Source organism: Cicer arietinum, chromosome 1 (assembly GCF_000331145.2).
Source record: "Cicer arietinum cultivar CDC Frontier isolate Library 1 chromosome 1, Cicar.CDCFrontier_v2.0, whole genome shotgun sequence".
Lineage (NCBI taxonomy): Eukaryota > Viridiplantae > Streptophyta > Magnoliopsida > Fabales > Fabaceae > Cicer > Cicer arietinum.
In genome coordinates, this window is record NC_021160.2 from 1,393,952 (window position 1) to 1,446,915 (window position 52,964).

The 52,964-nt window shown below is 29.8% G+C and overlaps 6 protein-coding genes and 2 long non-coding RNA genes across 14 annotated transcripts in view; 3 read left to right on the top strand and 5 right to left on the bottom strand.

Annotated features, from left to right (window-relative positions):
• LOC105851628 (uncharacterized) overlaps positions 1–3,659 on the bottom strand; it is an 11,955-nt gene extending 8,296 nt beyond the window's left edge. The window contains exon 1 of the long non-coding RNA XR_003474654.2: positions 3,339–3,659. This is a non-coding gene — a long non-coding RNA (uncharacterized lncRNA). The remainder of the gene's footprint in view (positions 1–3,338) is intronic.
• A 4,233-nt stretch (positions 3,660–7,892) lies between these two features.
• Positions 7,893–13,723, bottom strand: LOC101500565 (oligopeptide transporter 4-like). The gene is made up of 6 exons (XM_004485567.4): positions 13,072–13,723; positions 12,462–12,559; positions 10,004–10,570; positions 9,435–9,687; positions 8,823–9,005; positions 7,893–8,680 (listed from the first exon to the last, which is right to left on the bottom strand). The coding sequence occupies exons 1-6, from the start codon at positions 13,576–13,578 to the stop codon at positions 8,066–8,068; spliced, it is 2,223 nt and encodes a 740-aa protein (XP_004485624.1). The 5' UTR covers positions 13,579–13,723; the 3' UTR covers positions 7,893–8,065.
• Positions 13,724–17,727: 4,004 nt separating this feature from the next.
• LOC101506023 (oligopeptide transporter 4-like) lies at positions 17,728–19,168 on the bottom strand. The gene is made up of 2 exons (XM_004486196.3): positions 18,554–19,168; positions 17,728–18,055 (listed from the first exon to the last, which is right to left on the bottom strand). The coding sequence occupies exons 1-2, from the start codon at positions 19,141–19,143 to the stop codon at positions 17,728–17,730; spliced, it is 918 nt and encodes a 305-aa protein (XP_004486253.3). The 5' UTR covers positions 19,144–19,168.
• A 4,022-nt stretch (positions 19,169–23,190) lies between these two features.
• LOC101500878 (uncharacterized) lies at positions 23,191–27,676 on the top strand. Of its 5 annotated transcripts, none has more exons than XM_004485572.4 (6): positions 23,191–23,484; positions 23,642–23,692; positions 24,039–24,868; positions 26,274–26,353; positions 26,590–26,854; positions 26,945–27,676. In XM_004485572.4, exons 3-6 carry the CDS (start codon positions 24,082–24,084, stop codon positions 27,211–27,213), a joined length of 1,401 nt encoding a protein of 466 aa, XP_004485629.1. In that variant the 5' UTR covers positions 23,191–23,484; positions 23,642–23,692; positions 24,039–24,081; the 3' UTR covers positions 27,214–27,676. The 5 variants fall into 5 exon arrangements, with proteins under 5 accessions (XP_004485629.1, XP_004485628.1, XP_012569057.1 ...); XM_012713603.3 differs by having other exon boundaries at positions 23,192–23,484; positions 23,960–24,868; XM_004485571.4 differs by having other exon boundaries at positions 23,191–23,692.
• A 1,302-nt stretch (positions 27,677–28,978) lies between these two features.
• LOC101502051 (heat shock 70 kDa protein, mitochondrial) lies at positions 28,979–32,646 on the top strand. Its single transcript, XM_004485573.4, has 6 exons — positions 28,979–29,203; positions 29,845–29,909; positions 30,018–30,096; positions 30,185–30,751; positions 30,845–31,465; positions 31,741–32,646. Exons 1-6 carry the CDS (start codon positions 29,126–29,128, stop codon positions 32,362–32,364), a joined length of 2,034 nt encoding a protein of 677 aa, XP_004485630.1. The 5' UTR covers positions 28,979–29,125; the 3' UTR covers positions 32,365–32,646.
• A 1,840-nt stretch (positions 32,647–34,486) lies between these two features.
• LOC101502379 (uncharacterized) lies at positions 34,487–41,682 on the top strand. The gene is made up of 8 exons (XM_004485574.3): positions 34,487–35,108; positions 35,704–35,829; positions 35,915–36,112; positions 36,655–36,882; positions 36,970–38,094; positions 38,873–39,160; positions 39,840–40,284; positions 40,504–41,682. Exons 1-8 carry the CDS (start codon positions 34,593–34,595, stop codon positions 41,349–41,351), a joined length of 3,774 nt encoding a protein of 1,257 aa, XP_004485631.1. The 5' UTR covers positions 34,487–34,592; the 3' UTR covers positions 41,352–41,682.
• A 143-nt stretch (positions 41,683–41,825) lies between these two features.
• LOC101502682 (transcription factor GTE7-like) lies at positions 41,826–44,353 on the bottom strand. 3 transcript variants are annotated; one of them, XR_189260.4, is made up of 4 exons: positions 42,796–44,353; positions 42,463–42,685; positions 42,193–42,373; positions 41,826–42,083 (listed from the first exon to the last, which is right to left on the bottom strand). XR_189260.4 is itself a non-coding variant. In XM_004485576.4 (4 exons), the coding sequence occupies exons 1-3, from the start codon at positions 44,113–44,115 to the stop codon at positions 42,315–42,317; spliced, it is 1,602 nt and encodes a 533-aa protein (XP_004485633.1). In that variant the 5' UTR covers positions 44,116–44,353; the 3' UTR covers positions 41,826–42,083; positions 42,279–42,314. The 3 variants fall into 3 exon arrangements, 1 of the variants encoding a protein (XP_004485633.1); XR_189259.4 differs by having other exon boundaries at positions 42,178–42,373; XM_004485576.4 differs by having other exon boundaries at positions 42,279–42,373.
• Positions 44,354–48,449: 4,096 nt separating this feature from the next.
• Positions 48,450–49,563, bottom strand: LOC101503427 (uncharacterized). Its single transcript, XR_189261.4, has 3 exons — positions 49,362–49,563; positions 49,080–49,173; positions 48,450–48,678 (listed from the first exon to the last, which is right to left on the bottom strand). It is a non-coding gene; the product is annotated as an uncharacterized lncRNA (long non-coding RNA).
• Between the last annotated feature and the right edge of the window lie 3,401 nt (positions 49,564–52,964).

The window sequence follows — 52,964 nt, forward strand, 5'->3', positions numbered from 1 at the left end:
AATCCGGTATCAACTAAAATAATTTTAATTCACTTTATTAAACTCTTCATATTTTTTATTATTTTCTATTAATAAAATAAGAATTATTTTGATGGATAACTTGTAATATATTTATTACTATTCTTTTATTTTTGACGTATACTCTAATTTTGTCTTGTTTTTTAAATTTAATTTGTTTAAACTTTTTTTTAGAAAAAATATTTTTTAATTTTTTTATATTTATGAAAGATGGATAGTGCAGGGAGGTAAGCAAAACCTTCATACTTATTTAGTATTATCGAATGAGTGTATTTGAGTATATCACTTCACATCTTTATATTTCAAAATACATATATAATAGTAGGTAATATTTAATATCAAATCGATTTAATTTTTATTTAGTAATACAAAATAGTTGTTACGTTATATAAAATAATTTTTTTTAAATAAATGTACAAACTTATAAGATAATAAATTTATATTTTATTTTAATCATTTATACTTCTAACTTGTATCACTCCTTTTACATTAAGTACACATAGAGATACAAAATACATAATATTTTGAAGAAATAAAAATATCAAACTACCTATTTTAAATAGAAATCAAACTCCCATATCTCAAAATTTAATACATTCACACTTAACGTGCACCAACTATTTATACCATATTCCAATAATCCTATTTTGAGGATTTAGTTTACGAAAATGTGTATTAATTTGGTTAGTTTAAAATATATTTTCTTATAAATGTTATAAATTATTCTTTTTTTGCCCTAATTACAAAAGATTCCTACACCACTACTTGGCGCCAATGTTTATAAAAGTACAAATATTAATCAATGCATTATTTTACTGTCCTTTTGATAAAAGCCTCTCCAAGTTCCAACAAACCAATTACTATACCGTAAAAAAAACTATGAGTAGTATATTTAGTGCCCCAAAAATCCCCTAATTACCGTTTCTATGGTATTTTCCAGAAAGGTTTCGGGACAAGTCTTGTTACCCATATCTCAGCATGTCCCTTGTTCACTATTCAATGGGATTTATCCATTATTCTTATGATAACTCATTACTCCTTATTTTAATCAATTGAGATAACGTATGTGTTTTCTTTCACAATGTAATTAGGCATCGCATCTCATAACCTATGTTAAATACTTGTATTAAGTTAATTTATTATTTCTTAATGCAAATAATTTTATATTATATTCTTATAATTCATAATAATTTTACTCAAAACCCTTTGATAAATATTCATCATTTGATAAAACTATTTTTTTTCTTCATATTTTTCATAGAATGGTCTACAGTTAAAACTTTATTGAATCGGTAATACAGCTAATTATTTCTGGAGATTTAATTATGATATCTATATGTTTAAAATAGTTTTATTTTCTTACAGAAATACCGATAATTAAACAAAATTGAATAAATAGATAATAGTCCAATAATTAAAAGTATCTTTTGTATTTTTTTTATCTAATAATTAATTACAAGTAAAATAGGCTAAAAACATTATGTAGATCATATTTTTGGGAACTTAGTATGGCATAACTTAACCTCACAAATTGATTCCTAAAGTGAGACATATGTCTAATATAGAACCTTCAACACATTTTGTTGGTATAGGACCCGACCTTTGAGGTGACATTCAAGTTGTCCAATAATATAGATGCATAAATAAATTTTGGATACAGTATTATACCATCTTAAAATCTAGTTTTAGTCTAACTAATTCAATTGCACAAAAATTAATTAATTTGTAAGACGTAAATATCTTCCCTTCATAAATATTTTTTACACTATGGCATATTCAATGTGAGACTTTCAAAAAAGATATTTATAAGAACATAATATTTTTGTAAGTAGTAAGTGTGCCTATTGATTCTCAGGTTGTTAAAGAAAAGTGTGCCTATTGATTCATATAACCAACTCATTCTAGCTATGAGTGGATTTGGGGTGAGTCTCACAAGTCTTTCATTAAATATGTTTTACATATTTTATAAATTCAACATCTAAGTCTATATTATTTCTCTAAATATGTTTTCCATATTTTATAAATTCAACATCTAAGTCTAGATCATTTCTCGTCGAAGACTTTTGTTTTATATTTTTTAAAGTCTAATATAGATTATTAATTAGTACATTTTAAATTTTATTAATTTATATACATCATCGATATAAATAGTTTTTATATGTTCAATCAATTAAATCATTATATTATTAGTAATAGTTGATTTTTATTATAACTACTTATAAAGTCATTCGTATATCATTTACACAATAGTTTTTTACAAAAAAAAATTAAACTCATCAAAAATATCACAAAATAAGTTAAAAGGTTTATGAATCAAATATGACAAAATGTATGCATGATAAAACATTTAAAGTTTGTCTAAATGATATTGCTGGTTTTTTTAATAGTTGAGTATGCTTATATCTTTAAAATAGAGTTTTAATGGTATACAATTTTAATACGTTATAAAATGTCTTACTACAATATTATTATTATTATTATTATTATTATTATTATTATTATTATTATTATTATTATTATCTTGTTTATGTTTATTCAAATAAACCGACATTTAACACTAAGGTTTTTAGCTAGTTTATAGTAGTATTCTTTTAATTGAATAGACTTTTAAAAAAAATCATTGAACTTATTTGTTGTAAACAAAATCTTATTTAACCTGAATTTAACATAAACTATACTATATAAACTAAAGTCACTGATCACTCTTACCTATTTTCATAAGAAAAGTACTTGATTATTGTTGTAAGTTATAATTTTCTTTTCATTTGATCAGAATTTTAAAAATGAACTACTTAAACTTGGTTGTAGAAGATACGAAATTGCCGTCAAATCAAATCATTTATCCTTATTCGTGTTAAATTTCATGTTAAAAATTCAAAATTTATAGGGTTTTTTTTTTTACATAACTTAGAAATGTCTAATTAAATATAGTTTCTTAATTTTTATCAAATGTGTTCTAGAAATTTCTAAATTTTATCAGAACTTATAAACTTATAAATTTCTAGTTTTTTTTTTACAGAACTTAAAAATTATTAATTAAACTAATATTGTTTTTTTAGTTAATTGATTTTTGACAAAACTTATAAATTTCTAGTCAAAAATCAATTAACACATGTTTATTACATAGAACCCAAGCTGATTTGTCATATGAAGCAGTTTGAAAGGCAAAAACACAAAAAACACGTGTGTAATATATCCCCAAAACTTAAAAAAAAAAATTATTATACAATAAATCACAAACCTACATAAATACTAGCTAGAAAAATAAAAAGTATATCTAACTAATAATATGAAGATAGTAAATATATCATGAATCGTACCTATAGTGAAAATAAAAGACCAGATCTGTGTATGTTATTTGCTTCCTCGATCTCTTACTAAGTACATCCTGTCCACACAATAAGGAGGAGAAGTGAAGGGGAAAAGAAACCAAAGGGTTATTAAGTTAGAATTAAGAATGATTCATAGATTAGAACTTAATTAGAAGGGGAATAAGAATAATCATAATCAGCATTCTAATTCAAACAGGTTATGGAGTTAAGGAAAAGGCATGGAACACTATGGAAACAGCAACGTGGTAGAGAGAGAAGAAAATATCTAAGGTTTAACGAATATTAAATTGTCAACGACTTGTACTACTAACCTATTCTCTAATCCACTATTTTTACATCTATAAAAAATTTAGATCATTAAAGATATGTCTAGACTAAGTCGAATTAGACGTAATAAAACTTAAGTTTGGTGGAATTAAGAAAAATAAAAAATTTAGGTATGGAGGTTTGTTTCTAATATTGATTTATTTTTATATTTAAATTTCACCTTTTGAATAAATAAATAAATAAATTAAATTTTATTTAAATACAATAATAATTGTAGTAGTTTATTTATATTTACTTTAAATTGAACACTTTATAATAGACCTAAATGATTACAACATGATTATTTAAGTGAAATATTCTTCTAAAAAATTATTAGTCTAACGTAAGTTATATTATAGATCCCTTATTGATTGATCGGACATGTTTATAAAGATTTATAATTAAATTTTTGTATTAACATCTGTAAAATTATGAACTTCAACCTTAAACGAGTATAAGTGGAAAATCCAACCCTTTGTATCTATTGTACATGATAACTCAATATTTTTAATATACTCTATTAAAATTCAAATGAATTTTGTTAACTTATACAAGTTTTTCATGCATAAATTATGCAAGTTTGTTACACATTTGATGTGACTCATAAAATTATTTCAATAAAAAATAATTCCTCTATTCTTTTTTACAGAATTTTTTTATTCATATATATTTATTTTCTTAAAAATTTAATGTAATCTTAATCATTATTTTATCAATAATATTTATTTATTTATTGCAGAGATAAAAAAATGCTGAATGAAATAATAAACGATTGATGATAACATAGTAAAAAGATAAATAATTTTATTCAAAAAGTAAAAAAGTTTATTGATTATTATATATCTATAAAAAGACTTAAGAAAACAACTACAAAAGAACATAGGGGGTGAGTATTAAAAAGAGGGGTGATTGTTAAAAAGAGTGTATTGTTGTTATGATTCTAAACTATTACAGTACGTGACTACGTGAGAGTGTGGTGAACTAAGGAGGGAATAATTTTTTGGGTTAATTACACTTGATAAAACATATTATATTAAATTAGCTTTTAAAATTTCAGCACTGAGTTCAATTTTTACGAGTTTAATAAATATATAATCAGTGTAAACTTATAAATCAATTTTTCACTTATATTCAATAAAGGAGTTTAATATTTTGAAATATACCCTCTCTTTTATGTCTATATTTTGAAATTGATTATGGAAAAGTGACAAAATAATACATTTTTATTGGACATTAACATGAAAATTATATACTTAAGTATTAATATTTTCTTAAAAAATAATCATAAATCAACTTATTAAAAGATAAATATGTATTTTATCAGATGATCGTGTGTCTTAATTATCTCCAAATAAATATTTGAAGAACATTATGATATAATAGTTATAGCTTATGTATATAAAGTATAAATTATACATGAAATAAATATTTGTCACTGATGTTAAAAGTTGATTTGCATAAATCAATTAGTTAAAAAAGGAATGTGAATTTTATTAATAGAGGAATATGAATTTTATTAGTAGTGTGTATCTTATTTATCTTTGGGATAAAAATTTGAAGAAACTTACAATATAAATAATTACAATTTACTACATAAACTATACATGAAACATATGTTTTTTATTTATATTTAGGTAAAAGGTAGTATTTCATAAATTAATTAGTTAAAAGAGAAATATGTATTTCATTTAAAGTGTGTCTCTTAATTATCCTAGATAAAAATATGAAGAAAAATATAATATAGTAATTTTAATTTATAGTTTAAATCATATATGAGTCAACTATTTTTCATCTGCCAAATATTTATAAACCAAGTAGATGTTTTATATTAAATACTTAATTGCACTTTTGGTTCATCCATTTACAACATTCACGAAAATAGTTTTTCTATTTTAAAATCAAATTTTTGTCCATCTTTTTGCACATTTGTTGGAGTTTTGATCCAAAACTAAAATTTTAACCTATCAATTGGTGATTTCTAGATTAAAAAAATGGTGTCCCGTAGCTTTAATTATAAATTTGTAGAGAAACTGTGACTTTTAGGACAAAAAAACCATAATTTTATAGTCTAAAAGTCACCATTGGATAAAAACTATATTTTGAGATCAAAACAACAACAAATCTAAACATAAAAAGAAGCAACAAGTTCGAATTTAAAATAGAAGAACTATTTTTATGAATATATTAAAATAAAGAGAGCAGAAGTGTAATTAAAGCTATATTAAATAAATTTGGTTTTTAATATGTTAATATCTATATATGTATATTAATTATATATTTTTACGATTTATCAACAAAAAAATTACGGATATATGATAGTATATATTTATCAATATTTTACTACAAATGTAAAAGAAAATACTATATCTAAAATAGTTTTACTAAATCTATAATAAAATTATAAACTTAAATACATTTTTAGTTATTTATCTTTTATTGAATATTCGCTTTGATCGTTTATTTTTTTAATTCATTTTCATCCTTATCTTTTATAAATAATGTATGTTAGATATTTTTATCATAACTCTTTCAAATAGTTGTGATAAAGGTGGTGAACTTTAGAGGTTTAATTCTATATCTATTATAAAGTTAAGTGTGCAAATATAACAAGGACAAAATGAAAATATTGAGAACTTGGATAGATGTCATTTATTTTAAATAGTGGATAAATGTCATTTATTTTAAATAGTTTATATATATTTAAATGTATGTAATGAGAGATTTTTCAAGTGAAAACCTAATATTGAATTAAATTTCAGTGACTAGAAGTTACTACAACTTTTTTTCTGGTTGTGAAAAATGAATAAAATAAATCATTTATAAAAGATAAGTGATGAAAATAAATAAAAAATAGATAAATTATTAAAATAAATATTAGTTAAAAGAGAGAAATGACTAAAACTATATTTAAGCATATTTTATAAAACTTAAAATATTTTAATAATACTATAAAGAATTGTGCAATTTGATACTAATGATTCATAGAAGAAAAAGAAAAAGACACCCATATAAAAGTTTGACCAATTAACAATATGGCTAGCTTAGTTTAACACAAACTCGGTGTCTATTTGTGCAACAGTGTAAAAAGAAGTGTCGGAAAGAGGAAATTTTGCTGAGCAATTGTGCAACTTGAACCAATTTTTGAGACACGACAACTGTAACGATACAATACAATGTCATTCTTAGCCTTTGTTCATTGAATCTGAAAAAGCAAGTGGGCAACTTGAACATATTTTACAAGGAGACCGCAAAAAATATATAAAATACGTGAAAAGTTGTTACTTTTTAAACATTTTTTTTACCAACAAAAATATGTGTTGCCCTTTGTTCTTTATAAAAAATTATTGATATTTGATATTTTATGTATGATTTTTTTCGGTTTATGTTGTTAATCTTTGTTTATCTAACAATAGTTACGAGAAAAATTGTCCCTTATACTCCAAATTATCCTACCCCAACAAATTATATGAAATACTTAAATTAATCATTCATCTCAATAATTTTTAAAAAGTAAAATTCATTTTCATACAAGTTTGTTGGAACAAGTATGACATTTTATTCCTATTTCAATTAAAATAAAATTAGAAAACGAGATTTTTATTAAAAATTTATTTCAAAAATTTTAAAAAATGAATTCTTTTATAATTCGTGTAAACTCAATTTGATAATTTGTCAGAACACGTTACCTCAAAATTTAAATTTGTTCAAAGAAGTGCCGTGCATTTTTCAAAAATTGAATTTACTAACATTTTGAATTTGCCAAAAGTTTTGCCCAGGTTTTGTTTATAAACAAGGGAAGAGCCAGCATGGGACTTATGAGATTTGTTGGGGGTTTTGGATGACTTTTATGGCTATTAATTATTAGTCTTGTATTATTTGTTCGATTCCCTTTCTGTGTACCTCTTTGTTTCTAGAAATTTGTGGCTTGACAAAAAAGTTATCTAGCTAGAAGGGAGTAAAAACGAAGTAGTACCCTTCACTTGTGCATGTTTGCATGCAACTCTAGCTAATACGAATTTCTCCTCGCTTGGTCAAATGAAGGATCTTCTGTGGTTTACTCCATCATATAGCATCCTAATAAATGTTACCAAATGTGATGAGTAGAAAAGGCCTTTTCCATGTCTAGCAAAACCTAAACCAAAGGCCCAAACTTGCAGTGAGGATTCACTTGAACACAATCGTTTCTATTCTCCCTTGTCTTCTTTATTGAAATAAGATGATTACAACAACTTAATATCATTATACCCCCAATAAGAAAGCACATCAATAAGTACAATAAAACCATATAACACTAACTATTTACATAGTTTTTATGCATTACATTTTGCATTTCTTAATACATGTTTTTTTCATTCGTGGTACTATTAATTGTAAGTAATGAAACCATTAATTAAAATGGAATAGAATCACTAGTTTGATGGGCAACCATCAACCACTATGCCTTCTGCAGTTGGACAAGATGCAAGTGGACAATGTTCGCCATCATTTCCCCACCAACTAATACTTCTGTTTTCCAAACCCAATGAAAAGTAAAGCAAAACAGTCATAAAAGCAACCCCAGTATCAAGTGCTGCTGATAGAACATAGTTGTACCTCTGCCACCATTTCTTTCTGTAACGGAATACAAAGAAGTTGAAAATTGTTCCAACTAAAATCCATGCATTGTAGTTCAATGGTGTTGCTGGTGGCATCATAGCAGTTGCTCCAAGTAGAACTGGAAGGTTAATTAGGGGAATCCATGATTGTTTGGGAAATGCTCTATGGAATAACCAAACAATTATAGGTCCTATTGCACCTCCAAGGAAAAACCAATTCATTGCACTGTAGTTTCCTTTTGAACCAAAGATCCTTTTTGGTCCTACCAAACCCCAAATAACCGATGCATCGAAGAATACGCGGTCGCCTGGACATGTCCATGGACTACCTGGTGGAAGGAGATCATCATGACATATATTCTCAATAGAGTTCAGCAACCACCATGCTACTCCGATGTTGATGGTTCCGGCAAGAATTGTACCTATGAACTGTACATGCATGAACAAATTGAACTCATCAGAAAAGTATAGAAACAAATTTGATATCAGTTGACAAATAACAATATGTTTGCTTGCATTTGAACTGTACAAAAAATAAAATTGTTGGAAGAGGAGTGGAATCATAATGTACCTGAACTAAGAACATTGATCTTGGAGGGATTTTCATGTAGTGTCCTAGCTTGAAATCACTAAGGAATGAGACTGCTTGTGCCATGCTAATGTAACCATAGGTTTTGAAGCATACATTTGCTATTGGTCTTCCAGGGTAAATCAAACCAAAGACATACTCGGTGATGATATTCAACCCAGGTGTCTGTAGACAGAGCATAGCAATTTTTGTTTAAAACCACAAGTGGACTATCCAACTAATATTACATAGCATTTTCTGTTTAAACATTTTTAAGAACGTTTGAGATAGTTTATGAAAACAACTTATGATATGTCTATAAGTTGTTTCATCTTTTTTTATTAGCTCTCCAGATTTGCTTATTAAAACAACTTATAGATGATATGAAAATAATTTGACTTTGATTTGTCTTTTGTCACAAAAATAGTTTCTACGTAAGCACCAATGTTATAAATGCTTAATTGAACTGTGTATCCAAACATGACCTTAATCAAATAGCTTAAGCTTTTGGAATTAGTCTTTGAAACAGTAAGACCTCTTATGACAAAGTCACTATTCTTTTAACAAAATGAAATTTTAGCACAAGGTAGAGAGCAAAATTTTCAAGATCTTAACCTGGTTTGTGGTGGCAGTTATAATGCTGATAGGGAGAGTAAATGCAAAAGCTAAAACTCCTGCAAAGAGAAGTCCCCACCAAGGCATTTGAATTTGGTCATTGAGAAAGATGCATAGTGCTAGAGAAACAAGAAGGGTTACAACCAGCAACGCATAAAACCACCAAGAAGGTATGTCTTTGTATCTTTTCATCAATTTTGTGTGAATATCTTCTTTACCCTTAGAAGAAGCCCGATAACGCTCCACAATCTCCCTGCATTTTAGTTATACATCAAAATATATCAATTTTTGAATGATATACCTTATAGCTCCATAATCAAAATATAATATTCATTTCAGTGGGGAATTGAAATCAAATATTCTATATATTACATAAATCAATTTCAATTTAAATAAATTTTGGAGCGACTAAAATAAAATAACAATGAGCAAAAGCAAAAAATTGTATATTCGCGGAGATTAAAAACAAAAGAATATTTTTTACACGGACTAAAAACAATATTTAAACATAAATTATACATAGTAAGAAATTAAACATATTTTCTAAATAATTTTGAAAGCATTATTACCTTCCATAAAAGCAGCCAACATGCGTAAGGGTGGATGCTATAGTGGCAAATCCAAAGCCATAAGTGAGAGAGAAAAACACACTTAGATGAATTCTACCTTGTTCTCTGTACTTTGCAAAATCTAGCTCAAACTTGTCATTAACAATAGCAGAAATGTTGTATTTTTGACCTTGGGAAGTGAACAAGTGAGAGGAAAAAATTGGAAATCTTTTTGCATTGTAAGTATCTAGGCCCCAATATGCGATGGGAGTTACAGCATAGACTATTATTGCATAGCCCACAAAAACATTGACAATTGCAAAGAATGGTGAGATAAGAGGACTGAACAAGAATGATGCCACAGCAGACCAATCAAGTGTCAATGCTCCAATTCCAAGGCCTTTCATTCCTGAGCCTAGTTGTTGAGCTGTGACTGATTTGGAGAATACCCAACAGACCCATGATATGCTTGTGAGTGTTGTGAAGAAGTATCCAGGTATCACATACCATGAAAAGCTACATACTAGTGCTATGAAGAAAAACTTTGCCCGTGATATTCTGTGGCCATCATCTTTCTCATGCAAAGCCCTGCATACCAACAATTTTTGCATGTGTAAGTATATATATTGTTCAAAAAAATACATTCATCAATATATATAATGTGGTTTCATGTGAAATATTTTATTGTTGTCACCTCTGTTATGAAATGAGATGTATATTCAAGTAACTGTCAATAAGAAATTATGTGAATTTAGCACAAAAGCGAAAATGCTAACTAGTAATAAGCCACATAAGCATCTTATCCTATGTGGCACGTTATGTGGTATTTAACGGGCCATATAAGTTAATTTGTTAATGTTACTAGACATAACTTAAGGATCAAATTAATTTTAGATTAGTTTTTACTTACTTTTTAATGCATTTACTTATTTTATGACTAATTTTACCGACCCTTACACTTTTAAGGAACAAAAAATATTTTACTCTCTTTTTCAATATTATGAAATGATGTTTTAGCAATTGTTTTACCTTATCGCATCTTTTTTTTCAGAGATAAATCAATATCTATATAGATATTATAACCAACTATGAATGATTATGTATATACAAATAATATCAAAGTATTAATTTATTTATCCAACATTTGATATTATTTAGTTTAAAGAGTGTAGTATAATCCATGACATTTGATCTTATCAAATTTATAAGGGCTACTAGACTGTCCTCCCTCCTAACTCCTATACTTCCATATATATAAGGGTTGCCATATGTATAGCATGTCACAATCAAAGTCAAATGAAAAATAAATAAACTAAAATATCTTACTAATAAAAAGGTCCTTTATAATGGACGGTTTTAGGTGAAAGAGTTCAAATTTAATACTATATATGAAAAAAGGCTCATGGGTGACATGCAGTAAGAAGCTTCTTAGTATGGACTGAGCCATTAAACTGTTTCCACTTGCAGATCAAGCCTATAATTTGGACGCTACCTTATGGACCACAGATTTTTGCAGTATGAAAACAAGCTGGAATGTTTGACATCAACGTATTGGCTAATTGCTAGTATTGAAGTCAACTGTGTGGAAGTCTGATAAGCATATGGCCCAACTCAATGTTCTTGCATTAATTAATTGGATATATATCTATATGCATGTCACTCTCCTCAATGTATGCCTCCATACGAGGAAGTTAATGAAATTGATTCCGCTATTTCAATTGATTAATTTTATGGATTTCTATTCATAGTTGATGCATGATTATCTCTATTGTCAACTCAATAATGCTATTGTTATTGTTATTTTAATCACTGGAAATCAAATGATACTTCAAAGTTTACACACTCACACACTACACTTATTACTTGCTAGATCAAGTGGTACCAATTAAACGATATTGTTATATACTAGTAGAGTATAGATAAGATAAACTTACACGTCCATGGAATAAATTAAACATTTGAGTGAATTCACAATTACTATACCTAATTGTTATTTCTTTCTCTCTTGAATTTCATTCATATTAATGATGCTTTGCAAGCTTTGAATGGTATAATAATATTATATGAAGAGGTAAAACATTTGTAGATATAAGAAAGTTTTAATTATTTTTGCCATTATATTGATGAATGCATCACGATTATAGAAATATCATCTACTCTAGTATGTATTTTGTTATTTTCTTTTCCGAATATTTTGTTACTATTTTAAAAACAGTATTGTTATATATTACGAATAGCATGACGCAAGACAAGTAAGAACAGGTAAGGGTGAATTTTTTAAAAGGAATTGAAATATAATCCTTCCGTTTTTTACCCAAAACAAGAGAAGTATGGGTGGAAATTAATGACAAAAGATATATATATGGCCCAACTCAATAATGCTTAATCTTACTAACAAAAGATATAAAATATTAATTTTCGATCCAATTAAAAAAATTAAAAGATATATATATTCGCAGAAAAAATAATGTTTACATACCGGAAAAGTGAAACTTGGACGAGGGTGCTGGGCCACCACATATGGGCTGGTTCCACTACGTACTTCCGGAGCAATCCAGCCCACCCGTAACCTAAAACCTAAGAATTACAGAATGCCATTTACATCGCTGTCCCAATAAAATATATTCCATTTGCATCACGATTTGTTCGCATTACGAGCAGCCGGCATATACAGGCAAGGCAAAGCAGTAGCTCCCAATTGAATAAAATATAGTATACCCAAATATCTAAGCAATAATTAATATTTATAATGATAGTAGTAATATAATTATAACTAAAAACGAGACATAATATTCGACCAAACAATAATAATATTTATCAAGTTAGAATTTAACTACCTAGATCCATATGTCATCCAAAAATATTAATAATGTCTATCCTAAAATATAATTTTTATTTTCAATGACTTTTTTATTTTCATAAAATAATTTTCTATAAATGACATTTTTGAAAATGTATTTATATTTTTTATGACATAATAATTGTATTTGTACCTGCTTTAATAATTTCCAGTAAAAAATTAAAGGAAAGAAAAGAAGATAATGATTGTATTTTTTGGCAAGTGTGTGAAGAGAAGAGACGTTACAAACCTGAGTGGTAATAATGAGAAGCCAAGCAGCATGAAAAGAGATCGAACGGCCATAAAACGCTTTGATAATATTAACAATACCAACAGCATATGGCGAACCCGATCCAAATGCGCTTCCAGCATTAGCAAAAATAGTAATAAGCACGTGTTCCTTCATGTTAAACGGACCCGGGTTAAACGAAAACATTTTCGACCCGAACCCGGGTATTCCAAATTTTGTAGAGGGTAAAACCGTCGCCATGAAGTGTCCGATAGGAAGCGTTGAAACCTGAACGGCTATGAGAGTAATGATGAGTGGCTCTGTTCGGTAAGCGAAGAATTGATTGAGGAATGATAAGAGTGAACATGAAATCAGTCCTAAGAACCACATACGGAATGTCCATACGGGTTGGCTCGGATCATCTTTGTTGGTTACGGTTAAACGAACTTCTTCAACAGGTGATACTTCTTCTTCTTCTTCTTCGTCTTCTTCTATGGCGGTTACTTTCTCTGTGTCTAAATTGTTCATGTTGTTGAGATTTGGAGAGAGAAAGATAACAAGAGAATGGTGGTGGATTTGTTTAGGTGAAGGTTTTGAAGAATTTAATTGAAGTGTAAGCTGTATTGTTTGTGTTTATCTTTATCTTACATTGGATTTCGAGATAATAAAGGGATTTATTTATATATTATTAATGACCAACAGTGTTCATTCTCGGTATATAAAATTATTTTACATTGATTAATAATTAATTATAGTGTTTGTTGTTTTAAACTGTTATAAAAATTAAATAACGACATATTCTAAGAGTGATAATTTTAAATATCGATCATAAAATTAATTTACTCGGATAAAGTCTATTTTGTCGTAAATTATTATGAAGAATTTTGTATTGTTGACTTCTTAATCTCCGCCGGTTGGTAAGCTTTCTCCGTTCTCTTGCTACACTAGATACTCCTTCCTAGATTCATTATTGTGGGATCTGAATCTCTTAATCAATTATTGGTATAGACAGTTGCCAAGCATAATAAATTAATGTGAATGGCCAAAGTGTTTAAATACTATATAGTCAATGTTACGATTTTTTTTCAAAAGAAATTTAAAGTTACATATAATGTACGCTCTTATTATTTTATATATTTATTTAACATCTTTTTAATTTGTATATTTATTTATATCATATTAGCAAAATATCATATTTATTGTATTGTTCTCTTTTATTTTTTTATTTCTGAATGTTTATATATCCATGAAGTGTTTAGTCTACTAAACATTTTTCAACTTATAATATGTGATTATAGAGAAAAAAATATACACAAATTTAATGCAAAGTGTTTTTCTTTTTCTATAAGATAAAGTATACTTCTCTTAAAAAATCATCAACTTTTTAAAACAAAGTTGTTGTTTTTTTTAAGAAATCAAACAAATAGATGATGTTTTGAAAATTTACTGCAATGGATGAATGATCCCAAAGCACCTAGGTAGCTGTATTTGTTAAGTTTTGATTTGATAGTTTGTTTATCTTTTCTCATTTAATTTGATTTCATATACTATTTCATATTGATAATTAAATATTTATTATTAAAATTAATAAATTTAATTTGTATTTTTTATAAAATCTAAAAATTAATTGTATTTGACCGTATTTTTTAATATCCATAAAGTAGTTTTTTTATTAATAATTATCCAACGAAGAATCTTGCTTCGCATGTAAATGCACGATTCATGGTGCGACGCCTTTTGAGAATGCACATGGTGGTCTCCTATCCTTAGAAAGAATGGACCACTATGTATTTATTATTATTATTACTACAACTATATCCACTTCATTCTTTTTTTTTAATATAATATCCGTACATTCCAATATTGTTTTTTATCTGTGTCGAAAGTGTAGCTCAGAGTGACAACAGTTATGACGCATTAATAGAAGTACTGAAAAGAAGGTTTGTCTAAGAGGATGGGATAAATATACGATAAAATAGTAATATAATAAATATTATTATATTCTGTTTTATACACATATAATAATTAATAGTATAATAATATTTTATTTTATTTTATTATATATTTTATATATATTTATTATAATATAATACATATTTATTATATTTAAATATTATTATTTGTAAATAATTATATATAATGTTTAAAAAATTAATTTATTATATTTTAAATATTATAAATTAATAATAAATATTAAAAGAATTATTAAATAATTAAGTAATTCAATTTTATTTATTAGAATAAAAATAAATATATGATATATATATATATATATATTATATTATATGTAAATAGAAAAAATACTTTTGTAAACAAGTTATATTTTATTTTAAATTTTTAATTAATTTTTATATTTTTATAATTTTGAATAGTAATTTATTAAATTATATAAAAAGACAAAATTTTCCTTGTGATAAAACTATAAACATTTTTTAAATTAGTTACTAATATTTCATTTTTAAGTTTAATATCAAAATTTATTAATTATTTTTATATTTATATTTGATTAGACTATATTTTATAAATTGTTTTTATATTTTATTATATTTCAATTTAATATGTTAAATTATATTTTATAAGAATAGTTGAATAAATTATTATTCTTACCATATCTTGTTGATTTCTAACCCAACTCATATTATGGATATAAATTTCAATTAAAAATATATGATAGGATATAATTCTAACTTAACTTATCATATCTTTTTGATTCATTAAATATTTTATTCGACATAATATGATAATTTATTATTATCTTGTCTTTTATTTTATCTATTATTTTATCCATCAAGCACATTCTTAAAGTATAATCTCAATTGGAACAACTGTGATAATTAATTATTTTTTAATTAATTATTATTATATTATTGATAATCTTACAGTATATAGTATTTAAAAGATATACTACTAATAAAATATATATTTTATTTTAAACTAATTTATCAATGAAATTATTTTTTTAACTAACTAATAATGATAGATATTTATTTTATGTAAATATTATTAAATAAATAAGATACAATTTTATGCTGTGTATTCTATTAGAATAAATTAACTAAAAGATAGAACGGTAAAATCTTATAGAAATTTTGCAGTAGTAATAGTCTATGAGTATAAGACTTTCTTTCAGAGGAATTAGACTTTTTACCAAAATGAATTTGGACTTGATTGTAGTTATGTTAATCGAAGCATCTTTTTCCACAAAAATTCCAAGCATCTTAAATGGCATGAAGAAGTTCTTATTTCCTGTGAAAAGACGTGAAAATAGATGTTATGAAAAAAGAATATGAGGACATTAAAAAATTAATATATTTGAATATTATCAATAATTAAATAATATATTACTTATGTATTAAATTTTTTAATATATAAAATATTAATAAAAAATTCACAATACTAATACACACGTAGCATGGAAAGATATATAAGATATGTCTAAACACAAAAATTGCAGTAAGATATGGGGTGGAAAAATATGTCAAATGACGCATATTATGACTCATGGCCTCATTGGTAAGGCACGCGCATACCGCATCTAGTATTTCCATGAGCTAGCTCGATACCGTTCTCTTCTAAATGAGAATCAAATATTAAATAAATAAATAAATCGAAGGATCTACTATTTTAATGTCCAAAAGTAGAAGACATTGTTTTTTTTATAGCCGCTTCAATAAAATAATTAAATTAATACTCATCATTTAAATGTTAGTTAGTTTCACTTTTGTGAATTATTTTAATAATAAATTATGTTTTTAATGAATTTTATGATAATAATTAAGTTATATTTTAGAAATTATTTTTATAATTTAATAATTAATTTGTATTTTTTGTTGACTTAATAATTAAAATAATAACGTTATATACTTTTAAAGACTAAAATGATAGTTTACATATAAAAAATCTATACTACTTTTTGTTGTGACATATATGATTTCTTTAATTAATGTATAAAAATTATTAAAAAAAATTGTTTTTACATACAATTTATCAATGATGTATTTTTTTTTCTAAAACTATTCTTTAATTATTAAGAGATAAAAATAGTCGGTCTTTTAATTATTGGCATGTAATTGGGAGTATTTGTATTAAAAACTAATTCTTACTTCTTATAATATAAAGATAGTCTTCTATAAAGAAACAATTTTTTTTTTACAAATAAGATCTTATATATAAAAACAAATATAGTAATAATTATATATCATTGTTTCCGCGATCTCTTATCTTAATTTCAGTAACATTTCAGTTTTTTATCTTTTATCTTTTAGGTCTATTTTGAAATGACGATTTTTGATATGATTATAATTAAAACTAAAATTTTAATTTCAATGGTAATAATTTATTTAATTACTATTGTCAAATTTGAATAGATAATTAAAATGCCAAAACTCTTAATTTAGTTAACTTTAATAAATACTATAGTAACGCCTACGAGAACAAATTAGAGAAAATTATTTGTAAAATTATTTGTTAGAATGTTGATAGTACCGATTTATACTCTATTTTTCATAGTACCGTATAATTTATCCTATAATAATGTCCACATGGACAAATTAAAAAAAGTTGTTAATCAGAATAATTATAGTATCATAAACACTTCTTTTTTTATAGTATTGCATAACTTGTTTATGTTATAAATGCTTAATTGACCTGTTTATCCAAAATGGTTAATCTAATAGCTTAACCTTTTTGAATGGTTAGCCTTTGAAACAATAAATAAAAGCTCTTATGACAAGCATATTTCAAGATCTTAACCTGATTTGTGGTGGCTGTTATAATGCTAATAGGGAGAGTAAATTCAAAAGCTAAAACTCCTGCAAAGAGAAGTCCCCACCAAGGCATCTGAATTTGGTCATTGAGAAAGATGCATAGTGCTAGAGAAGCAGCAAGGGACCCAACCAGCAAAGCAGAAAACCACCAAGAAGGTATATCTTTGTATCTTTTCATCAATTTTGTGTGAATATCTTCTTTACCCTTGGAAGAAGCACGATAACGCTCCATAATCTCCCTGCATATTTAGTTATACATCAAAATATAGTAATTTTTTGAATGTCACTGCTTATAGCTCAATAAAAGTAAAAGCTGCAAAGTAAAGTTAGTTAGTTCCTCATGTTCAACTATGTCATGGTGTAAACATCTTAAAATATTGCACAAGAACTCTTAATTCATAAGAGAGTTGTGTGAAAGAAAAAAAAAATCTTAATTGCTTCTTTTGATATAAGTTTTCCATCTATAAAGTTTCTCTATATGAGTGAATTGTCTAGAATTCTGAGAACTATTTTTAAATGTCGTATATTCATTAATTTGTACAATGTGCTACAACAAAGTAGCTTAAAATCATATAACTTACATCAATCTTTTATCAGCAAAAGCCATATGGAATTGAGAACATACTACGGCATATGTTTGATCCCGAATTTATAATCTCAAGAAAATTACATGTCTAGTCATCCTATTAAACTATATACAGTAAGAAAGTTCTAAATAATTTTGAAAGCATTATTACCTTCCATAAAAGCAGCCAACATGCGTAAGGGTGGATGCTATAGTGGCAAATCCAAAGCCATAAGTGAGAGAGAAAAACACACTTAGATGAATTCTACCTTGTTCTCTATACTTTGCAAAATCTAGCTCAAACTTGTCATTAACAATAGCAGAAATGTTGTATTTTTGACCTTGGGAAGTGAACAAGTGAGAGGAAAAAATTGGAAATCTTTTTGCATTGTAAGTATCTAGGCCCCAATATGCGATGGGAGTTACAGCATAGACTATTATTGCATAGCCCACAAAAACATTGACAATTGCAAAGAATGGTGAGATAAGAGGACTGAACAAGAATGATGCCACAGCAGACCAATCAAGTGTCAATGCTCCAATTCCAAGGCCTTTCATTCCTGAGCCTAGTTGTTGAGCTGTGACTGATTTGGAGAATACCCAACAGACCCATGATATGCTTGTGAGTGTTGTGAAGAAGTATCCAGGTATCACATACCATGAAAAGCTACATACTAGTGCTATGAAGAAAAACTTTGCCCGTGATATTCTGTGGCCATCATCTTTCTCATGCAAAGCCCTGCATACCAACAATTTTTGCATGTGTAAGTATATATATTGTTCAAAAAAATACATACATCAATATATATAATGTGGTTTCATGTGAAATATTTTATTGTAGTCAGTAGTCACCACTGACATGAGATGTATATTCAAGTAACTGTCATATGCAAATGATGCATTGCTTAGAAGAGAGGAATTTAGCAGAAAAAGAGGAATTCTAACTAGTAATAAGCCACATTAGCACCTATCCTATGTGGCACGTTATGCGGGATTTAACTTGCCATATAAGTAAATTTGTTAATATTATTGGATGTAACTTAAGGACCAAATTGATTTTAGTTTAGTTTTTACTTTTTAATGCATTTACTTGTTTTAGGATTAATGTTGCCGACCCTTACACTTTTAAGGAACAAAAGGATGTTTTACTTTCTTTATCAATATTATGAAATGATGTATTAGCAACTAATCATTCACATGTTTTGCCTTGTTGGATCCCTTTTTTCCACAGGAAAATCATTCGTAGATATTGTAACCACATATGAATGATTATGTTTGTACATATATTATCAACAGATGATTTGTTTATGTAAATTGGTTAATCAGGAGATGCATTTTACATGACTAGATTGACCAATTCAAACGAGTATTTGTGTATTTGAAAACATTGAAGGTAGGAGAAGAAACACCTTATTCTTTAAAGCAGAGCCTAATCCATGAAATTATGATGTTGTTGTTAGTTTCACTTTCCTTGATAATATCTTACAAAACATATAAGGGCTACTAGACTGTCCTCCCTCTTACTAACTCCTAAACTTCCATACAAGGGTTGCCATAGGTCACAATCAAAGTCAAATGAAAAATAAATAAATTAATGGTTTTGGAAAACATGCAATTTAATTATCTCTCGCTAATGCAAGCTGAAACACTATTAGCTGGATTTAGCGAAGAGGAAGTCAAACAGACGGTGTGTGATTGTGACAACTACAAAAGTCCAGGTTCGGATGAGGTACATTTTGGGTTTGTGAAAGAGTTTTGGGAGAACGTAAAAGGTGACTTTATGAGATTTCTATGTGATTTTCATGCTAATGGAAGGTTGGTAAAAGGATCAAATTGCTCATTCATAGTTTTAATTCCCAAAAAAGACAATCCACAAGTCTTATATAATTTTAGACCCATTTCATTAGTGGGAGATATGTATAAAGTTTTGTCAAAAGTGTTGGCGAATAGATTGAGTCAGATGATTGGTTCTTTAATAGCTGAATCTCAATCAACGTTTGTTAAAGGCAGACAAATTTTGAACGGAATTTTAATTGCAAATGAAGTGGTCGATGAGGCAAAAAAAAAAGTTAATTTTGTTCAATATGGACTTCGAGAAGGCATATGACTCAATTGAGTGGGATTACCTAGAGCTTGTGATGACAAATATGGGTTTTCCAGAGAAATGACATAAATGAATTTTGGAATGTGTTGGTTAAGCGTCAGTTTATGTGGTAGTGAATGGGAGTCTTACAGAAGAGTTTGCTATGCGGATGGGATTGAGACAAAATGACCCCTTATCTCCGTTCTTGTTTCTAATAGTGGGTGAGGGTCTGAATGCTATTTTTAGTGCTTATGCGGAAGCCAGTCGATTCAAAGGTTTTAATGTGGGCACAAATGAGTTTCGTGTCTCTCTATTACAATTTGCAGGTGATACGTTGATCATGGGAGAGAAGTGTTGGGATAAGATTAGAGCAATCAAGGTTAATTAGTTGTGGTTTAAGCTTCAATTTGGCCTAAAGGTTAATTTTCATAAAAGTATGTTGGCAAGTGTTAATGTTAACAGTTCATGGCTTCAAACTGGGGCATATATTCTTAATTGTTAGATGAGATATGTCCCATTCAAATATTTGGGGTTGCCTATTGGCGATAATCTCCGACCTAAGGTGTTTTGGAAACCTGTTATTGAGACGAGGGGGTCTGTATGGTGGAAGGATATTTTTGCGGGAAGAGTTGGTATTGAAGAGGAATGGTTTGATAAAAATTGTCTAAAATTATTGGAAATAGGAGTAATACTTTGTTTTGGAAGGATCCATGGTTGGTTGGTGGGGTCTTGCGTGAGAAATTTAGTAGATTATTTCATTTGTCTTTGCAACAAGAGGAAAATATAGAGGTGATGATATAGATGTTGCGACGAGAGGGTATTCAAGGGTGGAGATGGCGGATGCAATTGTTTGCGTGAGAGGAGGAATTAGTGGAGCAATGTAAAATTTTATTGGCTAACGTTTATTTGCAAGTTAATGTATCTGATAAGTGGTCATGGAACAATACGCAAGGAGGATCATATTCGATAAATGAGACATATTCTGTATTACGGGAGAAGTTTGTCGCTAGTATCAACACACCTCCATTTCAAGACCTAGTGTGGCATCCTTTTGCCCAAGCAAAAGTATCACTATTTGTGTGGAGGTTGTTTCAAGATAGGTTGCCTACAAAGGAAAATTTGTTCCGTCGAGGAATCATTTATATGGAAGATCAACAATATGTAGCAAGTTGTGGGGAAGTTGAAACAGTCAATCATTTGTTCTTTGTGTGCCCTCTTTTTGGATATGTGTGGTATGGTGTTTTGAATTGGTTTGGACTATTTGATGTATTTGGTTTGCGGTGATATGAGCAATTTAAAAATTAAGAAATGAGACGATTTTTCATTCGCATGTTTTGAATGCAAATCTTATTATTAAGTATGTCACTTTAATATTCATTTTTACATTAAAGATTTAAAGAAATAAAAAATAAATTTAATTTTGTATACGTAATTTTTATACTATATCAAATATCTACTTTTGTGTAGTTTTTTCCTTTTTAATTTTTCTTTTTATTTAAATTATTTGTTTATAATTTAATTATTATTTATTGAGTTTAATTTACATATACACTGATAATGTAAAATATTTTACATGTAAACATATCACACACAGTCATATCAATTATTTTATAAATGATTATTATACAAGTCAAATATTTATAAAAATAAAATGATTGTGATTAATTATCGATGTATAAACTCTTATACTGATAAAATTAAATTGTTATTTATTTAATTAATTAATCAAATATTTAAATATTTAAAATATATATACTTTGATATAAAAAGATGCCAAATTTTGATGTAATATTGTTATTTCAATTATTCTTTCATTATAGATTTTCTTTTTATAATTTTATAATTTCTTATCGGTCAAATAACTTAACTTTTTTCTTAAAATAGTAATATGAAATTAGTCAACTTCTATTATTTTTATTAATAACAGCAAAAAGACACTAATAATCTAAAATATTATTAAAATATTCACCGTTATTAATTAAATTATTATGACGTGTTACGTTTTTCTATAAATTATTATAGGATTCAATTTCTTTTTTAAAAAGAAAAATTCAAAATCAATTTTATTTTAGTTTTTATGTAAAAGATAATTTTATTAAATAGGTAAGTCAATTGAAAAGTTTGAATTCAATTAACAACAACTTTTTTTAATATGTAGAATGAATAATATTCTATTTAATATTTATTAATTGAATTAAACATTTGTTACCGATAACATCAACTTTTATTTTTTATTTTATATTTTATATAAGAAACCGCTGTACTTCAATGTTATATAATCAAATTTAAAATATCTTTATAATTTAACGGAATGCGGAATGTGAGTTAACGTTATCTATTTTCTCTAAAGATAATAGGTTAAAAACAACTACAGCGATAAAAAGAATTAAAAATAAACTTTAGTGTAAAAAAAATAAGAATAAAAAGAAACATTGCATAGAATAAGTTATAAAAATAATTTTTAAAATGATTCTTATGAATAATTGTAATGTGTTGATTATGTAAATATTTATATTAATAATGTATAATAATTAAATTTTAAAAATAATATATATTTAGTGAATAATATTTATATAAAAGTATTTTTTAAATTTAAAATATAATATTAAAAAATTATAATATATATTTTGGTCAAGGAGTTTAAAAATAAAAAGCCTGCTTTATTCAAAAAAAAAAAATTGTGCTTTTTTAATTTTTTTTTCTTTTTCCAATTTTCCTTGAATGAGGATATGAAAATTTATTGATGTATATGTATAGCCGCTGAAAAACTTACGCGTTTAATCAATTTGTTTTTGACAGATAAACAATTTAAATTGTATATACGCCAAGTAAGTAGTATAGTTGTTTATCCAGCAACGATTTTTAGTTTGCGAAGAAAAGAGGGAAAGAAATATAAAACTGGTCATTACTGGATCTTAGCGTGGATATCAGAATTGCAAATTGAAACTGTTGTTTAGATTATTATTAGATTATATAAGCAGATTATTAGGGAAAGGAAGTTTCGTAGAACCTCATTTTCGGTATCGTCGTCACATCCAATTTTCTGTTACTCTATTATTATTATTATTATTATTATTGTTATTGTTGTTGTTGTTATTATTATTATTATTGTTATTACTTTATCTCTCTTACTTCTCTTTGAACCTTTCCTCATTCCGTCACTATTCAATTCACCAGATTCAACCTATCAATTTTTTATGCTTTCCATTCCTCTTTTCATTCAACAAGGTAATGCATTTCTTGCTCTTTTCCCCCTCTTGTTTTATTAATGTTTTTATTTGTACTATTACTAGAATTTGAGAACTTCAATTTTCATTGAGGGTTTGATTCATGTTGCGAAAGGTGGGGGGTTTTTTACAAGATTTTTCTGAACCTATCTATTGTTTGATTTGAAATTGAATAATACCTTTCTTAGTTTTTCTTACTTTTGGTTATTTTGAATCAATTTCATACTGGGTCATGCTTGATTTCTGAACTTTTGATTTGAGATTGCAGTTCATTTTAACATAGCACTGCAATGCATGTGAGATAGGACATTTGAATATTGAAGTTGGAGTTTTTGGATGATTAACAGGTTGTTTAAAAGTAGCATTTTGTGTATTAGTTAGAAGTCTGTTATGGAACTAGCTAGGCATAATAGAGTGATGGAGAATGGGGGAGCTGAGGAGATGGATGTCGAAACTCAGTCTGAGGAGCAACGATTCCACCCTTTACGTCTTGTTGGATTGGCGAAGAAGAGAGCCTATATATTTGATGGTTTGGGGAATTTTTATAATAAGGAATGGGATCTAGCTGACCTTTATCGTAAAGAAGAAAATGAATTGAATGCGGCAGAAGGTCGAGGGAATGAGTTTTCTTGGTACCATGTTGAACTTCCAAAAGGGAATCAAAAGTTGTCACAATCTGCACAGGATTTGATTGGTGTTCTGTGCCCGCCTTTGAAACTTCAAGATATTCTGTCTCTTGTTAGCAATGGACCCTTTTGTGCACATGTAGATGGTGCACTTGTTTTCCGGGTTAATTCACCCGGCCCTCCTTCGAGTGACTTCACTTTTAGAATTGCTGCTAGAGTAACGGAGAATTCGGTGATTACCGTGTCCTTAGGGCGTGTTCCTCGGCTAGGTTTCTCGCGGATGGGCGAATCTTTACTTTCGGAAATTCCTAGTGTTGAAGGCTCCCCTAATTTTAGTGGTCAGCAGAAGGAAGGAAGTGGAACTGTGATTAAGGAGCATGTTCTTGAATTCTTATTGACTATGAATCATTCTGAGGAAGCTGACAATCCTGTTCCTAGATCTGTCTCGAATCTCGTGGTTCACATAATTGACACACATGTTGATCAGCTTCAAGATCTTGTGACAAAGCTTGAGATGGAGTTGGACTCTGTGGAGCTTGATCTCGATAAAGGTAACTTCCATTATATACTCCTATTCTCTAATTATGACATTCACAACCATGGTTCTATATGTTTGTACCATTCCTAGTTAAATGGCTTCTAGGATATAGTCATTGTCAACTTTGAGTTCTCTTCATGCTTCCAAACTTGCAAATTCAAGCTGTTCTTGACTGCTGGAAGTTTTCCTTACTTTCTGTGATACTGACTTAAAAGGAATTGTGATGTGAATTTAGATGCACTTTGTTGTCTTTCTATGGTAGAAGTATTGATTGTCTAAGGGATGGCATTTGAAGTTTTTGATAATTACTATACTTGATTGGTTTTACCTTTAAATTTCATTCAATAAAATTTGTTGATATTTGATAAAAGTAATTGAGTGTACCAAGGCCCTGTGTAGATTAGCTTCTAACTTCTGGGAGTTTCTCAATTAAGATAAGTTTGTAGTTATTTTCTTACAGAAAAGTCCTAGTATACTCACACAAAAATTAGGATGCAAAATATTAGAGACAAATAGGATTGGAAATTTAAACATTAGAGAAAAAGTTGGGATACCCTCCCTATATAAAAGATGGTAGAATTTCATCTTAGTTGGTTTGGACATGTGTGTGACATGTAGAAACGCCATGAAAGAGGGTTGACTCGTTGTAAGATAGTTCTATTGATAGAGGTAGAGGTAAATCAAAGGAAAGTGTAAGACAAACCATAAAAGAGAAATTGAGTTAAACAGTCACTCTTTGGACTTAATACATGACACTGACAGGACTATACGTTGCTAATGATACATATAGTCAACCTCATCTAGTAGGTAAAAACTTCGATTGTTGTTGTCCTTTGATTAATGGGAGGAGAGGTAAACGAACCAACTCAAAAGTTATTTCAGAGCCTTTTGCTGACTGTTTCGTAACGGCTCTTAACCAAATTATTTCTTTGCTTAACATCTTAATGATGTATTTTCCTATGTAGATGTGATGTGTTGCATTACTAGTTTTAATTGTCTATTTTTTTTTGTAACAGCTGTCTATTTGTTCTTGCATTGATGTCACTGAGATAATTAATCTGATTGAACAAGTTATTAGCTATTCATTAGGTGAAAGACCTGAATAGTGTCTGCCCTGCAGGATCTCTTCTCTATGAAATAAGGCATCATGTTCCTATGCTCCATATTTTCTGCTTGGATGCTAAAGTTTACAAGTACACAAAATTACAAAAACAACGTTTCAGAGTCAATTTTAAAAATAAACCAAAGGACACTGTATTTGACATTAAAATTTTGATTTCCAAGCATCATTTCCCTTATGTAAAAACTGAAATTTCTATTTCCACCTTGTATTTGGTCCAAGTTGCTGTTAGATTAGCTCTTTGACGTGCATTATTTGAGGAATAAAATTAAGGAAAGACAACTTTACTTAACTGCAGGTGGTTATGGTCTGAAGAAACAAATGCTAGATGATAGAAGATTCCCCAAACTACATATTAATCTGCAGCGACTCCTGCAGGTGATACTTCTCTCATTTTATACATTCATTTTTTTGATTTAATTTTATAGACCCTAGAGAGGAGAAACATAAGACATCTAGCAGGAATTTAAATAACTATCAAAAGCTCATTACTCATTATATTAGTAAACAAAGTTGGTGTTGCTGTTTCGGTTATATTTGTTCTCATTTTTATCTAATCAAATTGTATGGATTGAACTTCCTCTTGGTCTTGCATTACCTTAATTCTATTTCAGGTGATTGCCCATGGAGAACAAGTGTACCTTCGTGTCAAAGAAAAATGCTCTTCAAAACGATGGCTTGCAAGCGAAGACATCAATTCCCTTGAAGAATTAATTGGAAGGTTGAGAAGGCTAAAGGAGAATGTAGGGTTTATAGTTAATCGTGTCACGGCAATACAGGCCGGTCTTGACAGTTGGCAGTCGGAGCAAATAAACCGTAAACTGTACTATCTTTCATTCCTTTCGATAGTATTCCTCCCCTTATCCATCATAACAGGAGGTTAGAAATGTTGCTTATTCATGATCTTTTATAATCCACATTTACAGGCAATACTGTAATATGGTTTTGATTTTTGGACTGTGATTGCAGTATTTGGCATGAATGTTGGAGGAGTTCCATGGACAGGTCAAAATTCTCCTGAGCTAAAAGACGGTTTTCGCAATGTGATGTTGGTTTGTGTCGCTATGCTTATTCTTGTACTACTCTGCTTCCTTTTCCCAGCGCTTTATACACGGATAGTTGTTGTTTGGCGAGAAAAGAGAACTCTTGGAAGAAATTGGTCACTGAACAGGAAGTCATTGCTCAGGAGACCGTTAAGAATAGAAGATACGGCGAGAGGAGGTTACCTTCGGATTTAATGGTGTTGGAATGTTTGTTTCATTTCATTCATTCTTCTAGTGAACATTCAAGTTCCTATACGCTCACTTTCTGTTTTGAAGAATGTCTCACTCAAAAGCAAAAGCAATCTTAGCAGCTGGTTTTCCTTAATGGCTCAAACAGAAGAAACTAATAAAAACTGACATTTTGTTGTCAATAAAAGAATCACCAGAAGTACAAATGGAATCCTCATGAAGCACAGATTCTCTGGCTGATGAAATGAGAGATTGTGATCAAGCCAAGATTTTTGCTTATTCTTTCATTTTTTTTCCCATTCTTGGGATAGGGGCTACGTGGGCTGATCACTATACTTTTTGTTTAACTTGTACAATATACTTTTTTTGGGTCAACAACTTAGTTTCTGATTTTGTGTATATATGATGGATTGATAATGTAAAAAATCTTATATTATCATTTATCAATACATATACCAATTAAATCCTAGATATATATTATGAACACGAAGATATCCTAAGTCAATGTTTGGGACTGCGTTTCAGCCACCGCACATCTAATTGCATTTCACTATAAAAATGAATTAGCGACAAATTATAGCTTCAAAAAGGATGCACGTTCACGTTTGGATTACCACCAAAATAAACACATGTTAAATCGTTTAAAGAAAGTTCTATTGAAGAATTTAATAAGGGACTAAAATCAGACTTTTTCTAACATATGTTTGATCGGAAGGATTAAGACAAGATGAGAAGATGAGAACAACATTCTTCTTTAATGTGTGTTTGGTTTAGAATAAATGTTGGGAGAGAAGAGATGTTCAACAAAACTAATTTAAAATTCATCTCAACCTCTTAAACCAAACACAAAATCATTAAAAATTTATCTTCTCTCTTTTATTGAACCAAACTAGTTTTTACTTATTTTCTATCTATTCTACTAAAATTTATCCCCTTTATTGAACCATACATACCCTACATTACAAAGAACAAAAATCAAATAACCTTATAATAAAGACAATTAACCCAAAACCATTTTACACAACAATTGAATTATATGTTATTGTTGTACAACCTTATAATATTACTTTTGTAAATAATGATAAAATCTATATAATTCAATATGATTGCATATTTGTGTAGAATTTACGATATCAATAAATGCGAATTAAATAATTGTATTTAACATAAAACAAGGAGAATATCAATTCAAATGTATTAAAATAAGATCAAATTAATAAATAAATAAAATATTTAAAAAATAAAAAATAATATACACAAAAAATAAGAATTGATTGAATCAACTACAATTTGACTACAATTTGACGATTCGTTAAATCTAAATCATATTAATTAAAGAAATGATTGATTTTCAAATCTGATTTTTGAAACATAGGTAAATTTAGTAATATTAACATATTATTAAAATATATTTTCATAAAAAATGTTATAATTAAATAAACACATATTATTTATTCAAGGATATCTCTTTAGTCTTTACTACCAAAATAAATGAGTTCAATAAAAAAATGTATTACTCTAAGATTAATTCTTAACTTAACTAATAAATATTATATTGTTAAATTATCACATTTGTATAAATCAATTACATTGATATTTATCATCTTTTTATAATAAAATTGTGTTACCCCTAGAAACTACAAGACACATGCCCGATTGATGGAAGATGTACACGACAAGACGACACCGTTTAGCGATGGATCTAGAACGTTCTTTGCCTAACTCTCTCTCTCTTTGGTAAGCAGAAGAACTACTAGAATAATCTGGCACGTCGTTAAGAAGACGAGACACTGTTTACTTTTCATTAACGAAAAAACCACCAAAACCCTAAACTAAACCCTCTTACATCTAAATAAAAACCATTTCTCTTCTCTCTACCACTCACTTTCATTTTCGATCAATACATTATCTTCTGGCCATGGCTTCTGCCACCGCCTTGCTCCGCTCTTTCCGCCGCCGAGATGCTGCTTCTGCTTCCGTCTCTGCCTATCGTTCGGTAACTCTTCTATGCTTCATTCTCTCTGGCGATTGCTTCAAATTACCTCGATTTTCAGCTTTGATTTGATCCATGTTTGTTTTGTTTCTAGTTTCTACTCTTATTGAGAGGTTTTTTATGAAGTTTAAAGTTATTCTGTTTGTTTTGAGCTATCTGTTTATTGCTTCTTTTCAGATTTTGTCTCAGTTTGTTTGAAATTTGGATTTATTGCTTCTAGTATTTTTGTGGTTATTGGATATCGTTGTACATCAATTCACGCTATAACAAAAATATGTAGAAGTGTAACTCCCAATTTTATGTAGTAGATCTTTGAATTTTAATCATTTAAAGCTGGTTTTGTAATAGGAGTTTTGTTCGAAAGTACTTACATAAGTAGCTATGTTTGTTTTTCTTAGATCTTCGTGCTTTTTTTGCTAAGCGACTTCAAAAAGTGTTTTGTGTTTATACAGAATTGCGTTTCTAGGCTACATAAATGTTATCGGATTTACGGTCTTAATGAAATATATGCGAACAATTGTTTGATAACATGTTGAAATGTCTATAGAATTGTAATTAATTGACTTGTCATTTGAATGATTTGTGATGATTATTATTCTTAAGGAAGCTTTTTCATACATTGACGTTGTATACATGTATTGCAGTTGACGGGAAGCACTAAGCCTGCGTATGTAGGTCACAGTTGGTCAAGTTTGTCTCGGCCATTCAGGTGCGGTTGGTTGTTTTGGTTTTGTTGCGAATTCTCTTTGAAAAGCCATGTTTTTTTTTTATTCTCGAATCAGAATTGCTCATCATCTCTTTTCATTTCTGATTGCAGTTCAAGACCTGCTGGAAATGATGTCATTGGTATTGATTTGGGTACAACTAATTCGTGTGTTTCCGTTATGGAAGGAAAGGCAAGACATTTTTTGCTTGTAATTTGTTTGTATGTGTTCCCATTTTCCATTGATGAAATTTGTGCTGACTTGATTTATATCTTTTCAGAATCCCAAAGTCATTGAGAATTCTGAAGGTGCACGAACTACACCATCCGTGGTTGCCTTCAACCAGAAAGGCGAGCTGCTCGTAGGGACACCAGCCAAGCGTCAGGCTGTAACTAACCCAACAAACACTCTCTTTGGTACCAAGCGTTTGATTGGTAGACGTTTTGAGGATCCCCAAACACAAAAGGAGATGAAAATGGTTCCATACAAGATTGTTAAGGCTCCCAATGGAGATGCATGGGTTGAAGCTAATGGGCAGCAATATTCCCCTAGCCAAATTGGTGCCTTTGTTCTCACCAAGATGAAGGAAACTGCTGAATCTTATCTTGGAAAATCAGTTTCCAAGGCAGTAGTTACTGTTCCAGCTTATTTCAATGATGCTCAAAGGCAGGCGACAAAAGATGCTGGTAGAATTGCAGGTCTTGATGTGCAGAGAATCATTAATGAGCCCACTGCTGCTGCACTTTCATATGGGATGAACAACAAGGAGGGTCTCATTGCAGTTTTTGACCTTGGTGGGGGAACATTTGATGTTTCCATCTTAGAAATTTCCAATGGTGTTTTTGAGGTATGCTAACTTATTTATTATGTCATCCTTTCTTACCTGTCAGAAGGAATAGTACGAGAGTTTGTTTGTACTGATAACATTTTTCATATCTAGGTGAAAGCAACAAATGGTGACACTTTCTTGGGAGGAGAGGACTTTGACAATGCCTTGTTGGAGTTCCTGGTGAACGAATTCAGGAGGACTGAGAGTATTGACCTTTCTAAGGATCGGCTTGCTTTGCAAAGGCTCCGCGAAGCTGCAGAGAAAGCCAAGATTGAACTGTCTTCAACATCTCAGACAGAGATAAACCTACCTTTCATCACTGCTGATGCATCTGGTGCTAAGCATCTGAACATTACATTGACTAGATCTAAGTTTGAGGCTCTAGTAAATAACTTGATTGAAAGGACTAAGGCTCCGTGTCTGAGCTGTTTGAAGGATGCTAACATATCTATCAAGGATGTCGATGAGGTTCTTCTTGTTGGAGGGATGACCCGTGTGCCTAAAGTCCAAGAGGTGGTTTCGGCTATCTTTGGAAAGGCTCCTAGTAAAGGAGTAAATCCTGATGAGGCAGTTGCCATGGGAGCAGCACTCCAGGGTGGTATCCTACGTGGAGATGTTAAAGAGCTACTACTCCTTGATGTAACGCCACTTTCTCTGGGTATTGAGACTTTGGGTGGTATCTTTACAAGGTTAATCAACCGTAACACTACTATTCCTACCAAGAAGAGTCAGGTAATCCTTAAATCTACTAATGATTGTTAAATACAATTGTTTCTAAGTTGCCAATCTTGGGAATGGTACTCAGTCTTTCCAAAGTAATCAGACTTTGAAACGGGAAACCATACATTTATGTTTATGTGAAATCACTCTTGTGGAATCTTGTTGACTGCATTGCACACACGGACACACATACTTAAGATTTAAATTAAAGTATAGCCTATGAAATTGGCTGTGTGTATTTTTGTTGTGGTTGAATGTTTTCCTAACCTGTGATATCATTGGTCTAGGTCTTTTCAACGGCAACTGAAAATCAAACACAAGTAGGTGTCAAAGTGTTACAAGGTGAGCGGGAAATGGCTGCCGACAACAAAATGCTTGGAGAATTTGAACTTGTTGGCATTCCTCCTGCCCCAAGAGGTGTGCCTCAGATTGAGGTCACGTTTGACATTGATGCCAATGGCATCGTTACTGTGTCTGCAAAAGACAAGTCCACTGGTAAAGAACAACAAATCACTATTAGGTCATCTGGTGGACTCTCAGATGATGAGATTGACAAGATGGTCAAAGAAGCAGAGTTACATGCTCAGAAAGACCAAGAGAGAAAGGCTCTTATTGATCTCAGAAACAGTGCAGATACTACTATCTACAGCATTGAGAAGAGTTTAAGTGAATACAGAGACAAGATTCCCAGTGAAGTGGCCAAGGAGATTGAGGATGCAGTTTCAGATTTGAGAAGTGCGATGTCAGGGGACAATGTTGATGAAATCAAATCAAAGCTTGATGCTGCAAACAAAGCTGTGTCCAAGATTGGGCAGCACATGTCAGGTGGTTCAAATGGCGGTTCCTCGGCTGGAGGTTCTCAGGGTGGGGACCAAGCTCCTGAGGCAGAATATGAAGAGGTGAAGAAGTGAGACACAAAGCGGTTTCTAAACCGGATTTGGATCTTCTCTTTCATTTTTCCTTCGTCACTCTGATTTGGTTTTCTAGCAAGATGTTTCTTTTGATTAATGTTTAGATAACCAGTTGAAGATTATATTTTAATTTTTTTAGTTTAGTAGAAAATATAAGGTTGCTACTTTGTAGTTAATGTTGGAGATCATTTTTGACTAGAAGGCTTTTCAATTTGTAGTGTTTTTGGAGTACTGAAGTATGCTGTTCGGGTAATATTGATATATATTGAAATTTATGCGTAATGATTTATTATCTATTATGTAATGAGAGTTGCACTTTCAAGCTGTGTTTCTTTGAGCTGATTTGTAGATGAGATTAGTGTAAGCGAGGGTAAATCATATACACGCCTGTGTTTTTTTACTTTATGTGCAACGTTAGCTATCATTTTCTTTCTTTTTTCACATATATACCCTTCAAATTTCAATGTATATTGACAATCACAAATTACAAAATTTCTTTCTTTTTTCACATATATACCCTTCATATCTCAGTGTATATTGACAAACACAAATTACAAAATTAAACAAAGTCATTCAATTAATCTAATTGAAGTGTTTAATGATTTAATGAAAAATTAACAATGAACACGTATACACTCTTTTGACATCTAATAAGAGATAGAAATATGATAAGAGACATAAAGAAAAAAATAGATGTTAAATGGATTTGAAAAAATTAAAAATGAGATATTAAATAGATTTAAAAAAAATTAAAAGTGTACAATTTAATTTACATTAAATTTATTGAACTTCCAATTAACAATTCATCATCAATTAATATAGTGATATTGTTGTCTTTTAAAAAAATATACATAATTTTTCTCTTCTATTTATTTTGTATCAAACATTACCATCAATTTACTTTTACTCTTTTTGTCTCTTCTCATACTCTTTCTTACATCTTTATCTCTCTTCAATTTTTTTCCCACAACCAAACATATCTTTAAGAATTGATTAGAGAGCATCCATGTGATTTTTTAAGAGAAATATTAACAAGTTCTATGAGGACACTTATTATAGAACAAAAACGAAAATTTTATATTAAACATGTATGAAAGGTTGTACATTTGAGTTAGAAATTTAAATTTTAATATTCTCAATATAAAGTCTCATTTTTTATTCTTTAACAAATACATTAAAAATATTTGTTAGTATGATGCTAATTTTAAAAATGTAATGTTAGATAGGTATAAATCTATAAAATTTCATGAAATAAAGTATCGTCATCGTGTCTTATTAAAAAAAAACAATCATCAACGTGTTATTACCTTTTTTATCTATTATGCATTCTCTATATCATATTTTTTACTTATATATCACACTGATTAGCACGACTCTTTTTAAAATATTTGCGTAATTGTTTGTGTCAAGTATCATTATTACTTCAACTCATTATACAAATAAAGTAAAGTAAATCTAAAACAAATAAAACTTTAAAATATAAGAATTTTTTATTTTTTATTGATTAAATTAAACTGAATTATTAGGAAATGATAACATAACTTTACATGAATAAAACTAGTCATACAAATTACATATTTAAAAAACAAAAATAAATTATCATATCAAATTTTTTCGATGCATATGAAAAAATAAAAATAAATTTACTTCTCAAAATTTTCCAAAACAAATATTTTGATTTATATATATATATATATATAATTTAAAAAATAACGAATTTTTTTTTAAACTTTTATATTTTCTAAGAAAGTATTTTAGAAAGTTTAAGCAAAAATGACAAAATGCGGAGTAGAGATTAAAAGCGAATGGGCATTCCATCTTTATGTTTATCTATTTTTGATTTTTTATCGAATCTTAATTTAAACAGTATAAAACCGAGTTAAATACATTATCAAATTCTAACCTTCAATATTGTATTTAAGGTAGTGAGGTGAGGGTGGATTAGCAACCTTTAAGGTTTAAATAATGAGCCAATTGTCCATGCACTTTATACTGGGCCTTGGGTCGTCTCTGTTATAGAGTTGTATTAGGGCTTTTGTTACCTATTGCAGCCCACAGAAGAGGCGCATCTCGGTCACATTATATAAAATATTATTGTATCTTTCTCATATCAGAATCAGAATTACTTAATATTACTGTTTATTATTTCACAAATAAAAAAAACCTTCAACCCTCTATTAACCTAAACCCTAACACTTTTCTTCCTCAAACGCTCACACACACACACAATGGGTTCTAGCGGTAAGAAGAAAAGAAGCTCTGCTTCTGCTTCCGACGAACACGAAAACACGAACAATGAGTCTTCTCACGAACCCCTCAACAAGAAACTTAAGAACACCACCGACACTTCTACCAAATCCATGGAGGTTAAGAAGAAGAAAAAAGCTTTCGACAAAACGCGGCGTGGTGCTGAATCCAAATCGAATTCCGAACCTGCAGCTTCGGAGCCCAAACCTGCGCTTGATTTGTCTAGCAGTGGCGGCGGGGGTTCACTTCCGGAGTTTCACATTGGCGTGTTTAAGGACTTGGCGGCTGCGTCTGAATCGGCTAGAGAAGCCGCCGCTAAACAAATGGTGACGGAGTTGAAGGAAGTTCAGAATGCCTATGTTGGAGTTGAGGATAAGGAGATTGGTGACGGTGGTTTTAAGCTTGAAGCTGAGAAAAATGATGGATTGGATGAATGTGCACCTTCTGTTAGATATGCTATTCGTAGGCTTATTCGTGGTGTTTCTTCTTCCCGAGAGGTTTGTTTATTTGTGTTCTCTTTGATTCTTTTATTGTAATGTTTCTTTTTGTTTTCTAATTCCAATATAATTTTTCAGTATTAGTTTGATTTTAAATTACTTTTGCTATGCTATGGTTACTTATTGTAGTTTTAGGAGCACTAGTTTGCACTGGGCCAATTTATACACTTACGTGGCTTGAATCTTTAAATTATGATGCGTTTATTATGCTATAATCAGTTGTTTTTTCAATCTTAGAAAAGATTATAAATTCTACCATTATTAATAATTAACTGTGAGGTCCCAAGTTTAGGTTTCGGCTGGAACAAGATGTCCAATCTAACAATATCAGCATTTGTCAGTTGAGTCATAGCTTAAGTACTCTATAATCAGTGTTTTACTAAGGCTTGTTGCGTCCTTAAATTATGATATATGTTTGTGTGTGTGGTGCCAATTCTATAATTAATGTTTTACTATGGCTTGTTGTATTGTAACCTTTTTTGTTTTATTTATTTTCTGTAAGTCTGTCTCATTGTTAGTAAACCCTGTTCATTGTTGTTGTTAAACTTGCAACTGAGTTGTTGCTAAGATGATGTTTTTTGTTGCTATTTTGCAGTGTGCGCGACAAGGTTTTGCTTTAGGTTTAACAGTTTTAGTCAATGCTATCCACAAAATCAGAGTTGACTCGTTTCTTAAACTCATAGTTGATTTATTGGAAGTAACTTCATCAATGAAGGGTCAGGTATAATATTTTGATTACTTAATTATTTTATTTTGGTTAAATCGTCAGGTTGTTGGGTACTAGTGTATTTGTTGTTTTATTGCAGGAAGCCAAAGATTGTCTTCTGGGCCGCTTATTCGCTTATGGTGCTCTGGCTCGATCAGGAAGACTTATCTACGAATGGAGTTTGGATAAAAATACTCCATACATCAAAGAATTTGTTGGTACACTTATCTCCCTTGCAAATAAGAAGCGGTACTTGCAAGAGCCTGTTGTCTCAATAATTTTAGACTCGATTGAAAAGGTTTGTATCTAAGGAATGTTACCCTTTGCATGTTCGGTTCTAAATCTCAAGTCTGTTTCCCACTATGGTGTGATTGGCTTTGGATTTTAATGGGTTTCGTTATAGGCATGTCCACTCTTTATCTACAATCCTTTAAATGTTTTTTTTTTTGCCTTTTCCCCTAATGAGGGTACACATGCAAAAACTTGTGGATGATAATTATCTACAGCCATTATTTATTTGCATCCTAGTAAATTTAGTTGTGATCATTAGTCATTTGAAAGGCCTTTTTTGACTTATGGGATGTTTTGGTGGAGCTCTTCGTTGGATTATAATTACATTGCTAGATCTGATTGTTGTCTTTTTTGACGATGTTATGCTAGTTTTCATACTATTCCCTTTTTTTTTTGGCTATTAAAGATTTCCATACGTACCATTCACTTTCTCATTTGATCATTGCTGAACTTTGAGACTAACTGCATATTTCTTCGAGCCATATGTTTAACCTAATAAAGTTACTTCAAGTCTATTATTTATTATTTTGTTTTTACTATCATTTGTAGTTGCCTGTTGAAGCAATAGTGAGTCATGTTATTGAAGCTCCTGGACTCCAAGAGTGGTTTGGATCTGCTGCAGAAGCAGGAAACCCTGATGCTCTATTCCTTGCTTTAAAAATTCGAGAGAAAATTTCTGCTGACAGCCCCATCTATGGAAAATTACTGCCAAATCCGTTCAGCTCTAGCCAGCTTTTCTCTGCTGATCACCTGTTGTTCCTGAGTAATTGTTTGAAGGTAGATTATGTTCCTTCCTCTATTTGTGACTGATACTACTTCACATATAGAAATAAATGATTCTTATCTATTTTCCAAATATTGCAGGAATCAACCTTCTGTCAGCCCCGCATTCACAGTATCTGGCCTGTTTTGATAAATATCCTTATACCTAATACTGTTCCACAATTGGAAGATGCGGCATCAGCTTCAAATTCATTAAAGAAACATAAGAAGAGTAAGAAATCTTGCTCTTCTGATGAAGAAATTGCAAAGAATCTTAAATCTTTTTGTGAAATAATTGTTGAAGGATCCCTTCTCTTCTCATCTCATGACCGCAAACACTTAGCTTTTGATGTTATGTTGCTTCTTCTTCAAAATCTGTCTGCATCTTTAGTTCCTGTTGTTCTGTCAAACAAAGTTGTTCAGTGCCTGATGGATATACTATCAACAAATAACACATGGCTGTATAAAGTTGGACAACATTTTCTCAAACAATTGTCTGAATGGGTGGGGGACGATGATGTCAGAAGAGTTGCTGTTATAGTGGCTATACAGAAGCACAGCAATGGAAAATTTGATTCTATCACAAGGACAAAACATGTTAAAAATTTGATGTCACAGTTCAAAACGGAACCTGGTTGCATGCTTTTCATTCAGAACTTGATGAACCTGTTTGTGAACGAAGATAATGTGTCTGAGGAACCTTCAGACCAGAGTCAAACAACAGATGAAAATTCTGAAGTAGGCTCTATTGAGGATAAGGGTTCTCCTAGGCAAAATGGGAATTCTGACTTTTTGAAGAGTTGGGTTATAGAATCCCTTCCTGGTATTTTGAAATTCTTAAAGCTGGATCAGGAGGAGAAGTTTCGTGTCCAAAAAGAAATATTGAAATTTATGGCTGTTCAGGGTCTGTGCACTGCATCTCTTGGCACTGAAGTTACTTCATTTGAGTTAGACGAGAAATTCAGGTGGCCTAAATCTCCCACATCAAATGCACTTTGCAAGATGTGTATCGAACAGCTGCAGTTGTTGTTGGCAAATGCTCATAAGGGAGAGGGCTCACATCCTTTGTCTAATGGCCTTGAGCCTAATGATCTAGGTTCGTACTTCATGAAGTTCTTCAGCACCTTATGCAATATTCCTTCAGTTTCCCTCTTCCGAACTTTAGACGACGAGGATGAAAAAGCAATGAAAAATTTGCAAGCAATGGAAACTAAATTATCTCGAGAGGTAATTATGCTTTGCACCTATTATTGATACTTGACGTAAACTGACTATGTTCCTTTTCCAGTTAAGATACCTTCAACTCCTCTATTTGGATTTGGAACTAACTATTATCATTTATACTTATGGTTTTGTGACCTTATTTTTAAGAGTTTTTCAATTTAGTGTTTCTTGTTTTATTTGTTTTAAAAATTATTTATATGTTTAATATTTTTCTTCTTCTAGTACTTGTTACTTTCAAAATGTCGGCTGCTTGTGTTCACTTTCACTTGACAAGTTAAGAATACGAAGTGTCTAAGATATTATTATGCTTTTTCTTGGAACTCACATGGTTTATGTGATCCAATTCCGGGTTTAACATGGATGGTTTGTTGTTCTGCTTGATTAACAAAAACAAAGAAACATGATCACTCAGGTGCATCATGATGTCTCTTTTGATGCTTTGATAGCTATTCAAGTGGCATTTGCATGTATAAGTTTGTATAACGATCCTTGGTGTATGTATTGACCTCTGTATACATTCATGTTGATTATCTGATTATATAATGACGACTCTCTGCATTATTAAGGAAAACAGTATCCTGTTATTTACATCTTGATTATACTTTTCTACCAGTTTAAAAGTACCAAGCTTTTCTTGTTATATAGGCATATCATTATTGATTTTACTTTATACCACTGAATTCATTTTCTAGTTGAATTACGTCAACTGTATTATAATTTTATTTATTGTTATTTGTTATTGATGCTGATGTTTCAATCTTTGTGGTAATGATATAAGCAGGAAAGGAGCCACGACGGCGGTGCTAATGCAAATAAGTTGCATGCACTGAGATACTTGCTTATCCAGTTGCTCTTACAAGTGCTTCTTGTTCCAAGGGAGTACTCAGAAGCTGCGTCTGAACTCATCATCTGTTGTAAGAAAGCATTTTCTACTTCTGATATTCCCGAGTCCTCTGGAGATGATGATGCAGAGGCTGATGATGCACCTGAATTGATGGATGTTCTTGTGGATACATTGCTCTCTCTACTTCCCCAGTCATCAGCTCCTATGCGATCTGCTATTGATCAGGTTATAATGAAAAATGTGTTGGACTATAATTGCATAATTATAATTGTAGATTACAGTACCATATGGTTAGATGTCAGTGTATGCCAATATGTGGCAACTTAGCACTGCATTGACTGGATACATAAATATGCATCTAGGAAGTATATGTTTTTGTTTGGTTTAGTTCAAGCCAATTGGAGTTCTTTAGTTTGACATAATTACCCATCCATGTTTAACCGAGCTAGCGTTGCACTCTAAATTTTACCTGTTTCATGGACATTTTAAAACACCTTTTTCCGCAAGGGTTGGCACTGGAAGGACATTGTAATTTACTAATGCATCATTCTTTTTTTCACTTCAGTTCCAGTTGTGAGCTTCTTGATAATTTTGGGCCTTGTACTTTCAGTTATTTTTAAACCTCTACATTTATGCTTGCGTTGTATTTTCTTGTCATCTAAATAATGGAAACCTTAATTGAATAAATGGTATGATTAGATGAACATGCTATCTAATGTAATTTTGACAGTTTGTCTTTGTGATTTACCTGTTTGTTATGAAATATATTTGTTGAGATTGATTCATAATTAATTGTTTGACATAGTATAGATCAATTGTACTCCCAATTTAAACTTGACCTATACAATATGGTTTATGTATTGTATTGTAGTTTTTATTTATCTAAAACTTATTCTCTATGTAGGTGTTCAAATATTTTTGTAATGATGTCACCGATGATGGACTGATGCGGATGTTGCGAGTCATAAAGAAAAATTTAAAACCTGCAAGACATCCAGATGCAGGTAGTGCTGATGAAGATGACGATGATGAAGACGAAGACTTCATCAATATTGAAGATGAAGAAATTGATCAAGCTGAGACGGGTGAAACAGGTGAGAGTGATGGGCTGACAGATGACTCTGAGTCTGTAGTTGATGCAGAGGAAACTAGTCTGGACCATCCAGAAGATTCTGATGATTCAGATAGTGGAATGGATGATGATGCCATGTTCAGGATGGATACATATCTTGCTCAGATTTTCAAAGAGAAGAAAAATCAGGCCGGAAGTGAAACTGCTCATTCGCAGCTTTTGTTGTTCAAACTCCGCATCCTTTCATTGTTGGAAATTTTCCTTCATGAAAATCCAGGCAAGTATACAACACTTACGCCATATTTTTTCATGTTACACATTACAAAACAGATTGTGTAAAAAGAAAATATTTCTCTGAATAAAAAATTCTGTTTCATAAATTGTGTGTAATTTACTAGTTTGATGTGTTATCTTCATCCATGACTTCGTGACACCTTTATAATTTATAACTAGATATTTCTAACTTTGTCTCGTTGTGTCTTTTGATGTTATACAGGTAAGCCTCAGGTTCTTACGGTGTTCTCGCATTTGGCTCGGGCCTTTGTTAACCCACATACTGCAGAAGTTAGTGAGCAGCTCAGTCAGCGAATATGGGGAATATTGCAAAAGCAAATATTTAAAGCAAAAGATTATCCAAAGGGTGATGGAGTCCAATTATCCACACTTGAATCTCTGTTAGAGAGAAATTTGAAATTAGCTTCAAAACCATTTAGAAAGCAAAAGTCTGCATCTAACCCCTCAAAGCAGTCAGCTGCCTTGAATAGACAGAAAATGGTTTCATCCTTTCCCCAAACTTCAACTTTTTGGATTTTGAAAATTGTTGATTCAAGAAATTTCTCAGAGTCCGAACTGCAGGGCATTGTTCAAATTTTCGAGAAAACATTGGTAGATTATTTTGACAGTAAAAAGTCTCAAATCAAAGCTGGATTTTTAAAAGAAATATTTCGCAGAAGGCCATGGATTGGCCATGCTGTACTTGGGTTTATTTTGGAAAGATGTGGAAGTGCCAAGTCAGACTTTCGGCGAGTCAAAGCACTTGATTTGGTAATGGAAATATTGAAGACACTAGCAACTGGGAGTGGTGAAGGCCAGAATCCATTGAAAAAGATTGTTAAAAATAATTTGGATAAACTCTCCCATGTTATGAAAGAGTTGGTGACAAATATGCCGAGCAAACCAGCTAGAAAGACAGAGGTACACAAGTTTTGTGTCAAGGTCTTTGAGATATTGTCTAAGCACAAACTCACCAAGTATCTTCTTAAAACTTTGGAACCTGATACTCAAGCTGCACTCGAGGCACAACTTGGTGATAAATTCGTCTCTTTGAAGAAGCTGGAAAAATGAACTAGGGCATTTAGGATTTTGCTGCTACTGACTGTTTAAAGAGGTTCGTGCTACTCCCCGCACTAGACAGACCAACCAATACAAGTTGGAGTTAGCGAGCTTTTGAACGAGCAATGAACCTAAACATTTATATAAGCTTTTGGAAGAGGAAATTTTGTAAAACTTTTAATGCAGCACTAGTTCCAAATTCATTTAAGAACTTATTTTATCCGATTGCAAGGGAAAATTTTGGTAGAACTTTTGTTTGTTTTTCTGTGAACAATTTGATTTTATATTGTTTCCGAATTCTTTTTCTCCATTATTATTTACTTTGGAAGATTTGTTGGTGTCATTAGTTGGAAAAATGTTTTCTTTCCAAATGATGTTTTAATTCGGGTTTTGTTATGTAAAACCTGCTTACATACAATGAGAAAAAGTTGGCCTTTTAATTGATTAACGGTCACCATATTTTCAATGTGTACAAGGAAAAATAGATGCACAAAAAGGGCTTCTTCAATTAGGATAACCCATCTATTTACTTTAGTAATGTGTACATGTTATAAACTAGAAATAATAAAAAAAACACTAATTCTCCATTCTATTCCTAATCCTTTCAGTCTACTTTCTGGTCTACTGTTTCTGTTTGGCTTTCATTTTTACATCTACGCCACAGCATCTACTCGAGCAGTTACCACATCACCACAATCCACTCCCCTGCTTCCATACTGAACCAACAAACAATGGTCACAACACCTGAAAATAAAAGGCAAGCACAAATTAGTATATCATCCCTCCATCTGCAAAGTATTCAATACAAAATACATAGTCCAACGTAGAACCCAAGTACCTAATGGACATATACCTCGTCCATGCAATTAAAGACGTAAACCCTCAAGGGTATATTTAGTGAAGCAAAAACACATTCTTCATCTGCATACCCACACTCACCTTGCTTGACACATTAGTTTCCAAAAGCCTCAGCTGCTACGAGTGTCCATTGTCTGCTTCAGAATCACTCCCTGAGGAACTCCCTGAATCCGAATCTGCAATAGCAATTTAACTTCAATATTTTCTTCCTAGGAAAACAGTTTAATCCAAAAATAAGGCCTGCTAGAAACAGAACAATATATACCACTTGATGATGAGGAATCACTGCCTGAACTGCTTGAGCTACTAGAACTACTACTTGCATGACCTCCAACGCCATCTTTATCTTTCTCAATCTCCACAGGAGGAAACACGCTCATTGGCATGTCGTCCCCAATGTCAACATCCTCATCACCTGTTTCTACTCTCTTGGGCTTCTTTACCTCAACAGGTGGCACCTCATCAACCTTCTCACTAGTCGGCACTTCCTGTCAAATTAACACAAAACAGCAAAATTAGTATCTAAGAGCAAAATTAGCATCTAAGTAAGAAAGCAAACCCATTATATAGAAAAATAATTCACTAGGAGATCACTTACCCCATTGTCTTTGTTTGAAACCACATTGTTAATCACATTGTCCAACAGTGCTTGCCGCTTAATCTTGCTCATCATCTTCTTCCAATTAGTAACTAATCGATCCAGTTCCCAAAGGGTCTCGGTATCAACAGCTTCAATATCTAGCTCTATCTCATCTCCATCCTGTTCCAAATGCCCATTCCTCTTCCTTATAATCTGCACAACCTGTTCCATTTTCTCCGGTGGCAAACTCTGCAACCCAATTCCCAATTTCTGTTTCTCCTCAAGACTCATATCTCTCTTGTTGGGATCCTTGGCCTTCGGTTTCGGCTGCTTCAAAGGCTTCACTGGAAGAGCTCGCACTGGGGACGGGGTGCGAACCGGAGACTGCAATAATGGAGGTTCTATCAGAGGTTTGGAAGAACTTGCAGGAGGGAGAGGAGGCTCTGGTGGTTGTTGTTGCAATTTTGGAGGAGGAATTGGATTCTCTTTCTTCTTCATAACCCTCTCTGGTTCAACATGGTTCCAAGAACTACCCTGCAATTCCACTTCAAATTCGCGATCATGTTTCAGCAAATTTTCATATTTCTCATGTATAGGACGATACATAGCTTCGAATTTAACAAGGAGTTGTCCTGCCCAGTCGTTCACCATGTGACCTTTAGGGTTATATGTCAGTGCATTGTTGAAAGTTAATCGAATATCAGAAGCAAATTCCGCCGGCGATTTGTAAATATTCTCCAAGAGTTTCGACTGCACCGTACCTAGATCCATTGGTTGCTTGATTATATCATGGTAATCGTAAAGTTCCATTTTGACCACATCAACGGGATCATTGAACACAAATCCCATTCTGTGTTTCATCAGTTTCTGCAAAACCCGAGCGCAACCCTTCATCAACTCCTCAACATCAAAATTTGACTGATTGAAATCCTTCGTCGGATACAACGGCAAGGGACGCTTGTTACCGGAAATCTTCTTGCTCGTTGTTTTCTTCTGTGGTTGAAACTCGGTAGACTCAATTCGATTCTTTAGTTTACGAATCTGTTCAAGCTCTGAATGGAGGCGTTTTTTGAGGTCGTTCAGCTCCTTCTTCGAGTACGACGCCACGTTGAAGGTGACAAATTGAGATTGATTCACGTCATTTGTTCGACGGTTGATGGAGGAAGCATCATCGGACGCGGATTGAGTTCTCTTACTGTTCGCTAATTTAGGTTTAGAGTTCGAATTAGGGTTAGGGTTAGAGTTAGAGAAAGGTACTTTTCCCATGAATCCTGCTCCTCCACCTCTATGCTGTGGCCAATTAGGTTCGTTTCTGTTGGATAAGACGGCGGAAGCCATAGAAGGGCAAAATCACGGCCTTCCGGTGAAATTCCGGCGAAGTTCTTGCATGAATTTGCAAATGTGGATTGAACAAAGCATAAATGAGCTATACACTAAATATTACGCGCTAAATTGATATACACGCGCCGTTAAAAGTTTCCACGCGCCGGCGATGGAATCACAGCTTCAAGGACGAATGAAAAAACCCCAAAAATGAAAAGTGTAACCTTTTAGGGTTTGAAATGAGCGAGGAAGAAGAGGAGGCTAGAGCCGGTTCTTAAAGGGGATGAGATCTGCCCGTGGTTGCTTCGGGAAGCTTCTTAAGCCGTTGATTCGTTATAGGTCCTTGATCCAACGGATAGTGTTTATTTTTGGGTAGTACTGTGAACTGACCGTAAGATCTGGCACGGACGGTGGTGATTTTTATTTATTAACACGTGTAAGAATCTGAGATGGGTAATGGAGGAGGTGAGGTGGTGTTTTGATTTGGATTTGAGTTTGAAGTAAATTTCGGGTGAATGTGTCGTTCATTTAGGGTTTTGACAGTGGTACGGGCCCACGTTGATGACGTGGATGGAGGCGGTTTCTGGGATGTGGGATAGAATGTAACGCGCAGCGCGTGACTACGAGGAAAACCCGTGTCTGTTTGAAGGGTAGTTCGGTAAAAGAACATTATAATTTACAGGAGGGCCGGTTCTGGTTTTTTTCTTTCTTCTTTCCGGTTCTGGTTCTTCTATTCCCCAAGTATGGCCTTTTTTCTTTTCATACAATAAATTTTGCAAGGCAAAAATAAATTCACCCTAATTAATGGTAGATATGTTCAAATTCAAACTAATCAAAATAAAAATTTGCAAATTGAATAAAAAATTGTAAAATACTAAGCATTATTGATGTGTTTGGATAATTTGGTTCAAAACTGTACATATAATTGGTGAATAATTGGATGTATCTCGAAATGAAGGATTTTAAAAAAAAATTGGTTTTTCAACATTTAGGAAAGAATGGATCGAAACGTGGGCCTATTTTTATCACTCCACTTCTTAATACTCCACTTTACTCTCAAGTCAATTTTTATCTACTATTTATTTTCTGTATTTTATATTTAGTTAATTTTTGTTCTTTTGATATTTGAAAGCCATCAAAATTATTTTGTTTTTGACATAAAAGCTTACATTTAAAAAAATTATATTTTGGATGTATGTCAAAAGAATAAAAAGCTGGTTTTTAATAAATACAAAAATTAAATATTTTTTCATTTATTTTTAAGTTCGTCATCTCAATGCGAAATTTTTTTTTATTTTCATTTTGATGCAGTGTTTGTTTGATTCAAATTATGATATCAATTTCGATTCATTGTAATTCAATCAATGTTTATTTGGTACCATCAATGACATTATTTTTTTTGTAAGTTTATCATGTGAGTGCAACATTATCGTTTTATACTATTAACGTAAATGTTATAAATTTGTTCATCGATTCATCTTTTTTTATTTGAAGGAATTTGAATTTATATCATTTATACGTACTCTATTAATTTAAATTGATAATTTTGTTAAACAAAAGTATTTTATCAATATCTTAAAAAATTTATGTGTATCGTTATAAATCAAACTTTTTCACTAAAAAATTGAAGAATTATAACTTTATTACTCTTTTTAGAATCTTAAGACCATTTCACCTAACAAACTACTTTAAATCAATTATTGTTTTTGCACTGAAAATTTATATTATATTTAGGATTGCAATTAGGTTATGTCGAATTAGATTTTACAATACTTGAGTTTTGATCTATAAAAAAATTAATACACGTGTCTTATTTGTGGTATGTCATATACTTTTTTAGACACTAGTAAGACTTTTAAAATATCTAATATAAACTAATCTACTTAAAAGTCTTCCCATATTAACATCTTTAAAATAAATAATGAAAGATATCTTTGAATAATTTAATAAATTTGATAAATGAATAATATTAAAAATATCTTTTAACATTTAACTTAAAATTTTAAATAATTTGATTTTATTAACACCAAATCTATTATTATATTTTATAATAATTCATTTAAATATATTATTGTGGTCCGTAAAATTCAAAATTTAATATATAATAAAATTGTAATAATTTTTTTTATTATAGTTTGTAATTTGAAATTTTTAACTAAATAAACTTTTAAATAAAGTCTTAGCCTTGTTTGTTTTCTAAAAAAATTTGTTGGCTTAAGATATAAGCTAGATTGTAGATATTGGTTGTCCTTTAATAGGGCTATTAGACAATGTTTATACTAAAAAAGTGATATCAAAAGTTGATCTTTTACAATATTTTATAACAAAAGCGCTACTATGAGTTATTGTTAGATAATTTTTTATTTTAAAAACGTTGTTATATGTTACATTTAGATAATACTTTTTATTTTTAAATAATATTGTCTATATCTTTAATAATGTTAAAATAAACAACACTTAAAAACGTTGTGTAATATTTAAAAAAACGACTTGTAACATTTTTCTCTTATATATTCATCTTGCTAATCTTGCCAATATTTTCCTTTAAAATCTTGTCAACATCCTCTTTAAAATCTTGTTGACACTCCCCTTTTGTCCTTTCTCTCACGTGACTTGTCTTTTTAGTTATGTTATGTTGTAATATTTCTATGAGGTGTCGAAATTTCTCTTAAAAATCTTGCCATTAACACTAATGTAAATGTGCACACTATAATTTGTTTTAAATGTATACAATTATTTGTAGCCTTAATGATCAAACATTTAAAATTGTTAGAGAAATCTGCCATTGAAGTGTGAGAAGTTTGTCAACGTTAATCAACTTAGACTTAAAATTTATTGTTCCATGTATGTATCGGAGTTAAAGAACTAAGAGACCTTAAAAAAACTCAAAATAGAATATTAGAGTTCAAATATTAAAAATTAAAGGCTTATTTGATTGTATTTTATTTTATAATTTTTAAAAATTATTTTATAAATAAATTGTTAACTTTAAAAAGAAAATTTAAAAAAAATATATATTTGGTAACTGTAATTTATAAAACAGTTTTTAACTAGATAACTGAAAAAAAAATAAAAAATTATTTATCTATTTTATTTTTTTAATTTAAAAATATATAATATTAAAAATAATTTTACAAAACAATTTCTAAAAATAAATAATTCAAATAATTTTTTTAATTTTTATTACCAGAGTGCGTTCAAATTTTTTGTTGGTAAACAACGGAGGTCAAGTTCAAAGTGCATATTGGAATTTAATATTCCTTGTGTGCTTAAAACAATTTTATTTCTAGTAGATAAACCATCGACAAAGATATATTCTTGTGTTGCAAGGGCCCCATTCATGTATACTCATAATCATTTGAAGACAAGCAAAGGTTTTATAATTCTAACAAATTGAATTTTGGCAAAAACATAATCTTATAAAATTGATTTATAAAGAGGCATATCATTCTCAGTTATCAATACAATTTTTAAGTCACATTTCATCTAAAGGTATTATCATCTCTTCTTATATACAGGACTAATATGTAGGAGATGGTTTAACAAATTTTGAATACAATATGATACTATTTTAAAATTTAAATTGGATCTAATATATATCTACAAAATTAACTTGAAAGGTAATGATAATTCCAACTTATAAACACATTTCTAACGTAGAATCCTTAACGTATATGATAAACAAAAATGAGATTTTGAAGTCTTAAATTAAAAAGTATGTAACCTCCAGCTATATTTAATTATCTTCTTCTTTGAGGCCAAGGCGATAAGATCCACTCTTAAGTTGTTTTCCTTACTTTAGAGATACTAGAACCGAAATTTCAGCATTTGAATTTGGTGAATACATCTTCAATTTGGGAGGAGTAAGGTTGTTGCTTAATTTTATTTGACCTTGTTCATAAATATTTTTTTTAATATATATATTATGATTTAATTCATATACATTTTTTATATAAATAATTTTTATATTGTCAATATATTATAATATTTACATCATTCGAAATATTTAACTTTATCATGTATATAAATAAATAATTATGATATATTAAGAATGTAAAATTTACACTAACATTGCATAATAGTTAAATTATATATTTTATTGAAGAATAAAATCGATCCAAATTCATCAATAAATTTTGTTGTTTAGCAATTAAATAAAAGAAATAAAGTCCGTTCAAAGATGGTTGAAAAGAAGATACTCTTGTATAAATATAGTAGGAAGGGGGTAAAAGTAAAAGAATATTTGAGTTTAATTTCCCACACCAACCTTGTTCCTTACCAAAGGTCCAAGCTTCCTTCTGTCTGCAGAGTCTTTTCATTTGGTTATATAATTATGAAAAGAAAAAGGAGATAACAAAGGGAATTTTCATTTCAGTTAAAACAATAGTTACCATATAATAATAATAGCAAATATTGGTTACATACTCATACAATGACAATTTTCAAATACAAGTATATAGTTACAACAATTAATAGCGTAAAATTTCCCAGTTTGGTGAAGTGCATTAGGTAGCAAAAATAATAGTTGGGTCACAGCAACACTCGTCCAAGAGGCAACAGCAACACAAAGCTGCTAGGCTGCATATTAACACAAAATTACAAAATAAAATAAAACTATATATTAACACTCTTAAAATAAATTGTCATAAAATAAATATTTTTTCAATTTTCAATGCATTTTTTTATCTATTATTTTATTTAATTAATATCATTTATATTATTTTCAATATAATATATTTTATTATCTATTGATAATATTAATAATGTATTATTTAATAAGAATAATTTCATAATTTTTTTGTAACATGTGTAAAATAATCAAATACCTTACTTAATATAGAAGGAGAATTTAACAAACAATAGGTAATTTTCAAGTGCATGATAAAAAAAAAGTTAAATATTTTTAATAATTTCAGAGTTGATTGTATATATAAATTAAATCTTAAATACATTCTTAATTAATGTTATTTTTTGCTTACCATCCCTCAAGAAAACCTGGTTCTCTTTTAGGTGGTGGAGCAGCAGCATAGTATGGCGGAGGTGCGGCCACCGGAGGTGGTCCTTGATAAGGGCCTGTATGGGGCCCACAACAACTAATCAGTAACAATTGACAATGAAATTTCACAATGTTTCAAATGGAAAAATTGATCAATTAATTGCTACAAAGTAAGCATGATTTTTCATTGCCATAAAAAGGAAATTCAAAAGCTAAGAAATGTTTAGAATATAATTTGAGGTATGAGAAGTATGTATATATGTACCTTGAGCAGGATATGGATAGCCATATTTAATCTCACTCATCTCTTCAATTCAAGAACAAAACTCTTAACCCAAAATATTTGTTGAAAAACAGAACTTGTAATATTGGGCGTTGGAATGCAGGGTTTGATATGTTATATACGCACACATTCTTTCACGAAAAGGCAGAGAGAATATAACTAGTGGAGATTATTAAGAAGAAAAATCCAGAAGTTATATTTCATTTCAATTCACACATTAATTGGAAATTGGGATGTAACTTTACTATCACTATATTAGATGCTATTTGTATTCTTTTATATTTTATTACTTTTGGGAAAGGTGTATGCATCCCCACCTTCTTAGAAGAAAAATAATAATTCAACAATATGATATATATTTGGTCTTTTAAATCTTTTTTCTAAGAACATTGGTTGGTTTTAGAAAACCAAGATACAATATAAGTATATTTTTCTTTCTACACCTTTATTTCTAAAATTTAAAACATATTATATTAATTTAATTTTCACTAAAATTTCAAGTTAAATAAGTTTATACTTATCTAAACTTATTATTTTTCGTTATGATATACTAACTAAGTCTCACATTATTATTATCAGTGCGTCCGAAAAAAAACTTAAGCCACATACAAAGATTATCAAACTTTTTAACTTTTTAATCTCGACTAAAGACTTACTATTCTAATTAACTAAAAAATCTCACATTACATGAAAATTAAAGTTAAAAATAATCTATAAATATTCATGCATTATCAATTAATTGATGTGTTTTGTTAATTAATATTTTGTAAATGCCATCATTATTGTGGAAAAGAGTAAAAAGTTTGACCATTGTTTTTTGCCACACAACTTGATTTGAAGGATGGAATACTCTTGTGCAACTTCTCTTTCTTTAGAAGCTTCTGTTATCATTTGTGTGCAATAAATATAAAAAGGGTTAAAAAAAAGAGTGGGGCATGCAATTCCATGTGAATACAAAGTATTTTTGAGTCTAAAAAGCACTCACATGATGCGTGGGAATTATGGTAATATAAACTTAATTAAAGGTCGAATATATTCCTTCCACAGTGCCACACGCTATTACCGCGTTTACTTTTTTCTACCTTTATGTCAAACTTTGTGATCACGTTAAGTCAAGTTATTATTTAAGAATCTAACAAATATTACTACTACTTATTTAATTAATTATAAATTGGATGGCTACATAGGTCACTATTTAATCATTATACACGAATATATTAATTAACATATATTGATCCTTCTTTGAGTTTCTCCTGGAAAATGTGAATTCATATTTTAGATGAATGGCATGCCTATGGGAAAAAGAACCACAGAGTAATCTAATAATTGTAGATGAGGTTGACATTGTTAAGAATCAGCACTTTAACTTTTCTCATTATACGTTATAGTTCAAACTTCAAAGACAACAACGTTATTTTACAGAAATAAAAATTTATTTATCTTTACAATTGAGACAAATTTAATTATGTTGATTAAAAAAAAATTGTGTATCTTAAAATTCAACTTATATTTAATTTTTTATCGGATCATTCTTAACTTAAATTTTTAAAAGAATTATTAATTGTTATAATTTCAAGTATATTTTAATTATTGGTATACCGCGTATAATATGTCTTTATCTAGTTATGGATTCTTGTGGTCAAGTTTATTAATAAATACAACATCTAGAACTAATTTGAGAAAGACTAATATGTATCAAGTCAAATGATATATATTAATTATAATTTTTAAAAAATTAAAAAATTAAATTTAAAATCTAGACCGTCGGATCACTATCCAACGGCTACGGACATACTAACTACACAAACGAGTGCATTACTGAGTATAGCAAATTCAAATCCCAATATAAGAGCATTTCATTCAATGACATCAAGAAAATCAAGAAAATTTCCATTGGTAATAAACAGTAGCTGACATATGATTCTCGCTAATTAAAGTAGAGATGTTATAGATCCTTCAAAACTAGCTCACAATAAACATCCAATAGCTTTCGATTAGAAGTTTTTGAACAACACTCTTATATGACATAATAATGACATCAAGAATATTGCATCATATAAGACTACACTTCAAATTTTAGAAAATAGATGTATATGTATTTTCGTGGGTGAATTAAAGATGTTGAAGGAATTTTAAGAAAAAAGTTGAGTTTATATTCGTAAAAATCAATGTAGTTATTAATTTATTTACGTTTGTCTTTAAAAAAAGTTGAAAAAGAGAGAAATTTGACTAATCTAAAATAAAAAATTGATAAAGTGAATAAATTTGATATCATACTAATTATATAAATATAATATGAAATATTTATTTAATTAATTGATATTATTCACTTTATTATTTAAAATAAGTTATTGAATTTATAACAGCAAAATCCAAAAAATATAGTTCATTTGTATTTGAGAAAGGTTTGATTTTAAAACAAAAAAGAAATGCTTATTTTTACGAAGGAATCGTGATAAGGGAAAGTACAATAAGAAGTTTTGTATATGTACGTTTGTGCAATAACTTCTCTTACTATTGAACATTTTTTCTTTTTTGAATGAGAATTAATTGATCACTACCACAATTGTGTATATGGAAGTAGCTTATGAGATAATAAATTCTCACAGATTGGGTAAATGATGCTTACAATTACTATATGTGAAAGTAGCTCTAAATTTCAATAATGCAACTGTTGGTTACACAAACACCCAAAATATTGAAGAGCCTCATGTGTTTTTGGTTAAACAAATAAGTTAATTTCAGGCCCACCATCAACTATTAATAAGTCCTTATTTTGAAATGTTGCCTTTAATTAATGTATCTAATCTAAACATGGAGTAATAAAACAAAATAAAAATCAAGGGTTACCACTTACCAGCATTAGAAAGTAGACGTGTTGGTGGGTGCGTTAATGCAAATAATAATAATAATAATAATAATAATAATAATAATAATAATAATAATAATAATAATAATAATAATAATAATAATAATAATAATAATAATAATAACAACAACAACAACAACAATAATAATGCAAAATTACATTTGCAATCCGTTAAATTTCGTCAATTTTTTGCAACGATTCCTTTAATTGTGTTTTCTTTCGAATAGGTCTTTTCTATTATATTCAATATACATAATTACCTTTTTAAGTTATATTTAATTATACATCAAATCTTTTAAGTTTTACCATTTTATTGAATTACTGAAAACTTAGGTTTTTTTTAATATAATATACATTACACTATTAAAGATTTTTTATTTTAAAAAATTTAACGGCGAGACTCATATATATTAAATGTAAATAAATAAAATATTACAGATTTAAATATACACTTAATATATCAAATATCTTTACAGTTTTTATTACAAAACTATTGAGATCCTTGTGTATTATGGATATTAGATATTATTTTTCTTAAATTTTTTCACTGTTATAATTAATTAAGTTCATTGAATTTCTTTTATTTATTTTTGGTTAAAACATACAAATCTTTATTTATTTTTACTCGAATAACGATAGCTAATATTTTAACTAGTTTTTTTACAGCAAAAAATGGGTGCATTTCAATGATAATTGATAAAATAAATAAGTATAAA

What these genes read in the sequence shown, in the direction of transcription:
- LOC101506023 (XM_004486196.3), bottom strand. Translation starts at nt 19,143, where the DNA reads ATGCAAAAATTGTTGGTATGCAGGGCTTTGCATGAGAAAGATGATGGC. An exon ending in GTTGGCTGCTTTTATGGAAG is followed by an intron (nt 18,056 to 18,553) that starts GTAATAATGCTT and finishes CTAAATATGCAG; the next exon opens with GGAGATTATGGAGCGTTATC.
- LOC101502379 (XM_004485574.3), top strand. Translation starts at nt 34,593, where the DNA reads ATGGGTTCTAGCGGTAAGAAGAAAAGAAGCTCTGCTTCTGCTTCCGAC. An exon ending in CTTCATCAATGAAGGGTCAG is followed by an intron (nt 35,830 to 35,914) that starts GTATAATATTTT and finishes GTTTTATTGCAG; the next exon opens with GAAGCCAAAGATTGTCTTCT. An exon ending in TGCGATCTGCTATTGATCAG is followed by an intron (nt 39,161 to 39,839) that starts GTTATAATGAAA and finishes TTCTCTATGTAG; the next exon opens with GTGTTCAAATATTTTTGTAA.
- LOC101500878 (XM_004485571.4), top strand. Translation starts at nt 24,082, where the DNA reads ATGGAACTAGCTAGGCATAATAGAGTGATGGAGAATGGGGGAGCTGAG. An exon ending in GGAGCTTGATCTCGATAAAG is followed by an intron (nt 24,869 to 26,273) that starts GTAACTTCCATT and finishes ACTTAACTGCAG; the next exon opens with GTGGTTATGGTCTGAAGAAA. An exon ending in ATCTGCAGCGACTCCTGCAG is followed by an intron (nt 26,354 to 26,589) that starts GTGATACTTCTC and finishes ATTCTATTTCAG; the next exon opens with GTGATTGCCCATGGAGAACA.
- LOC101502682 (XM_004485576.4), bottom strand. Translation starts at nt 44,115, where the DNA reads ATGGCTTCCGCCGTCTTATCCAACAGAAACGAACCTAATTGGCCACAG. An exon ending in TTTCAAACAAAGACAATGGG is followed by an intron (nt 42,686 to 42,795) that starts GTAAGTGATCTC and finishes TTAATTTGACAG; the next exon opens with GAAGTGCCGACTAGTGAGAA. An exon ending in TGATTCCTCATCATCAAGTG is followed by an intron (nt 42,374 to 42,462) that starts GTATATATTGTT and finishes TTGCTATTGCAG; the next exon opens with ATTCGGATTCAGGGAGTTCC.
- LOC101502051 (XM_004485573.4), top strand. Translation starts at nt 29,126, where the DNA reads ATGGCTTCTGCCACCGCCTTGCTCCGCTCTTTCCGCCGCCGAGATGCT. An exon ending in TTTCCAATGGTGTTTTTGAG is followed by an intron (nt 30,752 to 30,844) that starts GTATGCTAACTT and finishes TTTCATATCTAG; the next exon opens with GTGAAAGCAACAAATGGTGA. An exon ending in TTCCTACCAAGAAGAGTCAG is followed by an intron (nt 31,466 to 31,740) that starts GTAATCCTTAAA and finishes TCATTGGTCTAG; the next exon opens with GTCTTTTCAACGGCAACTGA.
- LOC101500565 (XM_004485567.4), bottom strand. Translation starts at nt 13,578, where the DNA reads ATGAACAATTTAGACACAGAGAAAGTAACCGCCATAGAAGAAGACGAA. An exon ending in TTCTCATTATTACCACTCAG is followed by an intron (nt 12,560 to 13,071) that starts GTTTGTAACGTC and finishes TGTAATTCTTAG; the next exon opens with GTTTTAGGTTACGGGTGGGC. An exon ending in GTCCAAGTTTCACTTTTCCG is followed by an intron (nt 10,571 to 12,461) that starts GTATGTAAACAT and finishes GTTGGTATGCAG; the next exon opens with GGCTTTGCATGAGAAAGATG.